The 71,717-nt window shown below is 46.3% G+C and overlaps 3 protein-coding genes and 1 non-coding gene across 4 annotated transcripts; 2 read left to right on the plus strand and 2 right to left on the minus strand.

Annotated features, from left to right (window-relative positions):
• The first annotated feature begins 38,541 nt into the window (after positions 1-38,541).
• Positions 38,542-38,666, plus strand: LOC111590038 (U6atac minor spliceosomal RNA). The gene has a single exon (XR_004852329.1). It is a non-coding gene; the product is annotated as a U6atac minor spliceosomal RNA (small nuclear RNA).
• A 45-nt stretch (positions 38,667-38,711) lies between these two features.
• LOC103636569 (protein MIZU-KUSSEI 1) lies at positions 38,712-39,816 on the minus strand. Its single transcript, XM_008658920.4, has one exon. It carries the CDS (start codon positions 39,754-39,756, stop codon positions 38,926-38,928), a length of 831 nt encoding a protein of 276 aa, XP_008657142.4. The 5' UTR covers positions 39,757-39,816; the 3' UTR covers positions 38,712-38,925.
• Positions 39,817-40,457: 641 nt separating this feature from the next.
• Positions 40,458-43,595, minus strand: LOC100382290 (beta tubulin6). The gene is made up of 4 exons (NM_001175040.1): positions 43,527-43,595; positions 42,303-42,703; positions 41,498-41,767; positions 40,458-41,384 (listed from the first exon to the last, which is right to left on the minus strand). The coding sequence occupies exons 2-4, from the start codon at positions 42,694-42,696 to the stop codon at positions 40,702-40,704; spliced, it is 1,347 nt and encodes a 448-aa protein (NP_001168511.1). The 5' UTR covers positions 42,697-42,703; positions 43,527-43,595; the 3' UTR covers positions 40,458-40,701.
• A 1,167-nt stretch (positions 43,596-44,762) lies between these two features.
• LOC100273250 (uncharacterized) lies at positions 44,763-47,553 on the plus strand. The gene is made up of 4 exons (NM_001147692.2): positions 44,763-45,091; positions 45,762-45,941; positions 46,079-46,192; positions 47,153-47,553. Exons 1-4 carry the CDS (start codon positions 44,879-44,881, stop codon positions 47,276-47,278), a joined length of 633 nt encoding a protein of 210 aa, NP_001141164.1. The 5' UTR covers positions 44,763-44,878; the 3' UTR covers positions 47,279-47,553.
• Positions 47,554-71,717: the final 24,164 nt, after the last annotated feature.

The following is a 71,717-nucleotide window of genomic DNA, read 5'->3' on the forward strand; positions in this document are numbered from 1 at the left end:
GGTTTCATGACAAGTAGATAGTTCAAAAGAAAGCATTTCATTTCTCTTAACTTCTAAAGCATAGGATTTTTGTGCCTCAACAAATTTATCATGCTCTTCATACAACAAATCCTCTTGCTTTTCTAATAGTATATTCTTTTCATTCAAGGCATCAATTAATTCATTAATTTTGTCTATCTTAGATCTATCTAAGCCCTTGAACAAACATGAATAATCTACTTCATCCTCATTACTAGATTCGTCCTCACTTGAAGAAGCATAGGTAGAGTTGCGAGTACATACCTTCTTCTCCCTTGCCATAAGGCATGTGTGACGCTCGTTGGGGAAGAGGGTTGATTTGTTGAAGGCGGTGGCGGCGAGTCCTTCATTGTCGGAGTCGGACGAGGAGCAATCCGAGTCCCACTCCTTGCCTAGATGCGCCTCGCCCTTTGCCTTCTTGTAATGCTTCTTCTTTTCCCTCTTGTTTCCCTTTTCCTGGTCACTATCATTATCGGGACAGTTAGCAATAAAATGACCAAGCTTACCGCATTTGAAGCATGATCGCTTCCCCTTGGTCTTAGTCTTGCTCGGCTGTCCATTGCGACCCTTTAGCACCGTCTTGAATCTCTTGATAATGAGGGCCATTTCTTCTTCATTAAGACCGGCCGCCTCAATTTGCGCCACCTTGCTGGGTAGCGCCTCCTTGTTCCCTGTGGCTTTGAGAGCAAAAGGTTGCGGCTCGTTGATCGGTCCATTCAAGGCGTCGTCCACATACCTTGCCTCCTTGATCATCATTCGCCCGCTGACGAATTTTCCTAGGACTTCTTCGGGCGACATTTTGGTGTACCTGGGATTCTCACGAATATTATTCACCAAATGAGGATCAAGAACGGTAAAGGACCTGAGCATTAGTCGGACGACGTCGTGGTTCGTCCATCGCGTGCTTCTAGGGATGGCAACGGGTCGGACTCGGATCGGATATTGGAAATATCCGTCCGCAGACATATCCACGGTTATAGATAATATCCGCCCATGACTATATCCACGGGTAGAAATTCATATCCATATCCATGCCCATCGGGTTTCGGATATCCATTGGATATCCATCGGATATGATAAAGAACCATTTCAGCAATTAAATAACATAATTAATCAAATTTCTTCCCAATTCAACATCATACACAACTTAAAATTTAATAAAAATTTAAACAAATATACATGTCCTTCAACAAGCAACATTCTCAACATGACAAAAATACATGTCTACATGTCTCAACATGAAAACAAATACATGACAATCAATATTGATCCGATCCGAGTGTAGTTTTGAGCACTTGAGCTAGCGCTATAGTAGTTGTGTTTGAATTTTTTAGTCAATGATAGTAGAATCATGTTCATCCTGGCAATAATGGACTAATGGTTAATTTCGGATATCCAACGGATTACCCGCGAGTGAGATCTAATATCCAAATCCATGCCCACTTTATCTCGGATCGGATACGGGTCTTACCCGCGGGTCAAAAAACATATCCATATCCTTATCCGTCGGGTCGGATATCCGACAGATATCCAAATCCACGGATTAAATTGCCATCCCTACGTGCTTCCGTAGCTCCTTATTTTGTTGATAAGGGTCTTGAGCCGGTTGTATGTCTGAGTTGGCTCCTCGCCCCTTATCATCACGAACCGTCCAAGCTCGCCCTCCACCAACTCCATTTTGGTGAGCAAGGTAGCGTCATTTCCCTCATGAGAGATCTTGAGGGTATCCCAGATTTGCTTGGCGTTATCCAAGCCACTCACTTTATTATATTCATCCCTGCACAATGAGGCTAGAAGAACAGTAGTAGCTTGTGCATTCTTATGGATTTGCTCATTAATGAATATAGGACTATCCGAACTATTAAAGTGCATTCCACTATCTACAATCTCCCATATGCTAGGATGGAGAGAGAATAGGTGACTACGCATTTTGTGGCTCCAAAATCCGTAGTCTTCCCCATCAAAGTGTGGGGGCTTGCCGAGTGGAATGGAAAGCAAATGTGAATTTGAACTTTGCGGAATACGAGAGTAGTCAAAAGAAAAGTTAGAATTAACCGGTTTCCTTTGTTTGTCGTGGTCGTCGTCCTTTTGGGAAGAAGAGGACTCATCGCTGTCGTAGTAGACGATCTCCTTGATGCGTCTTGTCTTCTTCTTCTTCCCATCTCTTCGCTTGTGGCCCGAGCCCGAGTCATTGGACTTGTCATCCCTTGGCTCGTTGACGAAGGACTCCTTCTCCTTGTCGTTGATCACAATTCCCTTCCCCTTAGGATCCATCTCTTCGGGCGGTTAGTCCCTTTCTTGAAGAGAACGGCTCCGATACCAATTGAGAGCACCTAGAGGGGGGGGGTGAATAGGTGATCTTGATAAAACTTCAAAACTTAAGCCACAAAAACTTGTTAAGGGTTAGCACAAGTATGGCCAAGTGGCTAGAGAGGAGTCAAAACACAATAACCACAAGAATCCAATCACAGAGATGACACAGTGGTTATCCCGTGGTTCGGCCAAGTACAAAACTTGCCTACTCCACGTTGTGGCGTCCCAACGAACGAGAGTTGCACTCAACTCCTCTCAAGTGATCCAATGATCAACTTGAATACCACGGTGTTCTTGCTTTTCTTTTCTCAATCCCGTTTGCGAGGAATCTCCACAACTTGGAGCCTCTCGCCCTTACAAAAGATGTTCACAGAGAATCACAGAGCAAGGGAGGGATTAGCAACTCACACACGACACAAAGATCACAGCGAATACGCACACACAAGACCCAGACTTGAGCTCAAAAGACTAGCACACTAGAACGGAGCTCAAATCACTAGAATGTCGAACAAGTGCGCGAGATTGATGTGTGAGTGATCAAGAGTGCTCAAGGAATGCTTGGTTGTCTCCTCCATGCGCCTAGGGGTCCCTTTTATAGCCCCAAGGCAGCTAGGAGCCGTTGAGAACACATCTGGAAGGCTATCCTTGCCTTCTGTCGTCGGGCGCACCGGACAGTCCGGTGCACACCGGACACTGTCCGGTGCCCGATTTCTTTCCTTAAATGGCGAAGCCGACCGTTGCCGACCGTTGCAGATCTGGCGCACCGGACAGTCCGGTGCACACCGGACAGTCCGGTGCTTCCTTCCGACCGTTGGCTCGGCCACGTGTCGCGCGCCGATCGCGCGGCCGACCGTTGGCCCGGCCGACCGTTGGCTCACCGGACAGTCCGGTGCACACCGGACGGTCCGGTGAATTTTAGCCGAAGTCGCCGGAGAAAAACCCGAGAGCGGCCTCTTCGGCTGGGGCAGCCTGGCGCACCGGACACTGTCCGGTGCACCACCGGACACTGTCCGGTGCACCACCGGACAGTCCGGTGCCCCAGACCGAAACAGTCTCTTGGCTGTACACAGCCAAGTCTCCTCTTCTCTTCTTCTTTCTGTTTCTAACACTTAGACAAGAATATTAGTACACAAAACCAATGTACTAAGGCTTAGAAACATACCTTAACTTGTGATTTGCACTTTGTTCATCCATGGGCATATTTTCACATTTAAGCACTTGTGTTTGCACTCAATCACCAAAATACTTAAAAATGGCCCAAGGGCACATTTCCCTTTCAGCTTCTACCCTTAAGATGTTTTCAAGTTGTTCATATACCTCGCACCCACGCAAAGTTTAGTCATCAAGGAAGGGTCGGCCTCGCCTCGGCAAAGCCCGACCCTCCCTCGGGGGCTAAAAGGGGGGAGACCCCCTCCGCGTCGAAATTTTCCTCAAAAAAGGATCTCTTTTTAGCAGAATTTCTTTCGTGCTTTTTGACTACTTCGAAAAGCGGATCCTGGAAACGACGGAGTACACGTAAGCAGCCAAGGCTGACCGAGCCGAGGGACTCCTACGCCTCCGGGATACGGATACCTCACTCATCACCTTCTGCGATAAGTAACTCGCGTTCGGATAAAGTGATTCCGCGGACCGAACAAGTCTTCACGTTCGGAAGCTCTTCTGCCGAGGCGGTCCTTCAAGCCTTCTCGACTGAATCGGTGACAGGGCCTCGTGGACGGGCGAAAGTACGCGTAAGCGGCAAGGCCGACCGAGCCGAGGGACTCCCATGCCTCTGGGATACGGATACCTCACTCATCACCTTCCGCGAGAAGCAACTCTCGCCCACACAAACATCCCTGTTACCGACGGAAAGTCCAGATGCTCGGAATAAGAGGAAAAGAGACGCGGCTTTACAACGCAGCGAGGGTGTGTTTTCTGGCCTCGGCGGCCGCAGAAGGCACACGCTACAAGACCATCTGATCCTGCAGGCTCGGATCTTCACGCTGGAAGGGGGCTGTAGCACCCTCGGCATCGACGACGCCTTCAGCGAGATCCGACCCAGCCTCGGACGGTGACGCGGTCCGGGGACTTCTCCGGGAATCCGGCCCGAGCAGGCGGCTCAGCCGGTTACCCCTGGGGCCTCGGCCAACCATCTTTCAAGGGCGCCAGCCCGACCCGAGGCCTCGGCTGATCAACTCCGGCGTCAGCCCCACTGACACGGAACCCGGCTAGGCTCCGGCCAACCAGGTTCCCATTTTCGAGCCAACTCCGCCTCTGTTCGTACTGATATCGCTACCCCTGGCCTCGGCTCATCGAAGAGCGGCCAAGGGGTCCCTTTAACTGAGCTAGAGGAGCCTCAGACAACAAGGCCGATCGAGCCGAGGGACTCCTACGCCTCCGGGATACGGATACCTCACTCGTCACCTTGACACAGGGCGACTCATGCTTGGTGAAGCGTTTCAGATAATCAACAGGCGAGACTTAGCGCTCGAAAATAAGAAAAAAACACGGCTTCGTGCCGAAATTACATACATGTTCAGGCCTCGACAGCCACAATGAACAAAAACACTAGCATTCGAAGTGCCATTACAAATGGAACTCCGGTTCCCCCTCCACAGGTACGAACAACCCCACTCCATGGGGAAGGCCTGCGGAGCAACAGAAGACCGACGAACGGCGCGCCGTCACCTGCTCCAGCAGCGGCGACGACGACGACTTCTGCTCCGGGGGGTCGAACAGCGGCAGCACTGACCTCAGGGCGGGTGCTGCTGCCAGGAGGCCCCCGCCCACGCCAAAACTTGTGAGGCAAGGGCGGGCAGAAGTCTGCAGAGTTGAAGGTCGGTCCGTGGCCAGCCTTGGCTGTCTCGCCGGCAGAAGAACCTCTTCAAGCTGCTGTGGCGGACGCCGGCGCCGCGAGCGGCTTCGAAGCCACTCGCGTCCGAGAACCAGGCACGGTACAGCTGCCAGCGCCACGGACGACGACCGCCCTTCCCTCTGATCACTGAGTGAAGGAGCGGGCCGCCGCCCACGCGGGGGCCGACCTCAACTCGGCGCACTCCCCTCCCCAGCCCTGGTGATGAAAATCCTTTAGGCCGAGGGAGGGGTAGTGTAGCATCCCAAAAATTCAAATCCTGAAATTTTCTCCAACTCGCCCTAAATTCAAAATAAATTTCAAGTTTCATTTCAAAATGTTTGTTTGCGAGTTGATATCAACAAATAAAATATAGTGGTCTATATTATCTCCAAAATCCTCCTCAAAATATCCTACAAATATTTCCCGAGTGATCCCTCAAATTCTTTCCAGAAATACTACCCGGATATTTCCTAGTGATCCCCTTCAAGTTCTTTCCAGAAATACTGCCCAAATATTCCACCGATATATCTCCAGGTATTTTCCTCTTGAGAAGTACCTTCAGAATCATTTTTCAAGTCCCTCCAAATATTTTCTTCATAACTTCCCTCATGCTCATACGTATACGTATGCCTCCAGTGTCATACGGTGAGCTCTACAAGCTAATCTCACTTATACAAGACAAATACATGCTAACCTCCCACTAATCCTCTCATCCTCCCACTAATCCTCTCATCCCTCCCCCTAATCCCCCCACCATGGCTATAAATAGAGGGGCAAGGGCCTCCTCTCATCCCACCCCAAGCCATTTCATGGCAACTCTCTCCCCCCCACACACACCCACTCCATGTTCCACACAAGCACACACTAGCACAAGGATCGTTCGATCGTTCTTCGATCGTTCGTCCTCCTGTTGTTAGTTAGTTTGTTCGTTCGTCCGATCGTTCGATCGTTCGATCGTTCGTCCGATCGTTCATGGTTCGTTCGTCCGTTCGTCCGATCGTTCGATCGTTCGTCCGTTCATTCGTCCAAATAATCTTTTTCGTACCGTTATGCTGCCGAAATTCCGATCGTTCGTTCGTCCGATCATTCGATCGTTCATCGTTCGTTCATAGTCCCTATTCATCGTTCATCGTTCGTTCATAGTCCCTATTCATCGTTCTTCCAGATAATCTTTGTCCTGCCGTTATGCTGCCGAAATTCCGATCGTTCGTTCGTACGATCATTCGATCGTTCGTCCGTTCGTTCGTCCAAATAATCTTTTCCTGCCGTTATGCTGTCGAAATTCCGATCGTTCGTTCGTCCGATCATTCGATCGTTCGTCCGTTCGTTCATAGTTCCTATTCATCGTTCATTCATACGAACTATTCACTATCACTATTCACCATTACTATTCACCGTTACTATTCACATACACTATTCATCATCGTTACTATTTATCAGTACTATTCATCATCGTTACTATTCATCGATGATATCTATAATTACTTTTCCATCGCCACTATTCATCGTTACTAATCATCGTTACTATTCATCGGTCATCTCGTCATCCCAAATTTCAACTACTCATCCATCATGCTGTCCAGTCCACCTAAGACCAGCCAGACCCATGTTCCAATCATACGAACTCCGGTGACTGTGATTTTCCTTCCAGTGGGAAATTCCCATCTGGTCACCCATCCCAGGTTTCCCCAAGTTGAGCATGCTTGACTTTGAGATTCCTTCGAACCAGGCTTCCAAACTCAGATTCCAATAATTCTTGTTTCTAAATTCTTATCAAACTATTCCCTATCCAACCATGTCATCTCTTAAGCATGGTCCATATTCCAGAAAACTCCCAAAATACTCTTGTCCCATATTCTGCCTATAACTCTCCTGTTCATACTAAGTCAGACGATTTATTCGGCACTATTCTCACCAACAGTGAACTTCATTGTGCTACACCACATACACCCAGCTATAAATACACCCAGCTACCCTCTCCCTCTCCACACACACTCAACACCCTCAGCCAAGGCAAACACCCCACCCACTCAGTTACTCTGCTCTGCCGGCTACACGCATAGTGTCGCTTCGCCTCCAGTCCACTCTCCTGGTAAGCACCTCCACTCCACCACCAGTAATATCACAACACCACATGACACAGATTCTACTCAAGACTCTACCCATCCATATATCGCTATTCTGACCATTATACTAAATATTTGTTGGTATACTTGCTGGTTTGTATGTTTGCTTGTTCATGTTGCATAGTTATCGGAGCGTTCGTGTCGTCTCGTGGAGGCCAGATCTGCAAGTCTACGCCAGGCAGTGGAGCTAGAAGCCAGTTCCGCGAGCTCCCCTTCCCCCTTCGCCGAATAAGCACGACAAGCTCACTGGATCCCTTTGATGCATAAATTACCTATGTTTTACAACCACAACCCTCAGCCTATTATTTTATGCATAATATGATTTTGAGACAAGTTATTATGGCCACCCAGCCGCTTGCCGCAATCAATCCCTGATATAATTGTTACAAATGATTTGAGGAAAGGTGTGAGTTTTCAAAAGAAAATGCTTTTCAAAATGTGTTTGATGAAGGGTTTTCACCCTTATCACCTTTGAGTAGGGATGATCAAGGACTCCCTGGTTTAGGGGAGGGCCTAAGGTGATGGCTCAGCTGGTTTAGGCGTGAGCAGAAGGATTGTCCCCTCTTATAAGGACCGGTTTGTCATCTTTCACTACCTGTACTCATGATAAGTACAACCACTCGAGACTGTGTGGGCAGTCACTCAATCTGAACTCGTACGGTCCAACCCCAGGGTTATGAAGGCTGGGGAGCACCGGGAGGATAAGGAGGGGGAAAGTTTTGTCCGGTTTGGACATGGCGGTGGCCTGACTCCTTCCGGTATAACTGTTAAGGTTAGGACGTGCGAGGAAAGAAAGAGATTCGGATTCGGATCTCATCGGCCATGAGATCGCAGAGCCGGACTAGTGGGTAAAGTGTACACCTCTGCGCAGAGTTTGAGAACCTATTCGAATAGTCTGTGTCCACAGGAATGGACGAGTCTGGTGTGGTATGGCAATTAGTGTTTGATTTTTCCAAAAAAGGGTGTGTTTGAGAAAAGTGGTTTTTAAAAGGACCGACGGTTGAGCCGTGAGCTATGGTGGACGGGAAGTCCAATAGCTGTTTTTGAAAATGAAAACCAGTGGGAAACTGCTGAGATACCTGGATGGTTTAGTCCAGGGGATTTTGTTCTAATATTGAAAAACTTCCTGCTCCTTTTGGAGAGGATGGGCTTTGCAAAATACAAAATGTTTTTCAAAACAACCCTGCATAAAATATTGCTGTTTCTGCAAATATCCTGAGCTCTACATATTCCATGCATTATATCTGATTTCCCCATTCCGCGGGTGAAGGTGGGCTGCTGAGTACGTTTGTACTCACCCTTGCTTATTTGTTGTTTTTCAGAAAAAGGAGATCGGGTAAGAGTAAGGACTGTTCCCAACCTTGCCTGTGGCTGTTGGACCGCTGATTTGCTTCGCTGCGTATATCGGGCTGCTTCAGCCCCACTCTGATGACATGTCCCGAGTTGTGGACCAACTCTTAAAGTTGTTCGCCACCTTTGTAGGTTTGTCTCGTTTAAGCAGAATTGGTATCATCTGATGTATAAATGTGTTTACTAGCCTCCTGGGACTAGTAATTGTATCACATTTGAGTCCCAGAGGATTGGGGACGCTTCAGGTGGTATCAGAGCTGTTAGGTTGGCCGCAGGACGTAACCCTTAGCCTGATCAAAAGTTTTTGAGTCGAAACTATTTTCTTAAAAAATATTGCTCTCATCCCTTCATTTCAAAAATGCTTTCCCCCTTTCCTTCTCTCAGAAGTCAGATGGAGGTTCGCTGCCAAACTAGCTTTTGCCAGAATGAAGATGGTTTCCCCAAGTTGCTGAGAGCATGCACAGTTCGCCTCGGAATCAGGAGTCAGCCAGAGTATGATGGTCGTGAGTTCGTCGAGCATGACACAGAGAAGTGTGTCATGACTGTATACATTGGATCCAGTCCACACCATGTGGAATGGAGTGTCACTGCTGCTGGGCATAAATTCAAAGACACCTGCCAAGTCGTCGCTCGCAAGGCATTGAGGGCCCTGTGTCAGATCTATGAAGAAGAAGTGGCCGACACCCCGCTCAGATTCTTTCCGCCCTTTCAGAGAGACCGTCCCGCTTGGATGGCCAGGATGAGTGCATTGGAAGAGCAGCAGCTGCTTGAGGACGACCCCAAAGTCGTGTACCTCACTGCATACCTGCTCACCCTTGATACACAGTATGATTTCTTGGCTCGGCACCACCGTCAGATGATTGCCCGAGCAGAAGATTTAGAGAAGCGCAACCGTCAGCTGCATGTGGATCTCACCACAGCTCAAGCCCGTGTAGCTGCCTTGGAAAGTCGTGAAGTCATTGCTGTGGAAGCCCTGAAGCAAGCCAAGGATGAGCACGTCCAGAAGTTGATGGAGGCCTACTTGGTCACCCATAACCAACGTAGAGCCCTGCGGATCCAAGAGCCTGCTCCATCCAACCCTGTTCAACCCATCAAAGCTGAAGACCCCCAGATTTTTGAAGGTCACCCGGTCTCTATCAGAGGAGAAAAGAAGGCTTGGGAACTCCCGGAAGGATCCATAGTCTTGGAAGGAATTCCAGTCTCCCCTAAGGCTATGGATAAGCAAGAGCACCCGGAATCCTCCCAAGATCCCCCGCCAGAGTTGTTTGAGCCCCTCGCCATGAAGAAGATTCCAGCACCCTCCCTTGAGGTCAAAGAAGAAGCTGCAAGCACCCCGCCACTACTGCCGCCCTCAGAGGAGCTACAAGAGCCAGTCCCGCTTGAAGAAGAGTTCGACCCTGTTCTGCCATCTCAGTCGCCACCAGAAGAAGTCATCAACATCAGCTCCTTGTTGACCCATCCAGGAGATATCTCAGATTGAAGTTGTGCGTCAGCCTTGCCAGAAGAGAAGTTGCCTGGTCTGAAGTTAGTATGCCCAGTCCTCTGCATGCATTGGGTAGTGAAGTTTTTCTTCACTTTGGCTAGAACCCTGCATGTATGAGAGGTAATCGTGTAGTCCGTGTTTTGAAAAAACTCTAATTGTGTGGCCCCCTAGGGCATTTCAAAATGAATTTCGCTTGATGTTTTCTTCCATTTGGAGTGCATATGTGATGCTTTAACGTTAGTGCTCATAAGTTGCATTTAGCATAGTTCTCAATTCAGGAGCCAAGCAATAGTAGTTATGCTTAGCCCTCGAATCTGAGTAGCCTGTGCTTTGAAAAAACTCTATTCTTCCCTTATTCAAAACAGTTGATTTGTTTGTGCTTATCATTGCTGAGCTTATGTGTTTTCTTTCTTTTTAAGAAAGGTTTTCTCTAAAAACATAGATAACAAACTAGAGCTAATCCTCACCTTATGCTTCCATTCTCATCTTAACCCATCTCAAGAGAAAAGCACCTTACCCAAGAAGATACCGGGAAGCTTACCCTTGAAGCCTGGATTAAGCTACAGAAGAAACCAGTCCAGCCGCTCAGTCAAAAGGACCGACCGTGAGAATCAAAGCACTGCCCCTGAGTCAAAGTGAGTAGAAAAGAGGACAGAAGGAGTTATTACCATACAGAGAGGCAAAGATTCTTGGAACCAGAGACCACAAACATCAGGGTCATTGACCCCACCACTCACCCGTGCCCCCGCACGCGTGCCCGCCTCCATGCGCACTACCACCGCGGTACCACCACCCACCCCCCTTTGCAGCGCACCCACTACCGCCATCGTCGCCGGCAACAGCCCCCCTTTCCCTTGTCGCACATATTGCTTCGTGTCACCTGCTCCATCACCACCACTCCACACCCTTGCATACTGCTCGCCTATAAAACTTCCCCACCAGCTCCCTCAACTCCCATCTCGCTCAAAGCAAAACACTCCTGATACAATACCCTCTGCCAAATAGCAAGCAACCCCATTTTCCACTCCCTCGCCCCTAAGATCACAATGCTTGGTGATTCTTAGGTTGAAGACTGTTGTATATGGATCATAGTCTTTGGTTTCCTCCTCTGTATGATGGTAATACTCATCGATAGAATCCTCCAGTGGGAAGAGCAAAGAGAAAGAAAGAGGCAGTGAAAAGTGAAAAGTGAGAAGAGAAAAGAAGATAGTGAAGAGAAGATAAGAAGAAGGTTCTCCCAGAATCAACCCTGTGCTAGTCATCCCTCCGCAGCCTGCTCAAGCAGCAACAGCAGCAGAAGGACCCGTAACACCCTTGTTATGTGGTACTTCAAGGAATTCAAATCCCCAAGATTCAAGAGTTCTACCCTCATTCTTTTTAAGTGGGGTAGTGTTCCAGTAAGGTTCCTGCTATAGAGAAAAAAAGGAAAAGACTTGTAGCAAGCTTGTGGAGGACCAGATCATCAAAGCATATAAGTTTCTGGATGAGAAGTGGTCACCCAAGTTTTGTTGATGAAGCACCAGAAGACTAATCAAGGAAGGAATCCATGTGGGAGTTCGCAAGAGAAAGGTTTGCGTGTTGGCATCGATGCTTCTTCAATAAGCTAGCTGCCAAGCGAAACCTAGAAGCCTGAAGATGATCTTGAGTAGCCAGAATCAGCGTTTGCAATCGGCAACCAGATGCCCCTCAAAGGACAGATTTTGTTGAAGCTCTATCTCCTCGAAGAGTCTGCAAAGTGAAGATATGTAGCTGAAGTAAAGCTATACCCATAACCCTTCTAAGCCGAATCTCGAGGACGAGATTCCTTTTAAGTGGGGTAGATTTGTAGCATCCCAAAAATTCAAATCCTGAAATTTTCTCCAACTCGCCCTAAATTCAAAATAAATTTCAAGTTTCATTTCAAAATGTTTGTTTGCGAGTTGATATCAACGAATAAAATATAGTGGTCTATATTATCTCCAAAATCCTCCTCAAAATATCCTACAAATATTTCTCGAGTGATCCCTCAAATTCTTTCCAGAAATACTACCCGGATATTTCCTAGTGATCCCCTTCAAGTTCTTTCCAGAAATACTGCCCAAATATTCCACCGATATATCTCCAGGTATTTTCCTCTTGAAAAGTACCTTCAGAATCATTTTTCAAGTCCCTCCAAATATTTTCTTCATAACTTCCCTCATGCTCATACGTATACGTATGCCTCCAGTGTCATACGGTGAGCTCTACAAGCTAATCTCACTTATACAAGACAAATACATGCTAACCTCCCACTAATCCTCTCATCCTCCCACTAATCCTCTCATCCCTCCCCCTAATCCCCCCACCATGGCTATAAATAGAGGGGCAAGGGCCTCCTCTCATCCCACCCCAAGCCATTTCATGGCAACTCTCTCCCCCCCACACACACCCACTCCATGTTCCACACAAGCACACACTAGCACAAGGATCGTTCGATCGTTCTTCGATCGTTCGTCCTCCTGTTCTTAGTTAGTTTGTTCGTTCGTCCGATCGTTCGATCGTTCGTCCGATCGTTCATGGTTCGTTCGTCCGTTCGTCCGATCGTTCGATCGTTCGTCCGTTCGTTCGTCCAAATAATCTTTTTCCTACCGTTATGCTGCCGAAATTCCGATCGTTCGTTCGTTCGATCATTCGATCGTTCATCGTTCGTTCATAGTCCCTATTCATCGTTCATCGTTCGTTCATAGTCCCTATTCATCGTTCTTCCAGATAATCTTTGTCCTGTCGTTATGCTGCCGAAATTCCGATCGTTCGTTCGTACGATCATTCGATCGTTCATCCGTTCGTTCGTCCAAATAATCTTTTCCTGCCGTTATGCTGTCGAAATTCCGATCGTTCGTTCATCCGATCATTCGATCGTTCGTCCGTTCGTTCATAGTTCCTATTCATCGTTCATTCATACGAACTATTCACTATCACTATTCACTATTACTATTCACCGTTACTATTCACATACACTATTCATCATCGTTACTATTTATCAGTACTATTCATCATCGTTATTATTCATCGATGATATCTATAATTACTTTTCCATCGCCACTATTCATCGTTACTAATCATCGTTACTATTCATCGGTCATCTCGTCATCCCAAATTTCAACTACTCATCCATCATGCTGTCCAGTCCACCTAAGACCAGCCAGACCCATGTTCCAATCATACGAACTCCGGTGACTGTGATTTTCCTTCCAGTGGGAAATTCCCATCTGGTCACCCATCCCAGGTTTCCCCAAGTTGAGCATGCTTGACTTTGAGATTCCTTCGAACCAGGCTTCCAAACTCAGATTCCAATAATTCTTGTTTCTAAATTCTTATCAAACTATTCCCTATCCAACCATGTCATCTCTTAAGCATGGTCCATATTCCAGAAAACTCCCAAAATACTCTTGTCCCATATTCTGCCTATAACTCTCCTGTTCATACTAAGTCAGACGATTTATTCGTCACTATTCTCACCAACAGTGAACTTCATTGTGCTACACCACATACACCCAGCTATAAATACACCCAGCTACCCTCTCCCTCTCCACACACACTCAACACCCTCAGCCAAGGCAAACACCCCACCCACTCAGTTACTCTGCTCTACCGGCTACACGCATAGTGTCGCTTCGCCTCCAGTCCACTCTCCTGGTAAGCACCTCCACTCCACCACCAGTAATATCACAACACCACATGACACAGATTCTACTCAAGACTCTACCCATCCATATGTCGCTATTCTGACCACTATACTAAATATTTGTTGGTATACTTGCTGGTTTGTATGTTTGCTTGTTCATGTTGCATAGTTATCGGAGCGTTCGTGTCGTCTCGTGGAGGCCAGATCTGCAAGTCTACGCCAGGCAGTGGAGCTAGAAGCCAGTTCCGCGAGCTCCCCTTCCCCCTTCGCCGAATAAGCACGACAAGCTCACTGGATCCCTTTGATGCATAAATTACCTATGTTTTACAACCACAACCCTCAGCCTATTATTTTATGCATAATATGATTTTGAGACAAGTTATTATGGCCACCCAGCCGCTTGCCGCAATCAATCCCTGATATAATTGTTACAAATGATTTGAGGAAAGGTGTGAGTTTTCAAAAGAAAATGCTTTTCAAAATGTGTTTGATGAAGGGTTTTCACCCTTATCACCTTTGAGTAGGGATGATCAAGGACTCCCTGGTTTAGGGGAGGGCCTAAGGTGATGGCTCAGCTGGTTTAGGCGTGAGCAGAAGGATTGTCCCCTCTTATAAGGACCGGTTTGTCATCTTTCACTACCTGTACTCATGATAAGTACAACCACTCGAGACTGTGTGGGCAGTCACTCAATCTGAACTCGTATGGTCCAACCCCAGGGTTATGAAGGCTGGGGAGCACCGGGAGGATAAGGAGGGGGAAAGTTTTGTCCGGTTTGGACATGGCGGTGGCCTGACTCCTTCCGGTATAACTGTTAAGGTTAGGACGTGCGAGGAAAGAAAGAGATTCGGATTCGGATCTCATCGGCCATGAGATCGCAGAGCCGGACTAGTGGGTAAAGTGTACACCTCTGCGCAGAGTTTGAGAACCTATTCGAATAGTCTGTGTCCACAGGAATGGACGAGTCTGGTGTGGTATGGCAATTAGTGTTTGGTTTTTCCAAAAAAAGGGTGTGTTTGAGAAAAGTGGTTTTTAAAAGGACCGACGGTTGAGCCGTGAGCTATGGTGGACGGGAAGTCCAATAGCTGTTTTTGAAAATGAAAACCAGTGGGAAACTGCTGAGATACCTGGATGGTTTAGTCCAGGGGATTTTGTTCTAATATTAAAAAACTTCCTGCTCCTTTTGGAGAGGATGCGCTTTGCAAAATACAAAATGTTTTTCAAAACAACCCTGCATAAAATATTGTTGTTTCTGCAAATATCCTGAGCTCTACATATTCCATGCATTATATCTGATTTCCCCATTCCGCGGGTGAAGGTGGGCTGCTGAGTACGTTTGTACTCACCCTTGCTTATTTGTTGTTTTTTAGAAAAAGGAGATCGGGTAAGAGTAAGGACTGTTCCCAACCTTGCATGTGGCTGTTGGACCGCTGATTTGCTTCGCTGCGTATATCGGGCTGCTTCAGCCCCACTCTGATGACATGTCCCGAGTTGTGGACCAACTCTTAAAGTTGTTCGCCACCTTTGTAGGTTTGTCTCGTTTAAGCAGATTTGGTATCATCTGATGTATAAATATGTTTACTAGCCTCCTGGGACTAGTAATTGTATCACATTTGAGTTCCAGAGGATTGGGGACGCTTCAGGTAGAGGCCGCAGCCCGGCTCGCTTTCCCCCACCATCAAGCCGGAGGTCACCATCTTGGGTGACCGCCAGCGGGGGGAAGCGACCGGACTGCATGATGAAAATCCTTGAAGCCGAACGATGGCTGAAAGGTACCAACTCCCACGGAGTTGCGTCCCTCCAGCGAGGAGGCGAAAAGACGGTGGATACCCCCCATCCGGGGGCTTGGAAGATGGAAAGACACGACGCATAAGGGAGGAAGAAGACATGGTTGCCTTCCGAAAGGGGTCGCACTCCTTTTAAAGGCAACTCTCCCTACGTGCGCCCCCAAACGCCACGGGCTGAGTCTTCTCCAACACGCTCCAAGGCCCTCCCCTGCGGCTCGGGGGCTGGGTCCCGCATGTCATGCAAACCGGCTCAGAGCAGAAGAAGCCGAACCGCCGCGCGCGGTGCACGCGACCGCCCAGCGGTTACAAGCGACCCCCCACTTTTGCCCAGACCAACGGGCGGAAGGGGCGGGCAGCCATGCAGGTGGCATGCAACCGCGCCAGGTGGACGCGCTTCTCCGACTTCTGACACGCCAGCTTGGAGGCCCAGGCCCACGCGTCAAGCAACCAGCGCGCCAGTTGCTGCATGCAAGCAACCGCACCGCCACTTGCACCACCGTCGCACCTCTTCGGTTGCGGAACCTATGCCGCGACTCGAGGCGACCCAGCGCACGACCCAGCAGCGCCAGCCTGGCGCAACGGTCAATGCAGCCGAAAGTGGGCCGGCAGTAATGACGGTGGCAGGCGGGCGGGAGCAGCGGTCACGTCGTCAGCCAGGCCACGTCCCATCCAGGGACAGCAAGAGAGCCTCCTCCCACGGCGTGAAGACGGTGCGCCCGTGATCCGTTCCTCGAACGGCTCGCGCACGCGCAACGGCCACCCCGCCAACCACTCGCCCCGTCGCATTAACTCCGCGGCGGGACAGGCGGCGCCTCTGGCAGGAGCGGCGGGCGACGCTTCACCTTTGCCGTAATTACCGCGCCAAAAAAGGTACGCCACATCGTTCGATTTCGTATCCTTTTCCTTTTTTCCTCTTTCTCTATCTCTTGCAACAGGGACCGGGAAAGGGGGATACCCCGAAAAGGATCCTTCTCTGCGAAGGAACCAGGCTCCGAGCCCCCCTACTGATTAGAGGTTCGAAGGCTGGCCCTCCGAAGGGTTCAACAGTCGCCTCAGATCGCGTGGGCCCGACACCCACTACTGGTCAGGGGTTCGAAGGCCGGCCCCCCGAAGGGCTCCATGGCCGCCTCAGGCTACTCGGGCTCCGCGCCCATTACTGATCAGGGGTTCGAAGGCTGGCCCCCGAAGGGTTCATAGTCGCCTCAGACACCGAGCGAGGGATGACCCGGGGTACGTTCGATACATAACCGAGGCTCGGGCTGCGCTCCCGAGGTACCCTAGGACATTTCCGAGACCAGCGGGAACGATCTTGTAACGGAATCCCATCGGAGGGAGGCATCGAGCCCTCGGACCCCGTCGCCAGGGGACCGGGTCCGGCAGATCACCCGCAGGTACTTTTGGGCGTGCCTCTGGGCCCCTAGCCGACCCCCAACGAACGGGGCACGGACGTCCACTCGGATCACCCGCTTGCAGCTCACCGGAGACACCATGTTCGGTGCCCATCGAGGGTAACATGGCGCTCTCCCCCCCTCCTCCTTGCGGAAAGGCGACGCAGGGGCGTATGTAAAAAAGCCGAGTCTGTCCCTGATCGTCCTCTCGCCCTGTGCGGAGGCTCGGGGGCTGCTCTCGCAAACCCGGCTCCGGCCAGACCGTTGACAGCGCAACATACCAGCCCGAGAGCTTGGGCCCCGACCGTGCACCCGGGCTACGGCCAGTTCGCATGAGGGAACAATCAGACCAGCCGAAGCATTACGCAAGGCATTAAGACCTCGAAGGAGTGAAACCACTCCTCCGAGGCCTCGGGGGCTACACCCGGCGGGTGCGCTCGCGCGCACCCACCGGAACAAAATGCAACCGAGAAAGGCTGGTCCCCTTGCAAAAAAGTGCGACGAAAGCCTCCAAGCGAGTGCTAACACTCCCTTCGAGGCTCGGGGGCTACTGTCAGGGACCATAATTAGGGGTACCCTCAAGACGCCTAATTCTCAGCTGGTAGCCCCCATCAGCATAAAGCTGCAGAGGCCTGATGGGTGCGATTAAGTCAGGGATCAGTCCATACGAGTGACTCGATCACGCTTCGCCCGAGCCTAGCCTCGGCCAAGGGCAGCCGACCTCGAGGGACTTCCGTCTCGCCCGAGGCCCCCCTTTTAACGGCGGACGCATCTCCGGCTCGCCCGAGGCCTTGGCTTCGCTGAGAAGCAACCCTGACCAAATCGCCGCACCGACTGACCGAGTTGCAGGAGTATTTAACGCAAAGGTGGCCTGACACCTTTATCCTGACGCGCGCCCCCCGGCAGAGCCGAAGTGACCGCCGTCACTCCGCCGCACCACTGACCGGTCTGACAGAAGGACAGCGCCGCCTGCGCCACTCCGACTGCAGTGCCACTCAACAGAGTGAGTCTGACAGGCAGTCAGGCCTTGCCAAAGGCGCCATAGGAAGCTCCGCTCCGCCCGACCCAGGGCTCGGACTCGGGCTCAGCCCCGGAAGACGGCGAACTCCGTTCCGCCCGACCCCAGGGCTCAGACTCGGGCTAAGACCCAGAAGACGGCGAACTCCGCTCCGCCCGACCCCAGGGCTCGGACTCGGGCTAAGACCCGGAAGACGACGAACTCCGCTTCGCTCGACCCCAGGGCTCGGACTCCGCCCGGACCTCTGCCGAACGATCTCCGCCTCGCCCGACCCGGGGGCTCGGGCTCGGCCTCGGCCACGGAAGACAGACTCGACCCCGGCTTCGGAGGAGCCCCCACGTCGCCCGACCTAGGGCACAGGCCCGCCACGTCAACAGGAAGCGCCATCATCATCCTACCCTGAGCCGACTCGGGTCATGGAGAACAAGACCGGTGTCCCATCTGGCTAGCTCCGCCAGATGGGCAATGATGGCGCCCCACAAGCTCTGTGACGACGGCGGCTCTCAGCTCTCTTACGGAAGCAGGTGGACGTCAGCAAGGACTCGACCGCTCCGACAGCTGTCCCTCCGCCAGGCTCCGTTGCTCCTCCGACAGCTACGACATCACGCCAGCAGGGTGCCAAGATCTCTCCGGCTGCCACATTGGCATGTACTTAGGGCGCTAGCTCTCCCTCCGCTAGACACGTAGCACTCTGCTACACCCCCATTGTACACCTGGATCCTCTCCTTACGCCTATAAAAGGAAGGACCAGGGCCTTCTTAGAGAAGGTTGGCCGCGCGGGACGAGGATGGGACATGCGCTCTCTTAGGGCCGCTCGCTTCCCTCACCCGCGTGGACGCTTGTAACCCCCCTACTGCAAGCGCACCCGACCTGGGCGCGGGACGAACACGAAGGCCGCGGGATCTCCACCTCTCTCACGCCCGTCTCCGGCCACCTCGCTTCTCCCCCCTTCGCGCTCGCCCACGCGCTCGACCCATCTGGGCTGGGGCACGCGGCACACTCACTCGTCGGCTCGGGGACCCCCCGGTCTCGAAACGCCGACAGAACTGTGACCAATTTGGTAGAGAAGCACACACTTAACCAAGCCAACTACAGTTGTTTTGTGTTACATGATGGTCGTTTATTTTATTTTTACAGTCGAATGTTGGCTTCAATCCAGACAAGAATTTTACTTGCTCCTCGGGTAGGTTGAAACCCACTCGTGTTTCTTTTAGCGAAAACAGTGGGGAAAAATCCTATCGAGTATGAAGATAAATTATAGAGAAAAGAACAATATAAAGGGTAAGAGGTCCAATGTCGCTCCACTCTTATTGAAGCAGTGGCTTTTGAAGCATTTTTTAATGTTCATATTACCCTTCTTTGTCATAGTTAATATACTCATGTTTTGGGATGAACTCCTGTTTTATAAACTGGAGCAACTCTTTATGGGTTTGATAACTAACACCAGTCGTATTTTCTTGCAACATATTTAGTCTTTTATATTTTACTTATGATGAAGCTCAAGTATAATAAAACTGGCAGAGAGAATGACTGCTTGCCTAGAGTTGGGCATTGGAATATGATGAACAAGGTGTTTACCATTTACTGAATAGTATTTTGTGAAAATCAATATAACCAAATAGTTAAACATATTATCTAAATTTTTCTTGCCATGATGTTCCTTGTAGGCAAGCCAAGCTGACATCTTCTAACAATTGGATGGAATCTTTTTGTGGGTGCGAAACGGCTTAAAGCATGTGACTCTGCCTTATTTATCAGGTCAGCATTTAAACTGAGTAACATATATGAGACTATTCTTTGTCTTAAGCAAATGCACATGCCACTGTTGAGAAACTGAAAGGGAATTAGGCTTACACCTAGTTCCTATATAATTTTGGTGGTTGAATTGCCCAACACAAATCTTTGGACTAACTAGTTTGTCAAAGTGTATAGATTATACAGGTGTAAAAGGTTCACACTCAGCCAACAAAAAGACCAAGTTTTGGATTCAATAAAGGAGCAAAGGGGCAACCGAAGGCACCCCTGGTCTGGCGCACCGGACTGTCCGGTGTGCCACCGGACAGTGAACAGTACCTGTCCGGTGCACCAGGGGACTCAGACTCCAACTCTTCACTCTCGGGAATTCTCGGAAGCCGGCGCGCTATAATTCACCGGACTGTCCGGTGTGCACCGGACATGTCCGGTGCTCCAAGGAAGCGCGGCCTCCGGAACTCACCAGCCTCGGGTTCGCATGACAGCCGCTTCGCTAAAATTCACCGGACTGTCCGGTGTGCACCGGACTGTCCGGTGTACCAGCGGAGCAACGGCTCTCTTCGGCGCCAACGGCTCCCTGCGGTGCATTTAATGCGCGCGCAGCGCGCGCAGACGTCAGACATGCCCATACCGGTGCACCGGACATCAAACAGTACATGTCCGGTGTGCACCGGACACCCAGGCGGACCCACAAGTCAGAAGCTCCAACGGCTAGAATCCAACGGCAGTGATGACGTGGCAGGGGGCACCGGACTGTCCGGTGTGCACCGGACTGTCCGGTGCGCCATCGAACAGACAGGTTCCCAACGGCCACATTTGGTGGTTGGGGCTATAAATACCCCAACCACCCCACCATTCATTGCATCCAAGTTTTCCACTTCTCAACTACTACAAGAGCTCTAGCATTCAATTCCAGACACACTAAAGAGATCAAATCCTCTCCAATTCCACACAAAGCCCTAGTGACTAGTGAGAGTGATTTGCCGTGTTCATTTGAGCTCTTGCGCTTGGATTGCTTCTTTTCTTTCTCACTTGTTCTTGAGATCATAACTCCATTGTAATCAAGGCAAGAGGCACCAATTGTGTGGTGGCCCTTGCAGGGAAGTTTTGTTCCCGGCTTTGATTTAAGAAGAGAAACTCACTCGGTCCGAGGGACCGTTTGAGAGAGGGAAGGGTTGAAAGAGACCCGGCCTTTGTGGCCTCCTCAACGGGGAGTAGGTTTGCAAGAACCGAACCTCGGTAAAACAAATCTCCGTGTCTCACTTGCTTATTCGCTTGGGATTTGTTTTGCGCCCTCTCTTGCGGACTCGTTTCTTATTACTAACGCTAACCCCGGCTTGTAGTTGTGTTTATATTTGTAAATTTCAGTTTCGCCCTATTCACCCCCCCTCTAGGCGACTATCAATTGGTATCGGAGCCCGGTGCTTCATTAGAGCCTAACCGCTCGAAGTGATGTCGGGAGATCACGCCAAGAAGGAGATGGAGACCGGCGAAAAGCCCACTACGAGCCATGGGAGCACTTCATCGGAAGAGTCCCGCACCAAGAGGAAGAAGAAGGACTCCTCCAAACGGAAGGAGAAAAAGGCTTCCTCTTCTCACCACCAAGAGAAGAAGGAAAAATCTTCTTCGCACAAGCCGCATCGAAAAGGCGACAAGCACAAGAGGATGAGGAAGGTGGTCTACTACGAGACCGACACTTCATCAACTTCTACCTCCGACTCCGATGCGCCCTCCGTCACTTCTAAGCGCCAAGAGCGCAAGAAGTATAGTAAGATTCCCCTACGCTACCCTCGCATTTCCAAACATACACCTTTACTTTTCGTCCCATTAGGCAAACCACCAACTTTTGATGGTGAAGATTACGCAAGGTGGAGCGACTTAATGCGATTTCATCTAATCTCGCTCCACAAAAGCATATGGGATGTTGTTGAGTTTGGTGCGCAGGTACCATCCATAGGGGATGAGGACTATGATGAGGATGAGGTGGCCCAAATCGAGCACTTCAACTCTCAAGCTACAACAATACTCCTCGCCTCTCTAAGTAGAGAGGAGTATAACAAAGTACAAGGGTTGAAGAGCGCCAAGGAGATTTGGGATTTACTCAAGACCGCGCATGAAGGTGATGAGCTCACCAAGATCACCAAGCGGGAAACGATTGAGGGGGAGCTCGGTCGGTTCCGGCTTCGCAAAGGGGAGGAGCCACAACACATGTACAATCGGCTCAAGACCTTGGTGAACCAAGCGCGCAACCTCGGGAGTGTAAAGTGGGATGACCACGAGGTGGTTAAGGTTATTCTAAGATCACTTATTTTCCTTAACCCTACTCAAGTTCAATTAATCCGTGGCAATCCTAGATATACCAAAATGACCCCCGAGGAAGTTATCGGGAATTTTGTAAGTTTTGAGTGCATGATCGAAGGCTCGAGGAAGATCAACGAGCTTGACGATGCCACCACATCCGAAGCCCAACCCGTTGCATTCAAGGCAACGGAGGAGAAAAAGGAGGAGGCTACACCAAGTCGACAACCAATCGACGCCTCCAAGCTTGACAATGAGGAGATGGCGCTCGTCATCAAGAGCTTCCGCCAAATCCTCAAACAAAGGAGGGGGAAAGACTACAAGTCCCGCTCCAAGAAGGTTTGCTACAAATGTGGTAAGCCCGGTCATTTTATTGCTAAATGTCCTATATCTAGTGACAGTGACCGAGGCGACGACAAGAAGGGGAGAAGAAAGGAGAAGAAAAGGTACTACAAGAAGAAGGGCGGCGATGCCCATGTTTGTCGGGAATGGGATTCCGACGAGAGCTCAAGCGACTCCTCCGACGACGAGGACGCCGCCAACATCGCCGTCACCAAGGGTCTCCTCTTCCCAAACGTCGGCCACAAGTGCCTCATGGCAAAGGACGGCAAAAAGAAGGTTAAATCTAAATCCTCCACTAAATATGAATCCTCTAGTGATGACAATGCTAGTGATGAGGAAAATAATTTGCGTTCCCTTTTTGCCAACCTTAACATAGCTCAAAAGGAAAAATTGAATGAATTGGTTAGTGCTATTCATGAAAAGGATGACCTTTTGGATTCCCAAGAGGATTGTCTAATTAAAGAAAACAAAAAACATGTTAAGGTTAAAAAGGCTTATGCTCTAGAAATTGAGAAATGTGAAAAATTATCTAGTGAGCTAAGCACTTGTCGTGAGATGATTGACAACCTTAGAAATGAAAATGCTATCTTAAATGCTAAGGTTGATTCACATGTTTGTAATGTTTCAATTCCCAATCTTAGAGATGATAATGTTGACTTGCTTGCTAAGATTGATGAATTGAATGTATCTCTTGCTAGCCTTAGATTAGAGAATGAAAATTTAATTACTAAGGCTAAAGATTTTGATGTTTGCAATACTACTATTTCCGACCTTAGAACTAAAAATGACATATTACAAGCTAAGGTTGTAGAATTAAAATCTTGCAAACCCTCTACATCTATTGTTGAGCATGTATCTATTTGTACTAGATGTAGAAATGTTGATATTAATGCTATCCATGATCATATGGCTTTAATTAAACAACAAAATGATCATATAGCAAAACTTGATGCTAAAATTGCCGAGCACAACCTAGAGAATGAGAAATTTAAATTTGCTCGTAGCATGCTTTATAATGGGAGACGCCCTGGCATTAAGGATGGCATTGGCTTCCAAAGGGGAGACAATGTCAAACTTAATGCCCCTCCTAAGAACTTGTCTAACTTTGTTAAGGGCAAGGCTCCCATGCCTCAGGATAACGAGGGCTACATTTTGTACCCTGCCGGTTATCCCGAGAGCAAAATTAGGAGAATTCATTCTAGGAAGTCTCACTCTGGCCCTAATCATGCTTATATGTATAAGGGTGAGACATCTAGTTCTAGGCAACCAACCCATGCTAAGTTGCCTAAGAAGAAAATTCCTAATGCATCAAATGAACATAGTCTTTCATTTAAAACTTTTGATGCATCCTATGTTTTGACTAACAAATCCGGCAAGGTCGTTGCCAAGTTTGTTGGGGGCAAACACAAGGGGTCAAAGACTTGTGTTTGGGTACCCAAAGTTCTTGTTTCTAATGCCAAAGGACCCAAAACAGTTTGGGTACCTAAAGTCAAGAACTAAATTTGTTTTGTAGGTTTATGCATCCGGGGGCTCAAGTTGGATACTCGACAGCGGGTGCACAAACCACATGACAGGGGAGAAAAGGATGTTCTCCTCATATGAGAAAAACCAAGATCCCCAACGAGCTATCACATTCGGGGATGGAAATCAAGGTTTGGTCAAAGGATTGGGTAAAATTGCTATATCTCCTGACCACTCTATTTCCAATGTTTTTCTTGTAGATTCTTTAGATTACAACTTGCTTTCTGTTTCTCAATTATGTCAAATGGGCTACAACTGTCTTTTTACTGATGTAGGTGTCACTGTCTTTAGAAGAAGTGATGATTCAATAGCATTTAAGGGAGTGTTAGAGGGTCAGCTATACCTGGTAGATTTTGATAGAGCTGAACTCGACACTTGCTTAATTGCTAAGACTAACATGGGTTGGCTCTGGCACCGCCGACTAGCCCATGTTGGGATGAAGAATCTTCATAAGCTTCTAAAGGGAGAACACATTTTAGGATTAACAAATGTTCATTTTGAGAAAGACAGGATTTGTAGTGCATGCCAGGCGGGGAAGCAAGTTGGAGTCCATCATCCACACAAGAACATCATGACGACCGACAGGCCGCTTGAGCTACTCCACATAGATCTATTCGGCCCAATTGCTTACATAAGCATTGGCGGGAGTAAGTATTGTCTTGTAATTGTGGATGATTATTCTCGCTTCACTTGGGTATTCTTTTTACAGGAAAAATCTCAAACCCAAGAGACCTTAAAGGGATTCTTGAGACGGGCTCAAAATGAGTTCAGCTTAAGGATCAAGAAAATAAGAAGCGACAACGGAACGGAGTTCAAGAACTCTCAAATTGAAGGCTTCCTTGAGAAGGAGGGCATCAAGCATGAGTTCTCCTCTCCCTACACGCCACAACAAAATGGTGTAGTGGAGAGGAAGAATCGAACTCTATTGGACATGGCAAGAACCATGCTTGATGAGTACAAGACTCCGGACCGGTTTTGGGCCGAAGCGGTCAACACCGCCTGCTATGCCATCAACCGGTTATATCTTCACCGAATCCTCAAGAAGACATCATATGAACTCCTAACCGGGTAGAGGAAGCTCTCCAAGATTCGGATTGGGTGGTGGCGATGCAAGAGGAGCTCAACAATTTCACGAGGAACGAGGTATGGCATTTAGTTCCACGTCCTAACCAAAATGTTGTAGGAACCAAATGGGTCTTCCGCAACAAGCAAGATGAGCATGGTGTGGTGACAAGGAACAAAGCTCGACTTGTGGCCAAAGGATACTCCCAAGTCGAAGGTTTGGATTTCGGTGAAACCTATGCACCCGTAGCTAGGCTTGAGTCAATTCGCATATTATTAGCCTATGCTACTTACCATGGCTTTAAGCTTTATCAAATGGACGTGAAAAGTGCCTTCCTCAATGGACCGATCAAGGAAGAGGTCTATGTTGAGCAACCTCCCGGCTTTGAAGACAGTGAGTATCCTAATCATGTCTATAGGCTCTCTAAGGCGCTTTATGGGCTCAAGCAAGCCCCAAGAGCATGGTATGAATGCCTTAGAGATTTCCTTATTGCTAATGGCTTCAAAGTCGGAAAAGCCGATCCTACACTCTTTACTAAAACTCTTAAAAATGACTTGTTTGTATGCCAAATTTATGTTGATGATATTATATTTGGGTCTACTAACGAGTCTACATGTGAAGAGTTTAGTAGGATCATGACACAGAAATTCGAGATGTCAATGATGGGGGAGTTGAAGTATTTTCTAGGATTCCAAGTCAAGCAACTCCAAGAGGGCACCTTCATCAGCCAAACGAAATACACTCAAGACATTCTAACCAAGTTTGGGATGAAGGATGCCAAACCCATCAAGACACCCATGGGAACTAATGGGCATCTCGACCTCGACACGGGAGGTAAGTCCGTGGATCAAAAGGTATACCGGTCGATGATTGGTTCATTGCTTTATTTATGTGCATCTCGACCGGACATTATGCTTTCCGTTTGCATGTGTGCAAGATTCCAATCCGACCCTAAGGAATCACACCTTACGGCCGTAAAACGAATCTTGAGATATTTGGCTTATACACCTAAGTTTGGGCTTTGGTACCCTCGGGGATCCACATTTGATTTGATTGGTTATTCGGATGCCGATTGGGCGGGGTGCAAAATTAATAGGAAGAGCACATCGGGGACTTGCCAGTTCTTGGGAAGATCCTTGGTGTCTTGGGCTTCAAAGAAGCAAAATTCGGTCGCTCTTTCCACCGCCGAAGCCGAGTACATTGCCGCAGGTCATTGTTGCGCGCAATTGCTTTGGATGAGGCAAACCCTGCGGGACTACGGTTACAAATTAACCAAAGTCCCTTTGCTATGTGATAATGAGAGTGCAATCAAAATGGCCGACAATCCCGTCGAGCATAGCCGCACTAAGCACATAGCCATTCGGTATCATTTTCTTAGGGATCACCAACAAAAGGGGGATATCGAGATTTCTTACATTAATACTAAAGATCAATTAGCCGATATCTTTACCAAGCCACTTGATGAACAATCTTTTACCAGACTTAGGCATGAGCTCAATATTCTTGATTCTAGAAATTTCTTTTGCTAGCTTGCACACATAGCTCATTTGAATACCTTTGATCATATCTCTTTTATATGCTATGACTAATGTGTTTTCAAGTCTATTTCAAACCAAGTCATAGGTACAATTGAAAGGGAATTGGAGTCTTCGGCGAAGAAAAAGGCTTCCACTCCGTAACTCATACTTCGCCATCACTCCAAGCAACTCTCTATTATTTGGGGGAGAAATGAACATCAAAGAAAAGGACTTCATCCTTGGGGGAGAGAATAAAAGCTCAAAAGCAAAAGGACCGGACTTCGTCTTTGGTATAATCTTAACTCATTTACTTATGACCAAAGGGGAAGCAATTACTTCAGAGGGCTCTAATGATTCCGTTTTTGGCGATTCATGCCAAAAAGGGGGAGAAATGAGCCCAAAGCAAAAGGACCGCACCACCACCACCAAATTCAAAAACTTAGTGCTTTCCAAAAGTATTTATCATTTGGTATCCTATTGTGTTTAAAAAGGGGGAAAGTAGTATTTCAAAAATAGTATATCAAAACCCTCTTGAACACTAAGAGGTGGATCTCTTTTAGGGGGAGTTTTGTTTAGTCAAAGGAAAAGCATTTGATTCAGGGGGAGAAAATTTCAAATCTTGAAAATGCTTTGCAAACTCTTATTCATTTACCTTTGACTATTTGCAAAAGATCTTTGAAATGGATTTACAAAAGGATTTGCAAAAACAAAACATGTGGTGCAAACGTGGTCCAAAATGCTAAATAAGAAAGAAACATTCCATGCATATCTAGTAAGTAGTTTTATTGGCTCAATTCCAAGCAACCTTTACACTTACATTATGCAAACTAGTTCAATTATGCACTTCTATACTTGCTTTGGTTTGTGTTGGCATCAATCACCAAAAAGGGGGAGATTGAAAGGGAATTAGGCTTACACCTAGTTCCTATATAATTTTGGTGGTTGAATTGCCCAACACAAATCTTTGGACTAACTAGTTTGTCAAAGTGTATAGATTATACAGGTGTAAAAGGTTCACACTCAGCCAACAAAAAGACCAAGTTTTGGATTCAATAAAGGAGCAAAGGGGCAACCGAAGGCACCCCTGGTCTGGCGCACCGGACTGTCCGGTGTGCCACCGGACAGTGAACAGTACCTGTCCGGTGCACCAGGGGACTCAGACTCCAACTCTTCACTCTCGGGAATTCTCGGAAGCCGGCGCGCTATAATTCACCGGACTGTCCGGTGTGCACCGGACATGTCCGGTGCTCCAAGGAAGCGCGGCCTCCGGAACTCACCAGCCTCGGGTTCGCATGACAGCCGCTCCGCTAAAATTCACCGGACTGTCCGGTGTGCACCGGACTGTCCGGTGTACCAGCGGAGCAACGTCTCTCTTCGGCGCCAACGGCTCCCTGCAGTGCATTTAATGCGCGCGCAGCGCGCGCAGACGTCAGACATGCCCATACCGGTGCACCGGACATCAAACAGTACATGTCCGGTGTGCACCGGACACCCAGGCGGACCCACAAGTCAGAAGCTCCAACGGCTAGAATCCAACGGCAGTGATGACGTGGCAGGGGGCACCGGACTGTCCGGTGTGCACCGGACTGTCCGGTGCGCCATCGAACAGACAGGTTCCCAACGGCCACATTTGGTGGTTGGGGCTATAAATACCCCAACCACCCTACCATTCATTGCATCCAAGTTTTCCACTTCTCAACTACTACAAGAGCTCTAGCATTCAATTCCAGACACACTAAAGAGATCAAATCCTCTCCAATTCCACACAAAGCCCTAGTGACTAGTGAGAGTGATTTGCCGTGTTCATTTGAGCTCTTGCGCTTGGATTGCTTCTTTTCTTTCTCACTTGTTCTTGAGATCATAACTCCATTGTAATCAAGGCAAGAGGCACCAATTGTGTGGTGGCCCTTGCAGGGAAGTTTTGTTCCCGGCTTTGATTTAAGAAGAGAAACTCACTCGGTCCGAGGGACCGTTTGAGAGAGGGAAGAGTTGAAAGAGACCCGGCCTTTGTGGCCTCCTCAACGGGGAGTAGGTTTGCAAGAACCGAACCTCGGTAAAACAAATCTCCGTGTCTCACTTGCTTATTCGCTTGGGATTTGTTTTGCGCCCTCTCTTGCGGACTCGTTTCTTATTACTAACGCTAACCCCGGCTTGTAGTTGTGTTTATATTTGTAAATTTCAGTTTCGCCCTATTCACCCCCCCTCTAGGCGACTATCAGAAACTAAATCTATCCGATTTTGTATAATGTTTTCCCAATATTATCATATCAAGGGGTTACAAAAACTGATCACCTTGTAGAATCTTTCCTTGACTTAAATACCATGTGAATTGTATGCTACTTGATTAGTAAATCTAGCATGTTAGCTGGAGTTTGATTTGTAGTGGTAATCCGATACGCTGGTTGATTTGTTCGTTTGTTTGCTAAGATTACAAGGGATGGTGATGTGTAGCTAGCTGTAGTGGTGCCTGCTGTCTCGTGTTATTTGTACATTGTAAAACAACCGCTGCTCTCCATTTGACCGATTGAATGAATGATGTTTCTAGGTCTACTCTTATGTGAAATATTTTTTTGCCGTGGTCGAGCCTCCACCGCTGCCAGCAGCCTCCCGTGCGCATAGGGCCGTCGTCGTGTTGTCTGATGTCCTCCACCCCTTTTCAGGGACCGACGAGGAGGGACGCGGCAGCGCTGGACCCGGAGCTGCTGCAGCTGGTGGAGCTTGCCCCGGGCGCGCTTCGTGAGAACTCCATCGCTGATGTGTTGTATTCGCAGTGGCTCGTGCTACCCGAGACGACCAAGCTGGTATCCCTTCAACGCGCCCTTTCGCCTCCTCGCTTGCTGCTTTGCTTTGTGATTAAATTTCCAAGGACTCTAAAACACTTCGTTTCTAGATCGTTGGTTACACTGCCCAGTGCGTCGTCCACATGGTCTGTGTCGACTGTTTGCAGGGCCATTTATGGCCTATTGGCCTAAACTGAATAGGTTTCTGTTGTTTGCTGTTTAGGCGCTCGATTGAATCTGAGCAACGAGGATGCCAAGATGTCGACTGGCAGTGTGTGGGTTTGTTGTGTGTTAGCAGAAGTTATGTGTTTTTGTGGCTGGACGGGGCAGATTTGGGGTTTTGGCAGTTGTGTGAGTGCAAAACCTGAAAAGGAGTAGGTGGGTTTCTTATGATTAACAAATTATTGTGATTTATGAATGGATGGTGTTGTATGATGAAGTATGGACTCTGGAGATGTCTCACTTGTTCTTACTAATTTAAGTTTGTGGTTTGCAATGTTTTGTGGTTGTGTGTCTCGTTAGTTTGGTACTATGTCATCTGAGATGTAATGCCAAGTTTTTTAGTTTTTATCCCTTGCCAGTCAGGTTGTTGTGTGCCACTAGCATTAAGTAGAGAATAGCTCAAGGACAAGTACTTGTATTAAAATGCTAGGACCTTTTAGTTGCAGGATTCATATGGGGGGTTCGTGACGAAGTGATGCTTATGTTGCTGTTTGTTTTGCTAATACAGTTGGGATCCACTGCAATTGGATTGAAGACGAAGGATGGTGTTGTTCTCGCCATTGAGAAACGTGTGACCTCACCACTGCTGGTACTGAGTCACTTCTTATCTGGTCATAGTGTTAAATGATATGGCTGCAAACATCAGGATATTTAATTAAGAACATTGCTTGCTGGCCAAAGTTATTTTTATATGATTATTCTATTAGTTGGTTTATGATTGAATTCTCATATTTCTTGTACAAGATTTATCTTTAGGTGGATCCTCTTTCACACAGTTGTTATTTTGTTGGTGCAGCCCCGCACTCTTGCACTTTTTTGCAATATATTGTACCCCATCGGATGGAGTCTTCATGCAATTTTGTGGCTTGATTACATGAGTACTTTTATTTTTCTTATTTCCATCTTTTGTGTATCTGTGGATCAATCGATAAAGGCATCGATATGAGTATATGACTCTCGTTACCAAAGCCTACTAAATAGAAAAAATAAAGAATAAAGGATCTAATTCATCTAAAAAGGAGACATAAGATAGGTTTATTATAAAATATAATCGCATATCATGTGAAATTATAGGTTTATTGTTATCAAAAATAAAATCAGATCTTCCTACATTTCTTTGGGCCTGGATTGAGCAATGCTCTCTTTGCATATAACACACTTACACACATTGAGGTTGATGATAGTATATGTATTGTTTATTTATCGTTGCGTAATAACATTTCGTCCAATATTTGTATGCTGTTGCAACACACGAGTATTGTACTATCATATATAGAAGTTTGTATGATATTGCAATATAGTGGTGAAATAACTAGATTAAAATAACAAAATTTATGTATGACTAGGATCACAAATGGATTACGAAACATTTTCTTATAACGGTATAACACATATTTGTACATGAGTTATCGTGTTATTATATGTTATCATGGTATTATATGTTCTGTTGCAACGCACGGGCACTTCTCTATTATATTATTATGTTTTCTCTAGAAAATGTGTGGTTTTGACGAAGAAGCCAAGTCATATAAGGATCCTATCGCGACAGAGTTGGTAAAAACATAAAATAATTGGCCTCAAATGAATTATCACATCACACTTTGCAAATTTGTAAGTCAGAATTCCTTTGATCTATATAGTTAAATAAATTGTGCAAACATATAATTCTAATGTCTCGTGGTTTGCAGGTTCTTATGCCATAGAGATACTCTACAGGCTATGTACTTTTCGTATTAATCATGCAAACAAATTTGTGTATGTGTTTAATTTCACACCTACTCCAGAATGGTGCTAAGATATACCACTAAAAAGATTTTGGGAAACTATTCTTCTTATTTCGAAGAAATATAAGGTTACATACGGTGTCAAACGTATTGAATGGTCACATGACATTTATATGTGGTGACATTCAATTCGACCTGATGCTCCAATTGAATTAAAAGGGTAATTACTTAAAATTATTATGTCATATATATAGATGTTATGTTTATAATTTCATAATATAAAAAAGTTGACAACTTTTTTTATTCTTAATACTGGTCATTTTGCTCTGCACATTATGGAGTGGTGGGACAGTGGTTTAAGAGCGCAACTTAGTATGGTGAGAATAATAACATATATGTAATTTGTAGTTAAGGATAATATTACTTATAACATTTCTTTACATGATGGTGTGACTCTGTGTAGGAATTTATTTATTGATCTGTTGACATACGAGAGGAACACATTGATTTAACAGTCCTGAAAATATACAAGAGTACCTTGATCGTATTATGGAAAAAACTAGATGAAATAGATAGTTATGCTTATGTTTATTTTATATTTATTGATTTTGAATTTTTGCCATTAAATCTTCTTGTTAAATTTTATATAATACACTATTAGGTGAGTGTCCGTACGTTAAAGGCCTGAGTTTCTCTTTGATATCATTCCGGATGGCTTGTGGATATTGTCATCCATCTCATAATCGTATAACACATATTTGTATATATAAGTTATCGAGATATTATATGTTACAGATGCAATGCACGGACACTGACCTATCTTATATAATACACTAGGTGAGTGCCCGTGCGTCACAGACCCGAGTTTCTCTTCGATGTCATCTCGGACAGCTCGTATATGTCATCCTTTATCTCATAACTATATAACACATATGTGCATATATAAGTTATCGAGATATTATATGTCCCCGTTGTAACGCACGAGTACTGACCTAGTAAATGATAATAAATATAGACATACATACAAATAATATTTATAGGTTAATTAATGAATATATGTTTAGTCAAAAACAAATTATATTTTGAGACGGAGGGAGTACATGTTTCTAATAAGTTATTGATCATAGATAGCCATAACAGTGAAGAAAGTACAGAGTGCAAGAGCTTACAAGCAATGCTAATGCATGCCTGTCGCTGCAATCTATAAGAATTTACTACCTCTTTCTAATGAGTTATTGATCATGCATGTATGGTGTTTGGAGTGCATCGTTAACCCCTGTGATTACATGTTCGCAACTCTACTCTCACGAACTCAATCCAATAGCGAGAGGAACACTGATCATATGATTCTAACTGGTATGCCCCTCTCCTAGATCCATCTAAATCGCCGAGGGCGACCAACAGCATCAGCCCCACCCCCACCCCGCTCCTCGCCTCGGCGTCTTTCCCCTCTTCGACGTGCTCTACCTCCCATGGTCGGTACTGCTGATTGTGCTGACGTCTTTCCCCTCTTCGACGTGCTCTACCTCCCATGGTCGGTACTGCTGATTGTGCTGACGTCTTTCCCCTCTTCGACGTGCTCTACCTCCCATGGTCGGTACTGCTGATTGTGCTCTCTCTGACCTCGCTCTCCTAGGGGAGGAGCCGGGAGCGAGAGGGGGGTCTCCACTCATCAGCCTGACACTCGCTCCAAAAACTCGGTGTCGGATCCTCCATGCTCCTGCACCACCCTCCCCTCGTCAGCGTTCCTCCTCCGCCAAGTGACGTGACGGTAAACAGAAGCAAAACGGGAGGGAGCGAAGGAAGGAGACGAGGAGGCTGACGCGCGGGCTCAGAATCTAAAGTATTAAAACGTGACGCGTTTTGGAGCCCCCTCCGTGTTCCGCGCGGCTGTTGGCCACACGCGTGCTGGCAACTGGCCTTGACCTCGGACCCGAAAACATTACTAAACGTGACGCGTTTTGGAGCCCCCTCCGTGTTCCGCGCGGCTGTTGGCCACACGCGTGCTGGCAACTGGCCTTGACCTCGGACCCGAAAACATTACTCGTTTTGGTTCTGAGCTGTACCGTGTGTCCGTGCCCTCAGCCCCTCTAGGGGTGAAAACGGACGGAAAAAATCCCGTTCCGACCCGTACCGTTTGCTACATTTGACCCGATCGTTTCCGTATTTACGAAAAAATATGGAAACGAGACGGAAACGGGAGAGAGCTTATTCCGTCCGTTTTTGTGGGATCCCGTTTTTCCGGATTGAACCCGTATTTTATTCCGTATTTGATAAATATGGGACGAGTCTAATATGCATCAGTGTATAAACTAAATCCTCGTGTATTTAGGTGACAAATTATAGCACAATTGACCATTGTAACAACCAGCTCTTTTCAAATGACAAGTGATCTAAAGTCTTAAACAATATCGGATGTAGCTAAATGTACACATTTAGCAACCAAACAACAATAGAATGTTGCCTCTCTATATCTATTTGGTTTATGTTATTGTTCTGCCAATCAATCACTAGTAAACATCAATAACATTTCTATTTGTATTAAATTATGTGTTTCCGTTAGTATTTTCGTTTCCGTTCGTTTTCGCAATTCCGTTTATCCCGCTCCCGTTTCCGTTCCCGACTATTCCGGACCCGATCCCGTTTCCAGTGATAAAATACGGATACGAAAACGGGAGGGGGGTTTTCCGTTCGTTTCCGTCCGTTTTCATCCCTAAGCCCCTCACATGCCGTCTCTCTCGCCGCACAGCTGGCTCCCCCCCGAGTCACCTCCCTCCGCACGCTTCGCTGCCTCAACTTCTCCCCCTCTCCCTCCCTGTTGTCGCGATGTGGCCCTTCCTCAATGTCGTCCACTCCGGCGCCGCCGTCACCTCCGGCTCGCTCGCCGCGCTCCATGAGTTTAATGCGAGAGATGGACAGAGAGAGAGGTGAGAAGTGACCAGCAGTACCTAGCTATCTCTCTATTTCCTCGCTCAGTTCTAAGATCTGAAGTCGGAGAGGGTTTCAGACGACGGTCGCATCCCATGGAGTGTTGTCTCCTCTCCCTCCCAGGCTACCGGCCTTACCAAAGCGAAAGCGAGACACGAAGAAGCCAATGGCGCTATCCCACATCCAGCCTCGCCTTCCTCACCAAATTCTGTGGTGGCAGCGAGCTCATGGAGGTGGAAGTCGATGCAGATGGTGCGTGTCCTTGGCAGCGCTACGGAGGAGAACTGGGAATCAGCGAGCGAAACCATGGGGGCACAACGAGAGGCTACCGCCCTAGCCACCAGGGTCCTTGTAGCCATGACTGTACCAATGACATCGACTTTGCTTGCTCTGTGCCGCCTTGTTTTTAGTTTATTTTTGCTGCTTGTGCCCTTGCTAGGTGATGGGATTATTTACTTTTCTCCCATAGGAAAATGATTCTGTAGCAAAGACCTTGGACATCTGGGATCCAGATAGTAAAGGTGATTCCAAGGCCAAAAAAGATGATGTACCCATTTAATACACAATACTTTTTGTATTTAGAAGAACGTAAATTTGTGCTTGCAAAGTATATGGTGTTCTATACATGGCATTACCGATCTCTATTTTTCAAATGAGGAATTTGGTGGCATATGTAATTTTTCATATGGTCAAACTAAATGCATGTTTTGTACTGATATATATCAATTATCCCTGCTGTTGTAGTTGCGCCTACAGGATGTCCATTTAATCCTCCCTTGGAAGCGCATCAACCATGTGTTAACATTTATTTTTAGAAGTACCTAATATGGGCAATGTGCTATGATCCTGAGTAGTTGGAAATTGCATGTAGATACTCCTACATTTTTCAATGAAAACAGAGTTGGAGCAGCACATGTACCACTCATATATATTGTTGTAGCTAAAACCGAAGAAGATGTATGTCGAAATCTGCCATGGAATGACCTGACGAAGCTGAAGCTGTGCCGAAATAATTAATAGACAGATAAGAAAAACTGCATTATGTCTCTAACCTGAAATGCATCAACATAAAAGTAATGGTTCAAAGGCCATCTAGACAGATTTCACATCTTAGCTCTAATTATTGGCTTCTTCAGGGCGAGCTGAACTTTGTACATAGCTATCATATTTAACATGTGCGGTATGGGATCAACTGCATTTCTGTTTAGCCTCTATTGTCTTAAATGACTTGTCACATTTCTTCTCTGTTCCTTTTCTTACTGTAAGTTTAGTTTTTATGATCAACTTTCAGATGGAAGAGTTATTAAGGTAGGCACTGAATGATCCCAAACTCCTAAAGCTCTTATATGTGTAATGTAACCAGGAAACTTTTCCACAAGGTCTCTAATGTTTTTATTGTGTTGTCATAAATACCATCTTATCAAGAGAGTTGGAACTTAGATGTTGTTTTTTTTAATGATTTAGATGTTGTTTTTGTTACCGAAAGGTATGTTGAGAGTGCAGATGCGAATTGTTTTTCTACTCTGGCAGGCTGGTTTAAATTAGGCCAGACACACGCTTAATGGATTTGTTGTTGATACATCAAACGCTTCTTTAATTTTGGAACTTTTGAACTTCTTGAGATAAATATATATGCCCTCTTCATTTTAGGGTGCATTACAGCATCAGAGCCTACAATATTTGAATCACTTGCGCAGTTGCACTAGATCCTTCAATTCCTTGAGACACCTCATGATTTCTATCTTCCTGTATAGTGGTATGTCTATGCTTCCTTTTGCTTGCGCTGTCATCTGTTTTCGACTCTTCTTGCCTTTTTGACTTGTTGTGATGCTTTTTCACAGAGCTCCAACTTCCACCCATTCGCTTTTGAAATTCCTTGAGACACCTCATGATTTCTATCTTCCTGTATAGTGGTATGTCTATGCTTCCTTTTGCTTGCGATGTCATCTGTTTTCGACTCTTCTTGCCTTTTTGACTTGTTGTGATGCTTTTTCACAGAGCTCCAACTTCCACCCATTCGCTTTTGAAGTGGGAGCTCAGAACAAATCTTATTGGTTTTTGCTTTCTTTTTGCATGTTTGTTCTGAGAGCTGAGCTTTTATGATGTGTATTCTCCCTAACTACATACTGACAGTTGTCACATTGGATAATGCTTTCATGGCTTCAACTGTTAGCATTTTACTGATTCTATGTCGTTCCGATAGGGCGCCCTTGCGGGCGCCTCATGTTCTAGTGAGTGAATGACACTCAGACAAGGAAGAGCTCTCGCTCATGGCTTGTAACTTGTAATTGGACGGTTGTCAGACTGGCCCTGTAGATCTACCGTGGAGTTCTTCTAAACGTTTTTTTAAAAAAAAAATGTAAGGTTCAGATCAGCTGCTTGGAGATGAATATATAGTGTAGATCTGATTTTTTCAGTCTTCAACTTGCAAATAGTTGCGTAAACAACTCTTTAAATCTTAATTTTAAGAAGTGAACATAAAAATGTTTCTCCAATAATTCTTTAAATATATTTGCTAAATTTAGTCACTTGTTATCCGATCTCACTTTCTAGATTTAGCAACTCAATAGCAACTCCCTTAACACAGTTGTCGTCGATTCCTTCACACACGCGTGTTCATTTTTTTTCCTTTTTTGCACAACGAGGTAGTCAGATCCGACATGCTCTTTTTTTATTTCCCGTGCAGCAAGCCAGTACCCAGTCACTCACGTCCAACACACATGACAACTTTCTCCTCCACCGTCGGACCACCGCTCACCCATAAGTCATGCCTCTGAACTGTCCCTTCCCAACAGGTCGTATCGACCGACCTGACCTTCTCCTCTGCCCTCGATGTCCACTACGCTCGACTCTACTGTCAACCATGTCTGACAGGAACAGACCTACCAAACTAGATTCGAAATTGAACTATTGTCTAGATATGGGGAACCGTTGGAGACCAAGCTATTTTTTACTCCCCGTAGTTATTTAGCAACTAGGTATGTGCCCGTGCATTGCAACGAAACATAAATTTGACGAGCCTCTAATGGCTCAGAGCCTTGGTGACAGACGACGTGAGCGCAATGATGATGGGAACCCTTATGGGAAACATTGCCTTGTTGTAGAGGAGTGTGAGTCGAGCGAGCCACCACTCGATGCCACAAGCTCCATCGTCCTGTTGTGAGGCTGCATTTGCCACGAGCTCCATATATAAAAACGGGTTGTTCAGATCATAATAACTAAAACAATGGTGTGCCAAGACTTTTGCTGCTACGTTCAAAGACTCGGACAATATTGACAAAGCTAACATATATCCTTATCTAATTGCCTCATTCTTGATAACAGAAAAAACATAGATCAAGCAAGCATATTAAGGTTATAGTATTGGCACAATTACGCTTTCTAGATAATAACAAGCCACATTGTAGCTCAAGGTTTAGAGTTAGTTTGGGAACTCCATTTTTCCAATGGATTTCTATTTTCCCGAGAAAAAATGAATTAATTTCTCTTGGAAAAATTGGAAAACTATTGGGGAAATAGAGTTTTCAAACTAGTTCTTAGAGAGTTTTTTTTAGAGAACTATTGGAGTTGCTCTAAGCCCTTTGGCAGGCCTCTGGCTTCTCTAACAACAGTTTCAACTCAATATCCTTTGGTTTCTTGGCTTCTCTGGAGGAGCCAGAGCTGTTTTGCAATTCGTTTGGCAAAACAGTATCTCCTGTGAGTTTTTTTTTCAAATGATGTATGAGAACGTAGAAGGAGCTGATAGAAACTACGTTTTTTATGCTCTGGCTCTTAGTAATAAAATGACTCTTATTCTTGTCGAGAAGCCGTTTTTTTTTATGATCGTTTGGTTGAGTTTTACTATAAGCCCGAGCTAGAGCGCTGAAAGAGCCTTGCCAAAGGCCCTAACATTGAAAGACAATGGTTACTGATGGGCCGTTCGTAGCATTCTGAGCCCGTCGAGTTCGCTTGGGTCGTCGCTGCCCCGAGCTCATGACATGAGCGGCAGGAAGCAGTGGCTGCGCCGTCCCTCCTTCGCTGCCAGCCTTCTACTATGAAAGTCCGCCTCCGCCCCTCCTTCGCTGCTAGCCTGCTACTCGTCACGCCCATCTCATTCATTCCGTCTCAGCCTCGCAGTCGCAGCGCCGTTGCGGACGCAGCCACGCAGGCGCAGGAGGCAGGACGGGACCTCGCCCTCCCCTGCCTTGCCTTTGAGTGCTTCCACTCCACCTCATCAGTCGCCGCCCCCGCCGCGCCGCGGGCCCCTCCACCTACCCTCGACGCCCGCCCTTCTTGGCCCAGCGCCCCTGCACATCTGCCTGCCCCCCTCGGCCGCTGGCGGCGGCGGCGATCGCGGGTAGCCGCACCAACCGGTGAGTCACGGAACTTGTTTAGCACCATACCGCTTGGCAACAGATGACCCAGCCTGCTTATAAACTTCGGTCCGTCGAGAGTCGCGTGTTCGTAGAAAGGAGAGACGGTTGGCATCTCCCCTGACAGGGACGGGAACAGCCTTCGGGCTTTCCTCTAGCACACATTGCGGTTAAGGCTCTCTGCTTCGGCAGATCTAACCCAAATTTTTTGCTTTTTGGTGGTTAGTTTTTGGTGGTTAGAGTTAAAGCTTCGGATGAACATTTTCTGTTTTCGAGCAGAATTGATTTGACTTTAATAGGTAGGTCAACACAGCACTGGAGTATTTGGTTTCAGACGCAAAGAAACAGAGCATCGAGCGGCCCGTGGAGCAAATTTACCTGCTTATATTATAGGAGTATATAAAACTATCTTGTGCTCACTAATCTCAACCATAGGAACTCCAAAATGTAAAAGCCAGTGTCACAATTGTCATATCCTGATGAAGAAGATGCTAAGCTCCGGCCCGTGGTTGCCGTCAGGGTTGAGCATGTAGAAGGACTCGGAATCCCTGGACCCCACGACGCGATCGAAGTGCGCGCGCATGTACGCCAGGTCGCCGGCGTCCTGCCCCTCGGGGGCGCCTACGGCGTCGGCCGGCAGCACGCCGGCGCCCGCCGACACCGTGCGCAGGAGCTGCAGGACCGTGAGGTCGTCCTCCGTGGGCTCCCGGCGCACGGCGTACCCAATCTTGCGGCCGTTGACGTAGGCCGTCCACAGCGGCTCGTGGAGCAGCCTGGTGCGTCCGGCGCCTGGCGGCGGCTTCTTCTCGCACTCGAGCGCGACGCGCAGGTGCTCGGCGCCCATCTCCTGCATGAACCTCCCGGTCTGCATGGCGAGCTCCAGCAGCAGCACGGGCACGCTCCCGGGCGTCTCCTGCACCGCCAGCGTCACCCGCGCCCTGCGGTGCCCGAACAGCGTCCCCGTCGTACGGCACGCGCCGCCGATGTGGCCACCGTGTCCCCTCGGCCCGCCGCCGCCGCCGCCGTGCCGCGGGATGACGCCCGGGAAGCGGCACGCCGGCGCGAGGATCGGGAGGGACCGGAACAGCGCGCGCACGGCGCGGATGGCGCGCAGGGAGGAGCGCGCGGCCCCGCCGCGGCGCCTCCGCTTGTTGGACGGCGGCGCCGTGAGCGTGATCGTGGGCAGCGGCGACGCGTCTGAGGCCGGCGCGCCCGGGGTACGGGGCGTCGCCGGGGCTACGAGCGGTGACATCGGCGGGGAGGGCTGCGGCGTGCTATAACTGTAACTGTAATGTAGCATGGCCGTTGGCCGACGAGGTGAATCGGAGCAGGGGGGTCGGAACTCGCGCGATGTCGCGGAGTTTGGAGACGGTGGGAGATGCTCTTGGGGGCATCGCATCACGTCGGCGTTTTATGACAGACAGGTGTGTGCGTGCTTATATTATGCGGTTGATGATGGAATGCACGTTCATGAGTAATGAGTTGCAGACTTGCAGTACGAGGCGTGCACGTCCATGGGAAGAAGGTTTTCCTCCAATTTAGCTTGTGGGTGACATACGTTTGTGCGGCATGTGTTGTTAGCACATTTTACCGGGCATGAAGAGGACCAGAGTGCACGTTAATATGTTGTTACTTTGGTAGAAATATTTAGAGAATCATTTATTTCACTTTGCGTATAGAGAGACCCAGTAGAATTAATTATATAACTGGGAATTGAGGCGCTAATCAGGGAACTGCATAAAGGAAGAAACTCCTATTTGAAGTGGCAGAAATATTCTGGATTATTTTGATTTATCGTAATGACGTGGTCTTTATTTTTAAATCCATACCATCAATTATACAGGTTCTTTTTATGGAACATATTGGTTCAGATTGATGTAAAGGATTAGATCACAAGAAGTCCGTGTGGTATGTCGAAATTTTTTTAATAATTTTTTTTGACTGACTGCGGAAACTTGTTGAGCATCTTCCCGTTTTCGAGCAGAATGGTTTGACTTCCATAGGTCAACATAGCTCTGGAGATTTTGATTTCAGCAAATTAGCGCAGCATAAGTAGCGATACGGAAGGATCGAATCCACATTGCAGCTCCGTACCAAAAGCAAGGTTCTATAGAACAAGGAAACACAAGCATCAACAGCCACGATCGACGGAATGGGCCACGAGGGTGGTATGCTAGTGTACTAGTATAACATGGCGACAACACGAAAGGGGACATCACCAGGCTTCACATTTAACAGCCTCCCCTCACATGCCATCAGCTGGCTCCTCCTCGTCCTCATACTCGGCCTCCTCATCGTCATCAGCAGTCGCATCCTGGTACTGCTGGTACTCCGACACGAGGTCATTCATATTGCTCTCGGCCTCGGTGAACTCCATCTCGTCCATGCCCTCGCCCGTGTACCAGTGCAAGAAAGCCTTCCTCCTGAACATGGCAGTGAACTGCTCGCTCACCCTCCGGAACATCTCCTGGATGGAAGTTGAGTTGCCGACGAAGGTGGACGCCATGGACAGGCCCCTCGGCGGGATGTCACACACGCTGGACTTCACGTTGTTGGGGATCCACTCCACGAAGTAGGACGAGTTCTTGTTCTGCACGTTGATCATCTGCTCGTCGACCTCCTTGGTGCTCATCTTCCCGCGGAACATGGCCGAGGCGGTGAGGTAACGCCCGTGGCGAGGGTCAGCGGCGCACATCATGTTCTTGGCGTCCCACATCTGCTGCGTGAGCTCGGGGACGGTGAGTGCTCGGTACTGCTGGGAGCCACGGGACGTCAGCGGCGCGAAGCCAACCATGAAGAAGTGGAGGCGGGGGAAGGGGATTAGGTTCACTGCCAGCTTCCTGAGGTCGGAGTTCAGCTGACCAGGGAACCTTAGGCAGCAGGTGACTCCACTCATGGTTGCAGAGATCAAATGGTTCAAATCACCAACTGCAGGAAATAACAAATACACAGTGTTAAAACACACAGTAATACACTAGTACAAGCAGGGAAATATCTGCAATGCTGAACAGATAAAATTGAGAAAGAAAGAGTCTGCTTACAGCTAGGGGTGGTCAACTTAAGAGTCCTGAAGCAAATGTCGTAGAGGGCCTCGTTGTCAAGAACCATACACTCATCAGCGTTCTCAACCAACTGGTGGACAGAAAGAGTGGCGTTGTATGGCTCAACCACAGTATCAGATACTTTCGGTGAGGGGAAAACTGAGAATGTCAGCATCATGCGGTCAGGGTACTCCTCCCTGATCTTTGAGATCAACAGCGTACCCATACCAGATCCAGTACCGCCACCAAGGGAGTGGCATACTTGGAATCCTGAAGAAACAAATAGACCGAGTTAGTGCTAAATGCATGATAATTAAGCTTAGTATCTTGGGTGATTGGAAAAGAATGGCAACCAAAATACATGAAACACATAGGTGATTTAGTAATCACAGTCAGAACAGCTTTTTGTGTATGGCAATTGTTCAAGCAACAAGTGCAAGGGAAATACTAAACTTTGGTATAAATTGAATAGAAAAAATGTTTCTGGTGGTGTGTCAAAAAATGACAACAGCATACAAGATAGATACTCAAATGTAAAATTACTAAGCAATCAGCAATAACCAATAAGTACCAATGGCATCGACGTATAATGCAGAAATATAAGACATGAACTAAAACGAGTGAAATGGCTTAGGTTTCAGAGCAAGGGCAGGTTCATAATAACAAGATATTATAGTTCTAGTCCCATGGATGGCATCAATCAAATGAATAAATACAATGTATTGCATCATAGTGAAAAAAGCACAGGCAACAGATATTTCTAGCAACTATAAGCAATCAGCTTAACATCAACAAGCTCAAGTACCTTGCAAGCAGTCACAGTTCTCGGCTTCCTTCCTCACAACATCGAGAACAGAGTCAATGAGCTCAGCGCCCTCAGTATAATGCCCCTTCGCCCAGTTGTTGCCAGCACCAGATTGCCCAAACACAAAGTTGTCAGGGCGGAAGATCTGCCCATAGGGTCCAGTGCGGACACTGTCCATTGTCCCAGGCTCTAGGTCCATGAGAACAGCACGGGGCACAAAGCGGCCACAGGAGGCCTCATTGTAGTAGACATTGACGCGCTCCAACTGAAGGTCAGAAGTGCCAGTGTACCGACCTGTAGTGTCAATGCCGTGTTCGTCACACACGACCTCCCAGAACTTGGCACCGATCTGGTTGCCACATTGCCCTCCCTGGATGTGCAAGATCTCTCTCATTTTCGCCCTAGAAACAAGGGAAGCGCATAGGAATTAGTTTTAGATACTGCAGCAAGCACTCAAACTTAAAATACTAAAAAAACGCCTACTACTGTCAGTACCCTCCCTCAGGTTGATTAGATCATGGATGTATAGGCATTTACCACTGAGCCAGAAAGCAAGCTCACATTGTCACTGCTGTTCAGATCCGAAATGTCACTGAACTCCTGCGCGGACCACATAGAACCCAACAATATATGGGGTTCCAAAAACCGTCTTACACACATCAATCACTGAATCGCCTACTGAGTACTAAATGCATCCATATTTATAGCATATCGAATCGATATTTCCTCGTGATTATAAATAATTTCATGAACTAAATCTTCTATATGGTGGGGGGGGGGGGGGGGGGATGTCAGTTCCAGATCTAGTTTTCAGTCCTGAAATTTGTAGTCCAATACTGTACCAAGCTATGATGATAAACACGCAAAGGTCTAACAGTCACATTTCCGAAACCGAGTGATTAGTCTCCGAGGTCGAGTGTCGTAAAAATAAAAGGACCACGAAATTTCCCCCAGATCCGACACTAGAGATCCCACTCAAGTACGCAGAACCACCAAACCGATCTAATAATCTTCGTTGCAAAATAGAGATAACCAAGCACTGGACCAGGACATTCCCAGGTCCAAAATCAGCAGATCCAGTCGCATTGCCGGTTACATCGCGAAAAAAAAACAATCCAGAACTTGGCAAACATCCCAACAAAGGTGCCCTAACATATTACAAGTGATGCTGTGCCGCAGCACAGATCCAAAACTCGACTACGAGGGCAGTTTAGAAGTGCTTACGAGGTATGAGACGATCCGAGCTGCGGGACAACTGGCGGCGAGCGAGCGGGATCGGGTATGCGGGCGGAGGAGGCCGGGGGCGAGTGCGGCGTCGGCAGCGCGGGGTTAAATAGCCGTAGGCGGCGGTGGCAGCTGCGACTGCGAGCATCCGACGGCCCGCGCCCTCCCGTTCCGAGCCTTTCCTCGCGACGCACGGCCCAGATCTCTCCGCCCTACGTGATTTTCAAATTTCCCACGCTGCGGGGGCGAAGTACCCGAACTGCCCTCTGTAAATATAGCCGTTCCGTCGGGGGGCGCACAGGGAAACCAGGTCGCGTGACCCGTCTAGGCTGTTCCCGAGCTGCCCCGGGTAACTCCCCGTTCTCTTCCCCGCTGGCCCGTGTCTGTCCGCGTAGCTGGCCGGCACAGCCTAGCTCCACTGACAGGTGGGTTTCTCTAGATTTGGGTCCCACAGGCCGTTTGCCGCGGTGCGAGAAGGTGAGACAGGGCAGCGACGGGCCCCCATGTCCATGTGCGGGGCGGGGCGCGCTGTCGTGGCCTCGTGGGGATAGGAGCGGAAGTGTGTAATTTGGATCTGACAGGTGGGTTTCACTATTCTGGTCCCGTGGCCTCATCATGGTTGTGAGTATACGCGCCATGACATGATTGTACTCGGTGAAATGTCCTTCCAACTTGTTTCACTTCCCAGCAAAATGAAAAAGGAGAAAGGAGGAGCATTTGTTCGGTGGTGTCTCCAATTTTTTGTGTTTTGTAGCTGGTTCTTTCCATGTTGGCGTGAGCATTTGAGGAAATGACGAAGTCGTCTTTTGCTCAGGCCCAGTTGCCGCTTCTAGGAAACAAAGTCCAATAGGACTCGGAAGCTAGGCCTGTTTGGGCTAGTACACTTGCAATTGCAAGTTGCAACCCTGAATCTGATCGAGCATGGGCACTGAACAATCAGATTGTTCTTTCTAAAGAACGAACGAATAAAATAAAGGAAAGGTAAAGGCATTCGGAATCAGAATTACCGTTGGATGGGATGACCGAGGCCACAGCTGCTTCCCGCGTGCTGCCGTCGTGCCACGGTCCCGCACGTCATTCAGAGCATCGATGGGAAGGCACGTTCACCTCTTCGCGCGCATCCGGATAACGGGCCCACCCGCACCCGACCCATACCCACTCCACTGGCTCCTCACAGTCCCACTCCACTGGTGCGGCGCGGAGCGAGGACGACGTCACCTTCTCCACCCCCCGCCCCTGCCCCTGTGTGGGAGTAGGTGTAGCCGCGTAAGCGGCAGCGGCGTAGGCCTCAGCTCGGCTCAGCTGCCGCCTCGCTCGAACCAGAGGAGCCAAGCAGAGGAAGCGAGGCGGAGATGTCGGCGGGGCTGGTGACCGACGAGGCCACCGTGGGGCGGCTGTACCGGATCCGGCGCACGGTGATGCAGATGCTGCGTGACCGTGGCTACCTGGTGGTGGACCACGAGCTCGCCACCAGCCGCCGCGACTTCCTCCGCAAGTTCGGCGAGTCCTTCCACCGCGAGGACCTCCTCATCAACAAGTACAAGAAGAACGACCCATCCGACCAGGTCAGTCCAGGCTCAGCTCCCGATCCAATCCGAATCCACTCCGCCGCGGGTCAACGGCCTCCCCTGCTTTGCTTCCTGCCGCTCCTGATCGGATCGGACAGCACGGACGTCTGTCTGTGGATAGCCGCTCGATCCAGCTCCCTTCGCCTTTGCCGGGCCTTTTCTCATGCATCGGTGCTTCTCTCCCGCTGATTGCTGGCTCTTGCTTGATCGAACGGTTCGGTGTCCGAATCGCCATGGGGTGTCGAAGCTAGCTGCTCCCCGTGAAAAACACAAGCTTCAAATCACTGAGAACGGGACGAGCCTATCGTCAGCTAACAAATTACTAGATCATTCCAAACCAGCAAGTTCAGAGTCTTCAGACTAAATACAACTGTACTGGACTGTTGAACTGTGAACCTACCGCAGTGTCACTATGCTTAATGCTTGGGCATATATAGTTCGACGTAGGTTTATGCTTACTTGTAAGAACGAACAATCTTGAAACTCGAGAGACATCCAACGACTGAACTACTTACAGCCTGCTAATTTGACCGAGACCAGATAGCAGCAACACTAATTCCTCAGCAAATAGTCCAGTACTCCTTAACAGCAAAGTTCAAGTATTTGAAGCTGCGCTTGGTAGCCCTCGCCTAATAGTTTCATTGAGTTTTTTTTATCCTTGGATCAGATATATGTCTTCTTCCCCAACGATGACAAGGTAGGGATGAAGCACATCAAGAAGTACGTCGAAATGATGACGCACGAGAACGTCTCCAGAGCTGTGCTGGTTCTCCAGCAGAACCTAACTCCGTTTGCGAAGTCGTTTCTCATAGAGCTGGAGCCGAAGATCCATCTGGAAATTTTCCAGGTCAGTTTTTTGCACACCAAGAAGAAGCTACTACTCCAATTTGACCGGCAGCACCGTTGCTTGGTCCGCGCGCGCATATGCTGTTGTGCAATGATCTCTTGTGTTTTGTTATTTCTGATAACTGAAGCAATCGACAGGAGGCCGAGATGCTTATAAACATCAAGGAACATGTCCTTGTTCCTGAGCATCAGGTGCTCACAAACGAGGAGAAGAAGACGCTTCTGGAGCGGTACACCTTGAAGGAAACTCAGGTATTGGCGCTCATTCACACTTACAGATCTTTATTACTACTACTCTCAGCCAGTGGGGGGCATCAGACCAAACATAAAAGTTTCAACTTTCTATAGCCTGGGCCATTTTACGTAGTGAACTAGTGACTTTCGACTTTCAACCGTCTTCGCTCATTTTTAGTTCCAACATAAAGTCTCGTCCGTGGCCCAATATTTTATGGTAGAAAATAGCCTACTTAGACAAACATAAATAGGTCGTCTGTTCCACGAGCAATCGAGCATGCATGGGTTTTACTCCCTCCAACTAGAAAAGACTCAATTCTATAATAGTGCTCAACCGAAGTATCTTAAGATGAACTAGATTTATATGAAAAGATATTAGTGTTTTTTATACTAAGGCCGTGTTCGAAACCTCAAAGTAACGGTTAGCAGCTAAAATTAGCTGAGTGGTTCAGAACAGGCCAGCCAATAAACCATATAATTGTTAGTTATACCTCTTAAATAGCTTTATAACAGTTGTTAGCTGCTCTAACCCAGCCAATAACTTATTAGCTGACTAATAATTTTAACTCTAGAAGTTTGGAACATGGCCTAAATAAGTATAGTTAGATTTGGTAGGAAATACATTTTCATAATTATCTATTTGGAGTATCAAGTCTAGAGCTCGACCTTTTTTTGGGTGGAGTTAGTTTCACGCAAGAGCAGTGTTTAGGAGCGTATCACATGTTCACAGGCCAAAGTGATCACTATTATCTCTTCCGAGAAAGAAAGAGGCAGCAAATACAAGGGTCAGAGAAAACTGCTCGTTGGTTTCCCGCATTTTTCAGTATTTTTTATTTTTGCCAGCACGCCTAATTAACAACAGAACGGACCGTTTTTATGACAGTCTCTGTGCATTTTTGCCGTGCATTCCAAGCAATATACACATCCCTTGAAGTCTGTAACCCATCCCTTTTTTTCTGAACGAATCGGACCAAACAGCTTCCAAGAATACAGATCACGGATCCTATTGCTAGGTACTACGGCCTGAGGCGAGGCCAGGTCGTGAAGATCATCAGGCCCAGCGAGACGGCGGGCAGATACGTTACATACCGGTACGTTGTATGACAGAACGTCAGAACACTGAAGAAGAAGAGAACCACAGATATGTCAAAAAAAATTCAAGCTACACATACCCCACGTGCTTGCAGACATCTGTATCGCTTTGTAGCAGCAGCCACTGGTAACGATCGGTGGCTGATGTGTAAGTGTAAGTGGATTGAATAAGCTGAGTCAGAGCATACGAGAATTCTCATGTTGTACACTTGTGTTTTATGAACCGCATAAACACTCACGACGATAAAAGAAGCCTGTTTTTCGGAGCGACAGAAGCTCCTGCGATCAGGATTTCGGATTTAGGCATCGTGTGTTTTTTTTATCTACCGAAACACAAAAGGCCGGTCAAAATTTTGGCGATGCTTTAATTAATATAGCAATTTTAAATTTTAAACCTTTATAAATATTTGCTGAAACACCCTTTCTATAATTACATAATATTAAAGAGAAGTGAATCCCTAATTACATTTTTTTTATTTACCATAAGCGCTGGGGATTGAGGTGAATGAAATCCTCTTGCTATTTAATTTTAAATAGAAAGTGATTTCATCCCCAGGTGTCTTGAGTGCAAATTTTTATAAAAAAAGGAAATTCTAATGGGCAGCATTGGTATAGTTTTGCAAATCTTTATTTGTATTTTTTTAAAAAAAACAACTGCCAAGCCTTGGCAGGGCTGGCTTATCATAAAATGGGCCTTTATTTTCCTTAATTCTTAGCTAGAAATTTGGCGGGCTCTCCTAAGGCTCAGGGTCTGCAGGCTGCAGTGGTGCCCGGTATGTGTTTTGGTACTTGATAACATAGAAAGCTTTCTAAAAAATAAAACTTGATAATGGAAACATTTCATACATTTGCTTAGTCCGGTATAATCTGGATACAGAACCATATCAGTGCTACCGAATTGTCTTCAGGGAAGCTCCTTATAGCGAGATCATTATGATATTTTTAGATACATTGGTATTATGTCTATTATTGTATATAGTAATAGTTATGTATCTAGATAAGCCAGAATGATCTGTAGTTAGGAACGGAGAGAGATCATAAAGTTAGATGAAGGCCCTGTTTCAATCTCACAGGATAATTTTTAGCTTTTTGCTAAACTTTAGGCATATAAATTGAAGTGCTAAAGTTTAGCTCCTTGGGGTATTTGGACTACTCTAATAAAGTTTAGCACATTGGAATAAAAAGACACATATGCCCCTAATGCGGAGAGAGAGGGAATGAGGTTGGAGGGTATGGGTGGAAAATGGGGTTCCTTGGCCCACATTTAGCTACTTTTAGCACCCCTTGAGCAGCTTATGAGATAATATATGCTAAATTTTATCACACCACCATTAGGTCTCCTGTTTAGATCACTAAATGGCTAAAAGTAGCTAAAAAAAAGCTGCTAAAGTTTATCTAGTGGGATTGAAACAGGGCCGAAGTTAGCATGCTGCTGAATAAATTCATAAAGTTGCATATCAATTAAGGTGTTATCTGGGTTCTTGGTGATAACTAACTGGTAGATACGCAGACACTTCCATACCAGTCTATCTATCCTATCGATATGACTACCGACCATTTCGACTGTGTAGTACGATAACGGAATTCCTATGCTTGATTGATTGGCGCAACTCCAAACAGGCAGGGGAACAAATTCTGGTAGAGAGGAGACTGGAGACGCCACCATGCGCACGGAAGGAAAGTACCATGATTGACTATTATATAGGCTTTGGCAGACAACGACTTCCGCAGGAAAACGAAAGCTAAACACGCGTCTTGAGTACCACACATTAAATTTGCACCGGCAATTGCAGGCTTGCAGCAATGCTTAATAAAGATGTGGCGCATTTTAGGTGGCATCGTGCCGCTGTCCAGCTTCCATCAACCAAGCAGCGCCAACCACAGGAACGGGAAAGGACAAAAAAAAAAGAAGAGGCGAGGCAAAGCAGTCGCATAAACCAAGATGAGCACGAAGACGCCGTTGTCCGGTTGACGAGACAGATCGCAGAATGGTTGGCGAAGCGAGTAAGGTTTCATCCTCAGGAAAGAAAGAAAAAAATGAAAAGGAAACATAGTCGCAAAAGGCTAGACAGCGAACGGCTTCGGCGCCCCCACCCCCGCGGCTAGCTTGTTCGTTTTGACAGCGATTTAGAGTGGGCGCAATGCAATCATTCACTCGTTCGTCCTTTTTGCAGACGAAAATAGAACAGTTCATGCGGCGGCTACACACACGCCACACCAATCGGCAACCGTTTTTCTCTTGTTCCCATCCGGAAGGCTAGACCCCAGATCGATGATGTGCACGATGTGTGCTACAAGTATTTAAAGAGCGGGAGAGATCGAGTGAAGCAAGTAGTTTTCAATCATTTCCTTCATTTCATTTCATGTACACATATTTATGTACTAGCTGAGTGCTCGTGCGTTGCAATGAGAATATATAATACCAGTATACTACGATAACTTATATACAAAATATGTGTTATACCGTTATGAGAAAATGTTTTATAATCAATTTGTGGTTCTGGCCATACATAATTTTTTTGTTATTTTAATATATTGTTTCACCACTACATTGCAACCATCAGTATCATGCAGACTTCGATATATGTCACGATTTGCATGGTCTCATCATTGTAGAGCACGTTCCACACATGCCGGAAGAAATTCCCCAGTACATCGTTAGTCATCAGACACGTACAACCATACGCTTTTGCTTAAACAAAAAAACAAGTGTGTGTGTTTGCGAAGAGAATTAAAGGCAAGCCAACACAAAAGCTTTCCCAACGGTGGCAAGGATGACAAACTGGTCATTGTTGTCGGTCCTTCTCTGTGTCACCTCCTGCGTCAAGATGACGCCATGGTCCTCGATATAGTAGTCGTCGAACGCGCACGACATACCGAGTAATGATGACTCTTGGTTGGGCTGTAAAACGAAGTGCACCCTACGCTCATCAGCAAGGTAGTACCCTTGGTCGTTGCACCACCAGATGCGCTACTCCTCTACATACATCATGTTCAGCGACACTCACACAACGTCAGCAACGGTCATCGTCCCAACGCACAAGAATTTATGGTCGGTCAGTAGCGACTTATGTGGCAGGTTGGGCTTCAGGTGGACGATGAGCTGGACGACGTGATGGCGTCGTCGTCGAATGCGGTGCCCAGAACAACCCGAGAGTCGCCGACGTTGGCGACGACCATGAGGTCCCCCTTCTTGACGATGGACAGTGCGGAGCAATTGCTCTGCACCGCGTCCAATTGGCGGCTGCGCTGGACCTTGTCGTACATAGTGGCACATGCGGCCACGTAGGACTGTTTTTAGAGGTCGAACTGGCGGTCACCAAGTTTCTTCTCGTCGTCGATGAGCGACCCAACGCGAGCGCCTCCTGCTAATGGTGTTTGTTTGGGGTTTTCAAGTAAGAAACATGGATTTATGTTTAGCGTTGATTTGTAAAAATGACTCACAAGTCAGATCCATGGAAAAATATTACGAAGAATAAATGTCAGACATGCAAAAAAGGAATTTAATGTAGAAAACATTATTCAAACAAAAGAAATTGCATGCAAGGGTTTTATTTAAATACTACTACTCCATCCAAAAATATAATTCAAGAATTTTGGTAATACTTATCTACTACTACGCATTGTGCAAGGGTAGCAGGTGAGCTTAGGAAGAGATGTAATAGATATGTTTCCTGTTATAGATGTAGACATAAGCATGCATGTGGTGTAGCGGTAACTACTGTTGGTATTTGCTTGAGAGATCGTGAGTTTGAATCCCCTTGGGGCCATGTGCATTTTTTTAATTTTAGCTAGACGGTGGCTGTACGGGGGAATGAGAATGAGCTTTGCGAGGAGGAGGAATGAGAATGATAGATATAGAATGGTGACAGAACATGTGAATGGACTATGCGCGGGGGGAGAGAATCGGAAAGACAGAACAGTTAAATGTTCGAGAGAGGGAGAGAGAGATCCATCCATCTAGTAGAGCTACAACGACTGACCGATTGATCACTAATTTTTATTACTCTTCCTTGATCAGCTAGTTTCTTTGTGCATGCTTCACTGCTTATCCATCATGCTGAAAAACAGAAATGTCAGAAAAAAAATTCCTTAAAACCTAGTGAAAAGGGGGGAAATGCTACGATATACAATCACCAAAGTTATTATATCCTTTGAGATAAACCAAAAACCTTAGCCTACAAATACCTTAGCAATATGGCCAATATGTGAACAGTTAGATGTCCGAAAGAGAGAGATCCATCTATCTATTACTCTAAAACACTTATTAATTGATCATTAACAACAATTCCATCGCTCTCTTTTTTGGTTTGAGTAATAAGTTAGTTCATCATCTTCTCCCTCCTCATTTTTTTTGTTTGGTTTGTGGAATGAAATGAGTTGATCAGTCACCACATCATTCCTCATAGTTAGTTAATTAGCGCTAATATAAGGAATGAGATCATCACACCAAATTTGAGAAATAAACTTCTGATGCACCGCCTCATCTTGGATGGAGTGATTTATCAAACCAAACACCCCCTTAGTTTCTTGAGTGCTTCACTGCTTATCCATCGTGCATCCTTATAAATCTTTGAAAACAAAATCTAAAGAAATAACAGAAAAAACCCCTACTGAAAAGTTAAATACTAGGATATACATTATACAATAATCAAAGTTATTAGACACTTTGAGATAAACCAAAAGCATTACTCTAGAAACATCTTAACCATATGGTCAATATGCACCAAATATCATTTTCTAAAATTTTCGGTGAGGAAAAACAATAGATGATACGTATAACTTTATGTTGGCATTTTTGCCTCATAAAAACTTTATATGAGAACCCATAAATAGAAAAGTCGTAAAAAGAAAAGAGTGCATTGTATTTTATGCCACAATATCATCAGACAAAAAACTCGTATATGGAAAATGGACCATATGATATAGTATTGTGTTGATGTTATGAGAAATCCTGAGAAGAGAACTCGTATAAAGAAATGAGTATATATGATGTTTATAACAAGTTATCAATCAAAGGGACTCACTGTCTGGCACCTAGGAAGGGGTGCCCAAAGAAAGCAGAAAAACTCTTTAAAAACGGCTCATCCGATCAAGTCTCCCGTCGAACAAATCTGAAAGGCGGAACGGGCGACCAAGTCTCTCGTCGAGCACGTCTGCGAGGCGGAGCGGGTGACAAATCTGACGACATGATCGAAGAGAGAGCACCAACATCGGAGGGAAACCCAACGACAGTGGGGGGGACACCAGATTAGCGAGCAACGATGTTCGTAGGAGGGAGAATAATAGGGAACTCCGTTTGAATGAAGTACACAAGGTCGAAGATATCTCGAGGTCGGGTGAGGAAGACGAATAGGGACACCACGAAAGCGACAACAAGTGGGAAGATCTCGCAGCCGAGAGGAACGACAATAGACATAGGTGGCGGGAGAAAGAACAACAACTGAGGCCCTATTTGGAAATGGATTTTTCTCGTACTACAGTATTTCGATACCATGGTCTACAGAATGACGTGACACAATACCACAGTTTAAACAAAACTAGAGTTAAACTGCAGTATTTGTCCATACATAGCACTGTTTGGTAGAACAATATTTGGCTTATATAAATGAGACAAGTTCAAATTCAAATACTAGTGAAACAAGCATCGGCAAGTTTGCTGCAAGACAAGCATCGACACTTCAAATCAAAAGTTTGTTGTATCGGCTAGTTTGTTGCAAGCAATACAAATCCAATTTTGCTAGTTGTAAGTTGGTCTTCGTGATAATACAGCGAATACACAAAGAGAAGTTCAAATTCAATTTTGTTTATTGATAGTCGCCTAGAGGGAGGGTGAATAGGGCGAAACTGAAATTCTCAAAAATAATCACAACTACAAGCCGGGTTAGCGTTAGAAATGTAATTAAGTCCGCGAGAGAGGATGCAAAACAAATCGCAAGCAAATAAGAGGTGTGACACGCGGATTTGTTTTACCGAGGTTCGGTTCTTACAAACCTACTCCCCGTTGAGGTGGTCACAAAGACCGGGTCTCTTTCAACCCTTTCCCTCTTTCAAACGGTCCCTTGACCGAGTGAGCTTTCTCTTCTCAATCACTTGGAATACAAAGTTCCTACAAGGACCACCACAAGATTGGTGTCTCTTGCCTCAATTACAAGTGAGTTTGATCGCAATAAGGAATCAAGAAAGAAGAAAGCAATCCAAGCGCAAGAGCTCGAAAGAACACAAGCAAATCTCTCTCACTAGTCACTAAAGCTTTGTGTGAAATTTGGGAGAGGATTTGATCTCTTGAGTGTGTCTAGAATTGAATGCCTAGCTCTTGTAAGTGGTTGGAAGTGTGAAAACTTGGATGTATTGAATGTGGGGTGGTTGGGGGTATTTATAGCCCCAACCACCAAACTAGCCGTTTGGTGGGGCTGTCTGTCGCATGGTGCACCGGACAGTCCGGTGCACACCGGACATGTCTGGTGCGCCAGCCACGTCACCAAAGCCGTTGGGTTCCGACCGTTGGAGCTCTGTCTTCTGGGCCCGCCTGGATGTCCGGTGGCGCACCGGACATGCACATTAGAGTGTCCGGTGCGCCAGCATGGGCGGGTCTGACTTCTGCGCGTGCTGGCGCGCATTTAATGCGCTGCAGGTAGCCGTTGGCGCCGAAGTATCCGTTGTTTCGATGTCACACCGGACAGTCCGGTGTACACCGGACATGTCCGGTGAATTATAGCGGACTAGCCGTTGCGAATTCCCGAAGCTGGCGAGTTCCAGAGCCGCTCTTCCTTGGAGCACCGGACACTGTCCGGTGTACACCGGACAGTCCGGTGAATTATAGCGGAGCGCCTCTGGATTTTCCCGAAGGTGACGAGTTCGACTTGGAGTCCTCTGGTGCACCGGACACTGTCCGGTGGCACACCGGACAGTCCGGTGCGCCATACCAGAGGTGCCTTCGGTTGTCCCTTTGCTCTTTTGTTGAACCCAATACTTGGTCTTTTTATTGGCTAAGTGTGAACCTTTGACACCTGCATAACTTATACACTAGAGCAAACTAGTTAGTCCAATTATTTGCGTTGGGCAATTCAACCATCAAAATCATTTAGAAAATAGGTGTAAGCCTAATTCCCTTTCAATCTCCCCCTTTTTGGTGATTGATGCCAACACAAACCAAAGCAAATATAGAAGTGCATAATTGAACTAGTTTGCATAATGTAAGTGCAAAGGTTGCTTGGAATTGAGTCAATATAAATACTTATAAGATATGCATGGATTGTTTCTTCATTTTTAACATTTTGGACCACGCTTGCACCACATGTTTTGTTTTTGCAAATTCTTTTGTAAATCCTTTTCAAAGTTATTTTGCAAATAGTCAAAGGTAAATGAATAAGATTTTGCAAAGCATCTTCAAGATTTGAAATTTTCTCCCCCTGTTTCAAATGCTTTTCCTTTGACTAAACAAAACTCCCCCTTAATGAAATCCTCCTCTTAGTGTTCAAGAGGGTTTTGATATTAATTTTGAAGAGGTTATACCAATTTGAAATTATATCACAAGTAAGATACCAATTTGAAAATATTCTTTGAAAAACAAAAATTTTAGAAATTGGTGGTGGTGCGGTCCTTTTGCTTTGGGCTCATACTCTCTCCCCCTTTGGCATGAATCGCCAAAAACGGAATCATTAGAGCCCTTAGATTACTTTCCTTTCCTTTGGTCATAAATAAATGAGTGAAGATTATACCAAAGTAGGAGTCCTTTTGCTCTCTCCCCTAAAGATGGAGAGTTGCGCGGAGCGACGGTGAAGGATGAGTTACGGAGTGGAAGTCTTTGTCTTCGTCGAAGACTCCAATTCCCTTTCAATATACCTATGACTTGGTTTGAAATTCACTTGAAAACTCATTAGTCATGGCACATGAAAGAGATATGATCAAAGGTATATAAAGGGGCTATGTGTCCAATTCAACAAAAGAAGTTCCTAGAATCAAGAATATTTAGCTCATGTCTAAGTTTGTTAAAAGTTTGTTCATCAAGTGGCTTGGTAAAGATATCGGCTAATTGATATTTAGTATTAATGTAAGAAATCTCGATATCTCCCTTTTGTTGGTGATCCCTTAAAAAGTGATACCGAATGGCTATGTGTTTAGTGCGGCTATGCTCAACGGGATTATCCGCCATACGGATTGCACTCTCATTATCACATAGAAGAGGGACTTTGGTTAATTTGTAACCGTAGTCCCTAAGGGTCTACCTCATCCAAAGTAGTTGCGCACAACAATGGCCTGCGGCAATGTACTCGGCTTCGGCGGTAGAAAGAGCTACGGAATTTTGCTTCTTTGAAGCCCAAGACACCAAGGATCTTCCCAAGAACTGGCAAGTCCCCGATGTGCTCTTTCTATTAATTTTACAACCCGCCCAATCGGCATCCGAATAACCAATCAAATCAAAAGTGGATCCCTTAGGATACCAAAGCCCAAACTTAGGAGTATAAACCAAATATCTCAAGATTCGTTTTACGGCCGTAAGGTGAGCTTCCTTAGGGTCGGTTTGGAATCTTGCACACATGCATACGGAAAGCATAATATCCGGTCGAGATGCACATAAATATAGTAAAGAACCTATTATCGACTGGTATACCTTTTGATCGACGAATTTACCTCCCTCGTCGAGGTCGAGATGCCCATTGGTTCCCATGGGTGTCTTGATGGGTTTGGCATCCTTCATTCCAAACTTGCTTAGAATATCTTGAGTGTACTTTGTTTGGCTTAGGAAGGTGCCTTCTTGGTGTTGCTTCACTTGGAATCCTAAGAAGTACTTTAACTCCCCCATCATAGACATCTCGAATTTTTGTGTCATGATCCTACTAAATTCTTCACATGTAGACTCGTTAGTAGACCCAAATATAATATCATCAACATAAATTTGGCATACAAACAAGTCATTGTCAAGAGTTTTAGTGAATAAAGTAGGATCAGCCTTTCTGACTTTGAATCCATTAGTGATAAGGAAATCCCTAAGGCATTCATACCATGCTCTTGGGGCTTGCTTGAGCCCATAAAGCGCCTTAGAGAGTTTATAAACATGGTTAGGGTACTCACTATCTTCAAAGCCGGGAGGTTGCTCAACATAGACCTCTTCCTTGATTGGTCCATTGAGGAAGGCACTTTTCACGTCCATTTTATAAAGCTTAAAGCCATGGTAAGTAGCATAGGCCAATAATATACGAATTGACTTAAGCCTAGCTACGGGTGCATAGGTTTCACCGAAATCCAAACCTTCGACTTGGGAATATCCTTTGGCCACAAGTCGAGCTTTGTTCCTTGTCACCACACCATGCTCATCTTTCTTGTTGCGGAAGACCCATTTGGTTCCTACAACATTTTGATTAGGACGTGGAACTAAATGCCATACCTCATTCCTAGTGAAGTTGTTGAGCTCCTCTTGCATCGCCACCACCCAATCCGAATCTTGTAGTGCTTCCTCTACCCTGTGTGGCTCAATAGAGGAAACAAAAGAGTAATGCTCACAAAAATGTGCAACACGAGATCTAGTGGTTACCCCCTTATGTATGTCACCGAGGATGGTGTCGACGGGATGATCTCGTTGGATTGCTTGGTGGACTCTTGGGTGTGGCGGCCTTTGTTCTTCATCCTCCTTGTCTTGATCATTTGCATCTCCCCCTTGATCATTGTCGTCATCTTAAGGTGGCTCATTTGCTTGATCTTCTACTTCATCAACTTGACCTTCATCCTCATTTTGAGTCGGTGGAGATGCTTGCGTGGAGGAGGATGGTTGATCTTGTGCATTTGGAGACTCTTCGGATTCATTAGGACACACATCCCCAATGGACATGTTCCTTAGCGCGGTGCATGGAGCCTCTTCATCACCTATCTCATCAAGATCAACTTGCTCTACTTGAGAGCCGTTAGTCTCATCAAACACAACGTCACAAGAAACTTCAACTTGTCCGGAGGACTTGTTAAAGACTCTATATGTTCTTGTGTTTGAATCATATCCTAGTAAAAAGCCTTCTACAGTCTTAGGGGCAAATTTAGATTTTCTACCTCTTTTAACAAGAATAAAGCATTTGCTACCAAAGACTCTAAAATATGAAATGTTGGGCTTTTACCGGTTAGGAGTTCATAGGATGTCTTCTTGAGGATTCGGTGTAGATATAACCGGTTGATGGCGTAGCAGGCGGTGTTGACCGCCTCGGCCCAAAACTGATCCGAAGTCTTATACTCATCAAGCATGGTTCTTGACATGTCCAATAGAGTTCTATTCTTCCTCTCTACTACACCATTTTGTTGCGGGGTGTAGGGAGAAGAGAACTCATGCTTGATGCCTCCTCCTCAAGGAAGCCTTCAATTTGTGAGTTCTTGAACTCCGTCCCGTTGTCGCTTCTAATTTTCTTGATCCTTAAGTCGAACTCATTTTGAGCTCGTCTCAAGAATCCCTTTAAGGTCTCTTGGGTTTGAGATTTTTCCTGCAAAAAGAATACCCACATGAAGCGAGAATAATCATCTACTATTACAAGACAATACTTACTCCCGCCGATGCTTATGTAAGCAATCGGGCCGAATAGATCCATGTGTAGTAGCTCAAGCGGCCTGTCGGTCGTCATGATGTTCTTGTGTGGATGATGGGCACCAACTTGCTTTCCTGCTTGGCATGCGCTACAAACCCTGTCTTTCTCAAAATGAACATTGGTTAGTCCTAAAATGTGCTCTCCCTTTAGAAGCTTATGAAGATTCTTCATCCCAGCATGGGCTAGTCGGTGGTGCCAGAGCCAACCCATGTTAGTCTTAGCAATTAAGCAAGTGTCGAGTTCAGCTCTATCAAAATCTACCAAGTATAGTTGACCCTCCAACACTCCCTTAAATGCTATTGAATCATCACTTCTTCTAAAGACAGTGACACCTACATCAGTGAAAAGACAGTTGTAAACCATTTTGCATAATTGAGATACAGAAAGCAAATTGTAATCTAATGGATCTACAAGAAAAACATTGGAAATAGAATGGTCAGGAGATATAGCAATTTTACCCAATCCTTTGACCACACATTGGTTTCCATCCCCGAATGTGATCGCTCGTTGGGGATCTTGATTTTTCTCGTAGGAGGAGAACATTTCCTTCTCCCCAGTCATGTGGTTTGTGCACCCGCTATCGATGATCCAACTTGAGCCCCCGGATGCATAAACCTACAAAACAAGTTTAGTTCTTGACTTTAGGTACCCAAACGGTTTTGGGTCCTTTGGCATTAGAAACAAGAACTTTGGGTACCCAAACACAAGTCTTGGAGCCCTTGTATTTGCCCCCAACAAATTTGGCAACTACTTTGCCGGATTTGTTAGTCAAAACATAGGATGCATCAAAAGTTTTAAATGAAATGTCATGATCATTTGATGCACTAGGAGTTTTCCTTTTAGGCAACTTAGCATGGGTTGGTTGCCTAGAGCTAGATTTCTCACCCTTATACATGAAAGCATGGTTAGGGCCAGAGTGAGACTTCGTAGAGTGAATCCTCCTAATTTTGCTCTCGGGATAACCGGAAGGGTACAAAATGTAACCCTCGTTATCCTGAGGTATGGGAGCCTTGCCCTTTACAAAATTAGACAACCTTTTAGGAGGGGCATTAATTTTGACATTGTCTCCCCTTTGTAAGCCAATGCCATCCTTGATGCCAGGGCGTCTCCCATTATAAAGCATACTACGAGCAAATTTAAACTTTTCATTCTCTAAGTTATGCTCGGCAATTTTAGCATCTAATTTTGCTATATGATCATTTTGTTGTTTAATTAAAGCCATGTGATCATGAATAGCATTAACATCAACATCTCTACATCTAGTACAAATAGCAGTGTACTCAACGGTAGATGTAGAGGGTTTGCAAGATTTTAATTCTACAACCTTAGCATGTAATATATCATTTTCACTTCTAAGGTTAGAAATAGTAATATTGCAAACATTAAAATCTTTAGCCTTAGCAAGCAATTTCTCATTTTCAATCCTAAGGCTAGCAAGAGAAACATTCAACTCATCAATCCTAGCAAGTAAATCAACATTATCATCTCTAGGATTGGAAGTTGAAGCATTACAAACATGAGAATCAACCTTAGCAATTAATTTGACATTTTCATTTCTAAGGTTGTTAATAGTTTCATGGCAAGTGCTTAGCTCACTAGATAGTTTTTCACATTTTTCTACTTCAAGAGCATAAGCATTTTTAACCTTAACATGCTTCTTATTTTCTTTAATTAGGAAGTCCTCTTGGGAATCCAAAAGGTCATCCTTCTCATGAATGATACTAATTAATTCATTTAACTTTTCCTTTTGTTCCATGTTAAGGTTGGCAAAAAGGGTACGCAAACTATCTTCCTCATCACTAGAAGATTCATATTTAGTGGAGGATTTTGATTTAACCTTCTTCCTTTTGCCGTCCTTTGCCGTGAGGCACTTGTGGCCGACGTTGGGGAAGAGAAGTCCCTTGGTGACAGCGATGTTGGCGGTGTCCTCGTCGGAGGAGGAGTCGGTGGAGCTCTCGTCGGAGTCCCACTCCCGGCAAACATGGGCATCACCGCCCTTCTTCTTGTAGTACCTCTTCTTTTCTCTCCTCTTGCCCTTCTTGTCGTCGCCCCTGTCACTGTCACTAGATATTGGACATTTTGCAATAAAATGACCGGGCTTACCACATTTGTAGCACACTTTCTTGGAGCGGGGCTTGTAATCTTTCCCTCTCCTTTGCTTGAGGATTTGACGGAAGCTCTTGATGATGAGCGCCATCTCCTCGTTGTCGAGCTTGGAAGCATCGATGGGTTGTCTACTTGATGTAGACTCCTCCTTCTTTTCCTCCGTCGCCTTGAATGCGACCGGTTGTGCTTCGGGTGTGAAGGAGGTGCCTTGCTCGATGATTTTCTTTGAGCCTTTAATCATTAGCTCAAAGCTCACAAATTTTCCTATAACTTCCTCGGGAGACATTAGCTTATATCTAGGATCATCTCGAATTAATTGAACTTGTGTAGGGTTAAGAAATACGAGGGATCTAAGAATAACCTTGACCATCTCATGGTCATCCCATTTTTCGCTCCCGAGGTTGCGCACTTGGTTCACCAAGGTCTTCAAGCGGTTGTACATAGCTTGTGGATCCTCCCCTTGGTGAAGCATGAAGCGACCGAGCTCCCCCTCGATCGTTTCCCGCTTGGTGATCTTTGTCACCTCGTCTCCTTCGTGCGCGGTCTTGAGTACGTCCCAAATTTCCTTCACACTTTTTAACCCTTGCACCTTATTATACTCCTCTCGACTTAGAGAGGCGAGGAGTATAGTAGTGGCTTGGGAGTTAAAGTGGTGAATTTGGGCCGCCTCGTCCGAGTCGTGGTCTTCATCCCCTACGGATGGTACCTGTACACCAAACTCAACAACATTCCATATGCTTGTGTGGAGTGAGGTTAGATGATGCCTCATTTTGTCACTCCACATATTATAATCTCCACCGTCAAAAACTGGTGGTTTGCCTAATGGAACGGAGAGCAAAGGAGTACGTTTTGAAACATGGGGATAGCGTAGAGGAATCTTACTATACTTCTTGCGCTCTTGGCGCTTAGAAGTAACGGACGGTGCATCGGAGTCGGAGGTCGATGGTGATGAAGAGTTGGTCTCGTAGTAGACCACTTTCCTCATCCTCTTGTGTTTGTCGCCTCTCCGATCCGACTTGTGGGAAGAAGATTTCTTCTCCTTCCCCTTCCCTTTGTTGGAAGAGTTTTTCTTCTCCTTCCTCTTGTTGCGGGACTCTTCCGATGAAGTCGACCCGTGGCTTGTAGCGGGCTTGTCGCCGGTCTCCATCTCCCTCTTGGCGAGTTCTCCCGACATCACTTCGAGCGGTTAGGCTCTAATGAAGCACCGGCTTTGATACCAATTGATAGTCGCCTAGAGGGGGGGTGAATAGGGTGAAACTGAAATTCTCAAAAATAATCACAACTACAAGCCGGGTTAGCGTTAGAAATGTAATTAAGTCCGCGAGAGAGGGTGCAAAACAAATCGCAAGCAAATAAGAGGTGTGACACGTGGATTTGTTTTACCGAGGTTCGGTTCTTGCAAACCTACTCACCGTTGAGGTGGTCACAAAGACCGGGTCTCTTTCAACCCTTTCCCTCTCTCAAACAGTCCCTTGACCGAGTGAGCTTTCTCTTCTCAATCACTTGGAACACAAAGTTCCTACAAGGACCACCACAAGATTGGTGTCTCTTGCCTCAATTACAAGTGAGTTTGATCGCAATAAGGAATCAAGAAAGAAGAAAGCAATCCAAGCGCAAGAGCTCGAAAGAACACAAGCAAATCTCTCTCACTAGTCACTAAAGCTTTGTGTGAAATTTGGGAGAGGATTTGATCTCTTGAGTGTGTCTAGAATTGAATGCCTAGCTCTTGTAAGTGGTTGGAAGTGTGAAAACTTGGATGTATTGAATGTGGGGTGGTTGGGGGTATTTATAGCCCCAACCACCAAACTAGCCGTTTGGTGGGGCTGCCTGTCGCATGGTGCACCGGACAGTCCGGTGCACACCGGACATGTCCGGTGCGCCAGCCACGTCACCAAAGCCGTTGGGTTCCGACCGTTGGAGCTCTGTCTTCTGGGCCCGCCTGGATGTCCGGTGGCGCACCGGACATGCACTGTAGAGTGTCCGGTGCGCCAGCATGGGCGGGTCTGACTTCTGCGCGTGCTGGCGCGCATTTAATGCGCTGCAGGTAGCCGTTGGTGCCGAAGTATCAGTTGTTTCGATGTCACACCGGACAGTCCGGTGTACACCGGACATGTCCGGTGAATTATAGCGGACTAGCCGTTGCGAATTCCCGAAGCTGGCGAGTTCCAGAGCCGTTCTTCCTTTGAGCACCGGACACTGTCTGGTGTACACCGGACAGTCCGGTGAATTATAGTGGAGCGCCTCTGGATTTTCCCGAAGGTGACGAGTTCGACTTGGAGTCCTCTGGTGCACCGGACACTGTCCGGTGGCACACCGGACAGTCCGGTGCGCCAGACCAGAGGTGCCTTCGGTTGTCCCTTTGCTCTTTTGTTGAACCCAATACTTGGTCTTTTTATTGGCTAAGTGTGAACCTTTGACACCTGTATAACTTATACACTAGAGCAAACTAGTTAGTCCAATTATTTGCGTTGGGCAATTCAACCACCAATATCATTTAGGAAATAGGTGTAAGCCTAATTCCCTTTCACTTATATTTTCCACAAGTTGGTCTTCGTGTGCTAACCTGCTTTAACCTGATAAAAAGCATGATAAACAGTTACCATGATAATCAGAGTTAGGTGAACTCATAACTGCACAGATTTGACTAAAGAAATGCACATATTTATATTGTGTATAAATACATATGTAGTCCACAATTTGTTGTGCAAGCTAGATATAAGTTGAAAGTAGGAATATATGTGGAGAAATTTCTTTAGCAGGAAGAGAAGAGAGGATGAAGACATGGAAATCGGTGGCTGGCGAGGGAGGTGGCGGCTCACGGCGATAGATCCTGAGGGCGGCGCAGGTTCGAGGGAGCTTGTTGGAGGTGGCGGCTATGGAGAAATGGAGGCGGCCGTGATGGAGAAATGGGGAGGCGGTGGGTTCCGAGAGAATAGGGAGAAAATAGAAGGCTTGAGACGTGTCAGGTGGAGGGAAAATTGCGCGCCAGCGTGCGCGTGAAGAAAAACTTGGGTCTAGACCTGTGTGTCAAATACTGTGAAAATAACACAGTTTTGGCTAAACCATGGTATTGGAAACTCTGTTTTCTAATGATCTCCTAAACAGATTTTGGTCCAGAATACTCTAGTATTAGCTAATAGCACGGTATTTCTCAAAAAACTTTAAAAAACTCCGCTTTCAAACAGGGTCTGAAGGCCTCCACTGACAACAACAAACAAATTTGAGGCCAACAAGGAAACTGAAAAAACGGACACATGGGTAGGAAGGAAAGCCAACGTTTGCAGATGATGATCGATAACCCTCGACGCCAAAACATTAAAACGACCACCATTATATTGCCAGTTTGGCAATTGCGTCATTGACAATACTAAATCTTCGAACTAGACCTAAGCTTGAGTCGTTCGATCCGACCAATCCGACCCAACTCGCTGGAAAAATCCAATCCGACCTGACCTAACCAATGCAACAAACGAATACAAGACCTTAGTTTTTGACAGTTTGACCCATAATAATTCACGCGCCTATGATTTTTTATATAAAACCCGACTAAATCTTAAAAATCGCGACCCAACACACTTAATCGAAGCATGAGTCAATCCGACTTGACCAGACACTAATGGTGTGTTTGGTTTGTGAAGTCACTCTATGCTTCATGAGGTGATGCATCATAAGTTTATTTCTATCAATTTCGGTGGAATCAACTCACTCCTCATGTATATACTGTAGCATCCCAAAAATTCAAATTCTGAAATTTTCTCAAACTCGCCCTAAATTCAAAATGAATTTCAAATTTCATTTCAAAATGTTTGTTTGCGAGTTGATATCAACAAATAAATTATAGTGGTCTATATTCTCTCTAAAATCCTCCTCAAAATATCCTACAAATATTTCCCCAGTGATCCCTGAGAGCACCTAGAGGGGGGGTGAATAGGTGATCCTGTGAAACTTAAACTTATAGTCACAAAAACTTGTTAAGTGTTAGCACAATAGTTGCCAAGTGGCTAGAGATAAGTCCAAACACAATAACCACAAGAAATCAAGCACAGAGATGGTACGGTATTTATCCCGTGGTTCGGCCAAGTACAAAACTTGCCTACTCCACGTTGTGGCGTCCCAACGGACGAGAGTTGCACTCAACTCCTCTCAAGTGATCCAATGATCAACTTGAATACCACGGTGTTCTTCTTTACTTTGATCTTTTCCCGTTTGCGAGGAATCTCCACAACTTGGAGTCTCTCGCCCTTACAATTTGACTTTCACAAAGAAGTACGAAGTAAGGGAGGGAAGCAACACACACAAATCCACAGCAGAATGCGCACACACACGGCCAAGAATCGAGCTCAAAAGACTATCTCAAAGTTCTCACTAGAACGGAGCTCGAATCACTGAGAATGACAAACGAATGCGCAAAGACTGAGTGTGGATGATCAAGAATGCTCTAAGGTTGCTTGGTATACTCCTCCATGCGCCTAGGGGTCCCTTTTATAGCCCCAAGATAGATAGGAGCCGTTGAGAGCAAATCTGGAAGGCCAATCTTGCCTTCTGTCGTCGGGTGCACCGGACAGTCCGGTGCACACCGGACACTGTCCGGTGCCCGATTTCTTTCCTTAAACGGCGCAGCCGACCGTTGCAGATCTGGGAGCCGTTGGCGCACCGGACATGTCCGGTGCACACCGGACAGTCCGGTGCCCCCTTCCGACCGTTGGCCCGGCCACGTGTCGCGCGCAGATTCCGCGGCCGACCGTTGGCCGGCCGACCGTTGGCTCACCGGACAGTCCGGTGCACACCGGATAGTCCGGTGAATTATAGCCGTACGCCGTCGGCGAATTCCCGAGAGCGGCCTCTTCACGCCGAGTCAGCCTGGCGCACCGGACACTGTCCGGTGCACCACCGGACAGTCCGGTGTGCCAGACCGAGCTGAGTCTTGGCTGTACACATCCAAGTCTTTTTCACCTCTTTTCTTTTCTTCTTCTTTCTGTTTCTAACACTTAGACAAGTATATTAGTACACAAAACCAATGTACTAAGGCTTAGAAACATACCTTTACTCTTGATTTGCACTTTGTTCATCCATGAGCATAAATTCACACTTAAGCACTTGTGTTGGCAATCAATCACCAAAATACTTAGAAATGGCCCAAGGGCACATTTCCCTTTCAATCTCCCCCTTTTTGGTGATTCATGCCAACACAACATAAAACAACTAGAACAAGTGCAATATCACTTCAAATAAAACTAAAATTTATTTTGATTCAATTTTGGCATATATGGATCATCCTTTGCCACCACTTGGTTTGTTTTTGCAAATCAAACTCAAATCACTATCTCTAAGTCAAACACACATGTTGAAGCATAAAGAGAGTCATTCCAAAAGAGATTGATCAAATATTTCAAAAACTCCCCCTATTTCCTATAATCAACACTTCTCCCCACAAGAGGCCAACTTTTGACAAAAGAGACAATGCAAGAGTTTTGACAAACCAAAAGCTCTATTCTATTTTCAAATTTTCTCAAGTGGTAGCTGATCCATTTATTGCTTTGGCCTTTATTTTCTCCCCCTTTGGCATCAAGCACCAAAACGGGATCAATCTTGGCCTCATAACCCCATTGCCTCACCAAAATCTTCAATTAAGAGCAAATGGCAATAAGAGTACATGAGATGAACTTGGAATAAGTTACCCTCTCATCGGAGTGCAGTGGAAGTCTTTCATGGTCCAAGTCCACCTTTCCCTTTTGAACCTCCTTTGAGACTAAAGCAAACTCAAGCATATGGTTAGTCTCAAAGGGTCAAGTTGTAACACATCTCCCCCTAAACATGTGCATCACTTTGCATCGGACTTGTGAGGTCCAGGGAGTGTTTGTACAACTTGAGCACCATAATAAGCAACAAAATGCAGAATGAACATGATCAACGGCATAAACACATGTATGCTACAATTCAATCCAAGTTCCGCGAATCTAAGACATTTAGCTCACTACGCAGCCTGCAAAAGGTCTTCTCATCTAGAGGCTTGGTAAAGATATCGGCTAGCTGGTTCTCGGTGCTAACATGAAACACTTCGATATCTCCCTTTTGCTGGTGGTCTCTCAAAAAGTGATGCCGGATGTCTATGTGCTTTGTTCGGCTGTGCTCAACAGGATTTTCCGCCATGCGGATAACACTCTCATTATCACATAGGAGTGGGACTTTGCTCAGATTGTAGCCAAAGTCCCGGAGGGTTTGCCTCATCCAAAGTAGTTGCGCGCAACACTGTCCTGCGACAACATACTCGGCCTCAGCGGTGGATAGGGCAACGGAAGTTTGTTTCTTAGAGTTCCATGACACCAGGGACCTTCCTAAGAATTGGCACGTCCCCGATGTACTCTTCCTATCGACCTTACATCCAGCATAGTCGGAATCTGAATATCCAATTAAGTCAAAGGTAGACCCCTTTGGATACCAGAGCCCGAAGCAAGGCGTAGCAACTAAATATCTAAGGATTCGCTTCACTGCCACTAAGTGACACTCCTTAGGATCGTATTGAAATCTAGCACACATGCATACGCTAAGCATAATATCCGGTCTACTAGCACATAAGTAAAGTAACGATCCTATCATTGACCGGTATGCTTTTTGATCAACTGACTTACCTCCTTTGTTAAGGTCGGTGTGTCCATCGGTTCCCATCGGAGTCTTTGCGGGCTTGGCGTCCTTCATCCCAAACCGCTTTAGCAAGTCTTGCGTGTACTTCGTTTGAGAGATGAAGGTGCCATCCTTGAGTTGCTTCACTTGGAACCCAAGGAAGTAGTTCAACTCGCCCATCATTAACATCTCGAATTTCTGCGTCATCACCCTGCTAAACTCTTCACAAGACTTTTTATTAGTAGAACCAAATATTATGTCATCGACATAAATTTGGCACACAAACAAATCACCATCACATGTCTTAGTGAAAAGAGTTGGATCGGCTTTCCCAACCTTAAAAGCATTAGCAATTAAGAAATCTCTAAGGCATTCATACCATGCTCTTGGGGCTTGCTTAAGTCCATAGAGCGCCTTAGAGAGCTTACATACGTGGTCGGGGTACCGTTCATCCTCGAAGCCAGGGGGTTGCTCCACGTACACTTCCTCCTTTATTGGCCCGTTGAGGAAAGCGCTCTTTACATCCATTTGGAACAACCTGAAAGAATGGTGAGCGGCATATGCTAGCAAGATACGAATGGACTCTAGCCTAGCCACAGGAGCAAAAGTCTCCTCAAAGTCCAAACCTGCGACTTGGGCATAACCTTTTGCCACAAGTCGAGCCTTGTTCCTTGTCACCACTCCGTGCTCGTCTTGTTTGTTGCGGAACACCCACTTGGTTCCCACAACATTTTGCTTAGGACGAGGCACCAGCGTCCAAACTTCATTCCTTTTGAAGTTGTTGAGCTCCTCTTGCATGGCCAACACCCAGTACGGATCTAGCAAGGCCTCTTCTACCCTAAAAGGCTCAATAAAAGAGACAAAGGAGTAATGTTCACAAAAATTAACTAATCGAGACCGAGTAGTTACTCCCTTGCTAATATCTCCCAGAATTTGGTCGACGGGATGATCCCTTTGAATCATCGCTCGAACTTGGGTTGGAGGTGCCGGTTGCGCTTCTTCCCCCATCACATGATCATCTTGTGCTCCCCCTTGATCACACGTCTCCTGTTGATGAACCTGTTCATCGTCTTGAGTTGGGGGATGCACCATAGTTGAGGAAGAAGGTTGATCTTGCTCATCTTGTTCCTGTGGTCGCACATCACCAATCGCCATGGTTCGTATAGCAGCCGTCGGAACATCTTCTTCGTCTACATCATCAAGATCAACAACTTGCTCTCTTGGAGAGCCATTAGTCTCATCAAATACAACGTCGCTAGAGACTTCAACCAAATCCGATGATTTGTTGAAGACTCTATACGCCTTTGTATTTGAGTCATAACCTAACAAAAACCCTTCTACAGCTTTGGGAGCAAACTTAGAATTTCTACCCTTCTTCACTAGAATGTAGCACTTGCTCCCAAATACACGAAAGTAAGATACATTGGGTTTGTTACCGGTTAGTAGCTCATACGAAGTCTTCTTGAGGAGGCGATGAAGGTAGACCCTGTTGATGGCGTGGCAAGCCGTGTTCACGGCTTCCGACCAAAAACGTCGGGGGTCTTGAATTCTCCAAGCATCGTCCTTGCCATATCGATTAGCGTCCTGTTCTTCCTCTCTACCACACCATTTTGCTGTGGTGTGTAGGGAGCGGAGAACTCGTGCTGGATCCCTTCCTCCTCAAGGAACTCCTCCACTTGAAGGTTCTTGAACTCGGACCCGTTGTCGCTCCTTATCTTCTTCACCTTGAGCTCAAACTCATTTTGAGCTCTCCTGAGGAAGCGCTTGAGGGTCCCTTGGGTTTCAGACTTATTCTGCAAAAAGAACACCCAAGTGAAGCGGGAAAAGTCATCAACAATAACTAAACCATACTTACTTCCCCCTATGCTTAGATAAGCGATGGGTCCGAAGAGGTCCATATGTAGCAGCTCCAGGGTTCTTGATGTGGTCATCACATTCTTGCTGTGATGTGCTCCTCCCACCTGTTTACCTGCTTGACATGCTGCACAAGGTCTATCTTTTTCGAATTGCACGTTAGTCAAACCTATCACGTGTTCTCCCTTTAGAAGCTTGTGAAGGTTCTTCATCCCCACATGTGCTAAGCGGCGATGCCACAGCCAGCCCATGCTAGTCTTAGCTATTAAGCATGCATCTAGACCGGCCTCTTCTTTTGCAAAATCAACTAAATAAAGTTTGCCGTCTAATACACCCTTAAAAGCTAGTGAACCATCACTTCTTCTAAAGACAGACACATCTACATTTGTAAATAGACAGTTATATCCCATATTGCATAATTGACTAACCGATAGCAAATTATATCCAAGAGACTCTACTAAAAACACATTAGAGATAGAGTGCTCATTAGAAATTGCAATTTTACCTAACCCTTTTACCTTGCCTTGATTCCCATCACCGAATATAATTGAATCTTGGGAATCCTTATTCTTGACGTAGGAGGTGAACATCTTCTTCTCCCCCGTCATATGGTTTGTGCATCCGCTGTCGATAATCCAGCTTGAACCCCCGGATGCATAAACCTGCAAGGCAAATTTAGGCTTGGGTCTTAGGTACCCAACTCATGTTGGGTCCTACAAGGTTAGTGCAAATATCCTTAGGGACCCAAATGCAAGTTTTGTCTCCCTTGCATTTTGCCCCTAATTTCCTAGCAACTATTTTCCTATCCTTTCTACAAATAGCAAAGGAAGCATTTAAAGCACAATAAATTGTAGAAGGTTCATTCACTACTTTCCTAGGAGCATGAATAATATTCTTTCTAGGCACATGATGAATAGCATTTCTCCTAGACATATTTCTACCATGCATATAGGAATAACTAGAAGCAAACATGGCATGAGAGTCAAAATCATCATAAGCATTATAACTCCTATAAGCATTTCTAGTTTGTCTCCTATCATGATACATAAAAGCATGGTTCCTTTTAGTACTACTAGCCATAGGAGCCTTCCCTTTCTCCTTGGCGGAGATAGGAGCCTTATGGCTTGTCAAGTCCTTGGCTTCCCTCTTGTAGCCAAGTCCATCCTTAATTGAGGGGTGTCTACCAATCGTGTAGGCATCCCTTGCAAATTTTAGCTTATCAAAATCATTCTTGCTAGTCTTAAGTTGAGCATTAAGACTAGCCAACTCATCATTAAGCTTGGAAATTGAAACTAGGTGTTCACTACAAGCATCAATGTCAAAATCTTTACACCTAGTACAAATTACAACATGTTCTACACAAGAATTAGATTTATTTGCTACTTCTAATTTAGCATTTAAATCATTGTTGACACCTTTTAAAGTAGAAATGGTTTCATGACAAGTAGATAGTTCAAAAGAAAGCATTTCATTTCTCTTAATCTCTAATGCAAGTGATTTTTGTGTTTCTACAAATTTGTCATGTTCTTCATACAGCAAATCCTCTTGCTTTTCTAAAAGCCTATTCTTATCATTCAAGGCATCAATCAATTCATTAATTTTATCTATCTTAGATCTATCTAAGCCCTTGAATAAGCATGAATAATCTATGTCATCATCATCACTAGACTCATTATCACTAGAAAAAGCATAAGTGGAGTCTTGAGTACTCACCTTCTTCTCCCTTGCCATAAGGCATGTGTGACGCTCGTTGGGGAAGAGGGATGACTTGTTGAAGGCGGTGGCGGCGAGTCCTTCATTGTCGGAGTCGGAAGAGGAGCAGTCCGAGTCCCACTCCTTGCCTAGATGCGCCTCGCCCTTTGCCTTCTTATAGTTCTTCTTCTTCTCCCTCTTGTTCCCTTGATCCTGATCACTATCATTGTCGGGACAGTTAGCAATAAAATGACCAAGCTTACCACATTTGAAGCATGAGCGCTTCCCTTTTGTCTTGGTCTTGCTTGGTTGCCCCTTGCGGCCTTTTAGTGCCGTCTTGAATCTCTTGATGATGAGAGCCATCTCTTCATCATTAAGTCCGGCTGCCTCAATTTGTGCCACCTTGCTAGGTAGCGTTTCCTTGCTTCTTGTTGCCTTGAGAGCAAGAGGTTGAGGCTCATTGATTGGACCGTTTAGAGCGTCGTCGACGTATCTCGCCTCCTTGATCATCATCCTCCCGCTTACAAATTTTCCGAGTACCTCCTCGGGCGTCATCATCGTGTACCTGAGATTCTCACGAATATTGTTTACGAGATGAGGATCAAGGACGGTAAAGGACCTTAGCATTAGGCGAACGACGTCGTGGTCCGTCCATCGAGTGCTTCCATAGCTCCTTATTTTGTTGATAAGGGTCTTGAGCCGGTTGTAAGTTTGGGTTGGCTCCTCTCCCCTTATCATTGCGAATCGTCCAAGCTCGCCCTCCACCAACTCCATTTTAGTGAGCATGGTGATGTCGTTCCCATCGTGAGAGATTTTGAGGGTGTCCCATATCTGCTTGGCGTTGTCCAAGCCGCTCACCTTATTGTACTCTTCCCTGCACAAAGATGCTAATAGAACAATAGTAGTTTGTGCATTTCTATGGATTTGTTCATTTATAAGCATAGGGCTATCCGAGCTATCAAATTTCATTCCATTCTCTACAATCTCCCATATGCTTGGATGGAGAGAGAATAAGTGACTACGCATTTTGTGACTCCAAAATCCGTAGTCCTCCCCATCGAATTGTGCAGGTTTGCCAAGAGGAATGGAAAGCAAATGCGAATTCGAACTATGTGGAATACGAGAATAATCAAATGAAAAGTTCGAATTAACCGTCTTCCTGTAGTCGTTGTCGTCGTCCTTTTGGGACGAAGTAGACTCATCGCTGTCGTCGTAGTAGACGATCTCCTTGATGTGCCTTGTCTTCTTCTTCTTCCCATCTTTGCGCTTGTGGCTTGAGCCCAAGTCGGTAGACTTGTCATTCTTCGGCTCATTGAGGATAGACTCCTTCTCGTTGTTGTCGATCACCATCCCCTTTCCCTTAGGATCCATCTCTTCGGGCGATTAGTCCCTTCTTGAAGAGAACGGCTCTGATACCAATTGAGAGCACCTAGAGGGGGGGTGAATAGGTGATCCTGTGAAACTTAAACTTATAGTCACAAAAACTTGTTAAGTGTTAGCACAATAGTTGCCAAGTGGCTAGAGATAAGTCCAAACACAATAACCACAAGAAATCAAGCACAGAGATGGTACAGTATTTATCCCGTGGTTCGGCCAAGTACAAAACTTGCCTA

The sequence above is a fragment of the Zea mays genome, chromosome 8 (assembly GCF_902167145.1).
Source record: "Zea mays cultivar B73 chromosome 8, Zm-B73-REFERENCE-NAM-5.0, whole genome shotgun sequence".
Classification (NCBI taxonomy): Eukaryota; Viridiplantae; Streptophyta; class Magnoliopsida; order Poales; family Poaceae; genus Zea; species Zea mays.

Bases quoted from the DNA above. Each gene is read 5' to 3' on its own strand.
- LOC103636569 (XM_008658920.4), bottom strand. From the start codon at position 39,756: ATGCTACATTACAGTTACAGTTATAGCACGCCGCAGCCCTCCCCGCCG.
- LOC100382290 (NM_001175040.1), bottom strand. From the start codon at position 42,696: ATGAGAGAGATCTTGCACATCCAGGGAGGGCAATGTGGCAACCAGATC. The intron at 41,768-42,302 runs GTACTTGAGCTT...TTGTTTCTTCAG, and splicing joins GAACTGTGACTGCTTGCAAG to GATTCCAAGTATGCCACTCC. The intron at 41,385-41,497 runs GTAAGCAGACTC...TATTTCCTGCAG, and splicing joins TAAGTTGACCACCCCTAGCT to TTGGTGATTTGAACCATTTG.
- LOC100273250 (NM_001147692.2), top strand. From the start codon at position 44,879: ATGTCGGCGGGGCTGGTGACCGACGAGGCCACCGTGGGGCGGCTGTAC. The intron at 45,942-46,078 runs GTCAGTTTTTTG...AGCAATCGACAG, and splicing joins TCCATCTGGAAATTTTCCAG to GAGGCCGAGATGCTTATAAA. The intron at 46,193-47,152 runs GTATTGGCGCTC...CGGACCAAACAG, and splicing joins ACACCTTGAAGGAAACTCAG to CTTCCAAGAATACAGATCAC.